This window comes from Apium graveolens, chromosome 3 (genome assembly GCF_009905375.1).
Source record: "Apium graveolens cultivar Ventura chromosome 3, ASM990537v1, whole genome shotgun sequence".
Classification (NCBI taxonomy): Eukaryota; Viridiplantae; Streptophyta; class Magnoliopsida; order Apiales; family Apiaceae; genus Apium; species Apium graveolens.
The window spans coordinates 85,612,714-85,684,802 of NC_133649.1; the positions used below are offsets into that span (position 1 = coordinate 85,612,714).

Genomic DNA, 72,089 nt, shown 5'->3' on the forward strand with positions numbered 1-72,089 from the left:
CCGGATTCTGGAAATGAAGCTCACTCGGCGGCGAGCTTTGCGTGCAAATTTCGGTCAAGAAACGAGTCGTTTGATAAATCGGATTGCATGAGCAAATTCCTGGGAAGCTATTCTTTAATTCTGCACCAATTGAATGTTTCCTGAGCACGGGAAAGAATTCCGGTGGAAATCCGGTGAGTTCGCCGGAGAAAACGGCGGGGGAGGAGAAATTGCAGTTTACACCCCCGTTGTTTTTCCAAGTTTCAATTTTCTTACCCAACTTTGCAAATGTTACACCTTTAATTTAACGACCAAAGTCTTGGAAACTTACACTTTATCCCCTTGAGGTTATTAATTTAAAATTTGATTTTATTTATTTATATTTAATTCCAAAAATACTTTTTAATAATTTAAAAATTCAAAAATAAATCTGAATTATTTAGTTAATTAATTTTAGTTAATAATTATTTATTTAATTGGTTAATTAATTTAAATATTAATTGATTAGTTAATTTAATTAATTATTAATTAATTTTAATTGATTATTTAATTGGATTTAATTATTTATTTTTGATTTAAAAATTCCGAAAAATAGTTTCGACCTTTAAAATATTATTTACAATTATTTTCAAGGTTTGGTAATTATTGTAAAATTATTTTAAAGTCAAATTCGGGTGTTTGAACCCTATTATTTAATTATAAAATGATTCAGAGTCTCGTTTTAATTCCAAAAAATGTTCAAAAATTCGTATTAAATACCTGAAAAATCATTTTGACCCCGAATCTTCTTTGAAAAATTATTTTGAACAAAAGCCTTACATGCTATGTGCTATATGTGATCTGATTGATGTATAATATGATTGCATGTGCATTGTTTGACTGTGTTTGCTGTAAGTTTCAATCCGTATGTCGGATTTGGGTGAAATGAAGGATAGATTGAAGCTTGTATCGAATCGAATGAGATGATAAGTAGTGTTGATGAGTATATGTGATGTTTAACAGAGGAAGCGAGGTGTAGATAGGGAAAGCAAGTGGTCAGTGAGTAGGAACCAATTGACAAGTGTTAGTAATGTGAAAGCGAATTGATAAGGCAAGTGTACATAAACTTTCTTGTAGTATAATTGCGAGTACTTTTGAACTCCTTTCATTATGTAGTAAGTATTCCCAGTAGTTCTTATTCTATATTGCCAGTACTTTGAAGTTCTTAACCCTAAACCCTGATTCTTATTGATCTTGAGCAGTAAGCCTGATTTCTTGTCAAATATTGATTGTTGAATTCTTGGATACGAACCACACATATCCGATAGTACTCCATAAATACATATCTACCACATACTAATCCTTGATATGAGATTGCTTATCAGGCGAACCTTTATGCCTTGTATAACATAAGACCATTCCTTGTAACCTTTGCACCCTTGGTCTTCTACACTCTGATTCTTTCCCTGGATTGAAAGTCAATCTTCTTGTTTACCTTGTTATACCTTCCTGGTGTTGTGAATCACCTTATGCTTCAAGATAAATATTGTTTATGATTCAGTTTATTGAATTACATTGTTTATCATGTTATTATTATAGAATTGGATTAGTTTTAAAATATGTACCAGATTCGTGGTCGGACCAGATTTGTGGTCATAATAGGCAATGTGTGCTTAGGATCCGGTATATAGAGCAAAGCTGGGAGCCTTGCTCGGGGTTAGTGCATGACTGATCAGCAGCCTAACCTTTGTTTTTAAAATATAAGTGAATATCCAATTCTAATCATTGCTTATATGGAAACTTGATTCCCTATATCATTTCAATTGATCATTATTTAATCTCAGTGCTGTCATTATGACTTGCTGAGCTAGTTAGCTCACTCTTGCGAATCTGTTTATGTTCTTTTTCATTTAAGAAGGAAACTGGTAATGGTGAGGATCCCCAGTCGAGTGTGCCAGCTAGGTTTTCAAGTTGAAAAGAAATAAGCTAGCGGAAGTTGTGTGACTTGGTGTGTGCTAAAATTTTTGTAATAAAGTTTGATTTCAGATGTAAGATAAATAAATTTAGGATTTGGTACGTTTGTAATAAATACGATTGTGGCTTGTGGACATACTTTAAACTGTTGCGATCCGTGGATATAGTAAGTAGGGTCATTGCATATATTATTATATTCATAAACGGGTTTAAATATGGTTTGTGTGTGTGTTGTGGACCCCAAACTTCTGACCTGGGTTTGGAGGGCGTCACGGGTTTGGTATCAGAGTTAACGTTTAAATTCACTGCCACAAGCCTAGATTGTCGGGAATGGGTAGAGGGTTAAGATTAGTATTAGAAAATAAAAAATAGAATGTTGAAAGGTTAAGTGTGACTAGTAGGTTTTAGTATGATTTGTGGCGAGATTCGAGATTCTTATTTAAAAGTGTAATTATCAGATAGCGGCGATGGCATATTCCTTTATCTCGATATCGTCTGATCACTCAGAGCCAACAGTTGGAGGACCGTCAGCTGATCCACGCCCTGCTCTTTCACCGGTGTCGGCTATAGTACCAGTTGTGATGGTTGCACCATTGCAAGCTATTCCACTTCCTAGCGTGAGACCACCTATTCAAGGACCCCCATCTGCTGATTCTGATTCTACCAGACTTTCGGAGGCGGGTGCATCTTTTCAGTTTACTCCACATCCTATTTCCTACTATAAGTATGAGGCTCTTCTGTTAGAACTAGAGGCCTTGTTGGCCCAGATTCAGGAGTTACAGCATATCATAAGGACTATAGATCTTGACAGGAAAATAAAGGAGTTTCGGAATGAGATTCAGGTGACTCGTAAAATACGTGAGGCTAGACTTCATGGAGCTACTTGTGAGTATGCAACCCCAAATGCTCTTATGGGGTGGGCTAGAGAAGAATTGAAGGATTTTAAAAGACTTGGTGGACCAGAGTTTCCATAACGCTAAATGATAGGAATGATGTGATAAGTGATATATGTATAATAGTGTAAAGTGTGTATTATCGTACTTTTGGTAGGAGTGCGAATAAACTAGACCTGCTGAATAAGAAATAGGCCTATTGTACCTTTGCCTTTAATAAAATGTCTTGCGCTTGTACCACCAAACTTTGACATATATATCAATACCCTTCTTTTCCAGCATTGTCATTTACTTTACCATACATGTTTTATCTTACTGCACCAGTTATGAAACTTTTGTGATAACATGTACCCTATTCCCCTTAACTGTTTACATTCTGTAAAGAAGCATGCAATTTACTTAGTTTAACTATTGAAAATGTTTTCAAAAAGAGATATTTCTGTTTTACAAAATCTTTTCATAAAAAAGGATTTTGTTTTAAAGGCTAAATAAATTGTTTGATTCTTTACATAAAATGTCTCTCGAACGAAATACCCATTCCACCAACTAGAATGAAGAAACCAACAATAACAACAACACCCAAGACAACAACAACCAGAATGCCAACCCAGGTCCCATAGACCCAACTGTAGCCCAGATTCTTCAAATCTTGGCTCAACAAACAGTTCATATGACTCAACAATAGTAGAGGCAGACCAACCCTCAGGTAACCTTTAAGACCTTTCAGGCGGTGAATCCACCAGAGTTTAAGGGTTATGTAGATCCTATTGAGGTAAGAGTATGGTTAAAGGAAATTGAGAAGGCGTTTGCCTTAGTCAAAGTGAGAGAGGAGCAGAAGACTGAGTTTACAAGTTACTACCTGAAGAATGAAGCCACCTACTGGTGGGAAACTGTTAAGATGTTGGAAGGTACATATGATGTTATGTGGGATAGATTCAAGGAGCTGTGTTTAGAAAAATATTTCCCTCAGTTTGTTCAAGATCAAATGGAGTTGAAGTTTCTGGAGCTAAAGCAGGGAAATATGTCAGTGGCAGATTATGAAAGTAAGTTTGAGGAGTTGTCTAGGTTTGTGCCATCATATATGGACACTGATAGAAAGAAAGCTAAAAGGTTTCAGCAAGGACTCAGGCCATGGATCTGAGGGAAGGTGGCCATATTTTAGTTGAATACGTATGCGGGAGTTGTGCAGAAGGCTATGATTGCGGAGACGGAGAGTGAAATGTCTCAGAAGGAGAAGGAAGGTAAGAAGAGGAAGTTTGAGGGAAGTGAAGGACGGTCCCAAGTAGGGAAGTTTCCAAATTTAATCAGAAGATGGGCAAGTTCCAGCCCGAAAGAAATTTTAACAAACAGAATGCAGGCAACGGAGGCCAAGGTAACCGCCCATCCATTGGCAACCAGCCAACCCAGTAGAGGCCAGCTATACCAGACTGTCAAGTCCGTGGGAAGAAATATGGTGGAGTTTGCAACAAGTTGAATGTGGTCTGCTACAGATGTAACCAGAAGGGGCACTATTCAAGGGAGTGCCGTAATCAGCCATCCCGAGAGCTAGTCAACAAGGACCATCATACCAAGAATCAGGCAGGCAAGGTTCTTGCAATTGGATTTACTTGTTTCAAGTACGGGAATCCAGGACATATTGCAAGGGATTGCAAGGCACCAATTCCAGTCAACAATACATTACGTATCATGTGAGCTACTCCAACAGTGAATGAACCTCCCAGAGCTAGAGTTTATGACATGTCTGTGAAGGATGGTATCATGGATACTGATGTTGTGGCAGGTACGCTTACTGTGAACTCCTTATGTGCTAAAGTGCTAGTAGATTCGGGAGTAACTCGATCATTTATTTCTCAAGGTTTTGTTGATAAGTTGAATTGTCCAGTCAAATTATTAAGTGAGATTATGACGGTAGAATTAGCAAATCAGGAGCGTGTATCTGTTAACCAAGTGTGTAAGAGCTGTGAGATTGAGATTTCTGGCCATAAGTTTGATGCTGACTTGATTCCCTTTAAGTTAGGAGAGTTTGACGTTATTTTAGGAATGAACTGGCTATCTAAGCACGTTGCTCAGATAGACTGTCAGTAATAAGAAAGTAATATTGAAGACGCCAGATAAAAAAGTGGTGATGTTTAGAGGCCAGAGACAAGCGAAGAAATTCTTGATGATGATTCAAGCTAAGAAGTTACTACGACAAGGATGCGAGCACTTCAGTTACGTATGTGATAGATAAAAGTCAAGAGCCAGCAAAACTGGAAGACATTCCAGTGGTAAATGAATTTCTAGACCTATTTCCAGATGAATTACCAGGATTTCCTCCAAATAGAGAAATTGAATTTGCAATCGACTTGGCACCTGGAACGGAACCAGTATCTGAGGCCCTATATAGAATGGCGCCAGTTGAAATGAAGGAATTGGCAAAGCAATTGCAAGAATTATTGGAGAAATGAGTGATTTGACCCCGTGTATCCCCATGGGGTGCACCGGTACTATTTATTAAGAAGAAAGACAGAAGCATGAGATTATGCATCAACTATCGAGAACTCAATAAGCTTACAATCAAGAACAAGTATCCATTACCTCGAATCGATGACTTGTTTGATCAACTGAAAAGAGCCAAGTACTTCTCTAAGATTGATTTGAGATCCGGATATCACCAATTGAAGATCAAACCTGAAGATATATCAAAGACAACTTTTAGAACAAGGTACGGTCATTATGAATTTTTAGTGATATCTTTTGGATTGACCAATGCCCCAGCAGTATTTATGGACTTGATGAACTGAATTTTCAAGGAATATCTGGACAAGTTTGTCATTGTGTTTATTGATGATATCTTGATTTACTCAAAGTCAACGGAAGATCATGCGGAGCATCTAAGGACAGCTTTGGATATTTTGAGAAGGGAGAAGTTATATGCAAAGTTTTTGAAGTGTGAATTTTGGTTACAAGAAGTTCAATTCTTAGGACACGTGGTAAGTCATGAAGGGATCAAAGTGGATCCAGCGAAGGTTGAAGCTGTTATGAATTGGGAAATGCCAAAAACACCAACAGAGGTGGGAAGTTTCTTAGGACTGGCAGGATATTATCGATGATTTGTTCAAGATTTCTCGAAGATTGCAATGCCATTGACGAAGCTTACCAGGAAAAATGAGAAATTTGCATGGAATGAGAAGTGCGAAGAAAGTTTTCAAGAATTGAAAAAAGGCTAATCATGGCACCTTTTTTGTCACTTCAGATGATCAAGGGAATTTCGTAATCTATAGTGATGCTTCTCATATGGGATTAGGTTGTGTTTTGATGCAGCATGATAAAGTCATTGCGTATGCGTCTAGAAAACTGAAACCTCATGAGAAGAAGTATCCTACTCATGACTTGGAACTAGCAGCAATAGTATTCGCCTTAAAGATTTGGAGACATTACTTATATGGAGAAAGATGCAAGATTTATACGGATCATAAGAGTTTGAAGTACATATTCACACAAAAGGAGCTTAACATGATACGGAGGAGATGGTTGGAGTTGATCAAAGACTATGATTGCAAGATAACTATCATCCAGGAAAAGCGAATGTGGTGGCAGATGCATTAAGCAGAAAATAAAGACTGAACATGTTGACGATACCTGAAAAATTATATAAGGAATTTCAGAAATTGGACTTGGAAGTCAGAATTTGCAAACCTGATGAAGCAAAGCTGTACAGTATGATTTTCAACCAGAATTGTTAGAGAAGATAAGAATGTACCAAGAGGAAATAATGGATCAGGATATCAATCGGTTAGTCGAAGAAGAGTTATGCACTCAGAAGGACGACCAAGGTATTCTCAGATTTTCATCCAGAATTTGGATACCACCCGTGACCGAATTGAAGAATGAAATTTTACAAGAAGCTCATAATTCAAAGTATTCCATTCATCCGGGAAGTACCAAGATGTACAGAGATTTAAAGGAAAATTATTGGTGGGCAGACATGAAGAGAGAAATTGCGGAATGGGTTAGTAAATGTTACACGTGTCAGAAGGTCAAGGCAGAGCACCAGAGACCAAGTGGATTATTACAGCCACTAGAGATTCCAGAGTACAAGTGGGAGCACATTCCTATGGATTTTATAGTTGGCTTACCAAGGACTGAAAGCGAACCATGATGCTATTTGGGTTATAGTGGACAGACTAACCAAATCAGCACATTTCTTGCCTATCAATGAAAGATTTACACTAGGTAAGTTGGTTCACATGTATTTGAAAGAAATAGTAATGTGTCATGGAGACCCTGTGTCTATCGTGTCTGATCGAGATCCACGATTCAATTCAAGATTTTGGAGAAGTCTTCAAGAATGTTTGGGAACAAAGTTGAATATGAGTACGGCTTATCATCCGCAGACAGACAGCCAAAGCGAGAGAATAATCCAAACAATTAAAGACATGTTACGTGTGTGTGCCATTGATTTCAAAGGAAATTGGGATGAGCATTTGCCCTTAGTGGAGTTTGCTTACAATAACAGTTATCATGCCAATATCGGAATGCCTCCCTATGAAGCTCTTTATGGACGCAAATGTCGATCACCAGTATATTGGGATGAAGTCGGAGAACGTAAGATACTTGGACCCGAGTTGGTACAGCAGACCACGGAAGTTGTTGAGGTTATTCAGAGAAGGCCAATTGCAGTACAAGATCGTCAAAGGAAATATGCAGACCAATCCAGAAAGGATATGGAATTCGAAGAAGGAAATTTAGTGTTACTGAAAGTGTCACCGTGGAAAGGATTATCGAGATTTAAAAAGAAAGGGAAGTTGAGTCCTAGATACGTTGGACCTTTTGAAGTTTTGAAATGTGTCGACAAGGTAGCATACGAATTGGCGTTACCCCCGCATATGGAGCATATTCATAATATTTTTCACGTATCGATGCTTAAGAAGTATAATCCAGACTCTAGACATGTAATTGAGTATGAGCCGATAGAACTTCAGGCAGATTTATCGTATGTAGAGAATCCAATAGAGATTCTAGAAAAGAGAGAAAATGTGTTGAGAAATAGAGTGGTAAATCTAGTGCGAGTATTGTGGAGAATACCCTAAGGTTGAAGAGTCAACATGGGAGTTAGAAAGTGATATGCGAGAAAAGTACCCTCGATTGTTTACTTAGGAGATTCTGAGGACAGAATCCTTTTAAGGGGGGGATGTAATATCCGGGACATGACGTGTATATTTCTACCAATAAATGATTTTTATGTGATTTTATGTAATTTTTGGTGAATTATCTGATGATTGGTGTTGTTATGTCAATGTTCATATGTGGTAAAGTCTAGGTATGTTAAATGTATTATGTCCAGAATAAAATATAGAGAATTAAGGTTTTTTTCTGGTAATTTTTGGAGTATTATATGATTTTATATTGATTTATGAATTTATTAATTATTTTCTGAATAATTATAAAATTATTTTATAAAGCCGAAAATCATCCAACCTCAACCGTTTTTACGTTTTTATAACCCGAAACTCTTCCGAAAACTCCTTCCTAACCTAATTTGGTAATTCCGGACATTTTCCATGTTTTGACTTTTTCGATCCGGATTACGGTTTGACCCGTGCGCGGCTTGGCGCAATATTTTCGATACGCGAACCCTTTTCGATAATATTATCTTCGTACAAATCGTTTCATAAAAGCCTGGTTTTGATAATTATCCGAAATAGGATAACGCTTATCTAAAACAGGATAGTGCTTATCCAAAACAGGATAATATTTATCCAAAATAATCGTATTTATAGTTACTTAGCGGCAAACAACGTATTTATCGATCCAACACGATCCGGAACGTACTAATATTCCGTAAATATAAATAGCCCTTTTCTTATTTCATTTTACTCGTAAAATCATAATCAGACATTATAAACCCGTAAAAACCAGAGAAAAATCCTAATAAAATAACGTGTTCTTGAAAATCAATCGAACAAACGAAGGTGTTATCGAACTCCGATTTGGGCGTGCAATATATCAAAACTGAAGCTCTCGAAAACCTCTTTATGAATCAATCATCTGTTTCTGTGCAAGAATCAAGGTATTTTTCTTATTTAATTATTTTATTTCGAATTTATTAAAGATTAAATTATGAAAATTTGTTCTTGATGTTGTTGATATGATTTGATGATTCCATCATGTAGATAATATTTTTCTGGTCAATTTAGTATATTATATGTCAAAAATAGAGTTCAATAACATGTTTAAAATGATGTTTGATTCTCTGATTGAAGAAATTAGGATTTATAAAATTATGAATGTTCTTGATTAGAATTTGGGGGATTTTGATTGATGAATTCCTGGGATGAAACTAAGTATACCAGTGTTTATCTTATTGAGGAGAGTCTGCTCGTGTAATCAGATCAAGTGAACGACCTTGTTGTCACTGGCCGGATTCTGGAAATGAAGCTCGCCGTCGGCGAGCTTTGCTTGCAAATTCCGGTCAGGAAACGAGTCTTTTGATAAATCAGATTGCATGAGCAAATTTCTGGGAAGCTATTCTTAATTCTACACCAGTTTAATGTGTCATGAGCACGGGGAAAGTATTCCGGTGGAAATCCTGTGAGTTCGCCGGAGAAGACGGCGGGGAGGAGAAATTGCAGTTTACACCCCCGCTGTTTTTCCAAGTTAAAGTTTTATTACCCAACTTTGCAAATGTTACACCTTTAATTTTACGACCAAAGTCTTGGAAACTTACACTTTATCCCCTTGAGGTTATTATTTTAAAATTTGTTTTTATTTATTTATATTTAATTCCAAAAATACCTTTTAATAATTTAAAAATTCAAAAATAAATCTGGATTATTTAGTTAATTAATTTTAGTTATTAATTAATTATTTAATTGGTCAATTAATTTAAATATTAATTGATTATTTAATTTAATTTAATTATTTATTAATTAATTTTAATTGATTATTTAATTAGGATTTAATTATTTATTTTTGATTTAAAAATTCTGAAAAATAGTTTCGAGCTTTAAAATATTATTTAAAATTATTTTCAAGGCTCGATAATTATTGTAAAATTATTTTAAAGTCAAATTCGGGTGTTCGAACCTTATTATTTAATTATAAAATGATTCAGAGTCTCTTTTTAATTCTGAAAAATGTTCAAAAATTCGTATTAAGTACTTGGAAAATCATTTTGACCCCGAATCTTCTTTGAAAAATTATTTTGAACAAATACCTTACGTGTTATGTGCTATATGTGATCTAATTGCTGTATAATATGATTGCATGTGCATTGTTTGATTGTTTTTGCTGTAAGTTTCAATCTGTATGTCGGATTTAGGTGAAATTAAGGGTAGATAGAAGCTTGTATTGAATAGAATGAGATGAGAAGTAGTGTTGTTGAGTATATGTCATGTCTAACAGAGGAGCGAGGCGTAGAAAGGGAAAGCAAAGTGGTCAGTGAGTAGGAACCAACTGACAAGTGTTAGTAAAGTGAGAGCGAATTGATAAGGCAAGTGTCCATGAACTTTCTTGTAGTATAATTGCGAGTACTTTTGAACTCTTTTCATTATGTTACAATTATTCCCAGTAGTTCTTATTCTATATTGCTAGTACTTTGAAGTACTTAACCCTAAACCCTGATTCTTATTGATCTTGAGCCGTAAGCCTGATTTCTTGTGAACCATTGATTGTTGAATTCTTGGATACGAACCACACATATCCGATACTACTCCACAAATACATATATACCACATACTGATCCTTGATATGAGATTGCTTATCATATGAACCTTCATGCCTTGTATAATAAAAGACCATTCCTTGTAACCTTTGCACTCTTGGTCTTCTGCACTCTGATTCTTTCCCTATATTGAAAGTCAAACTTCTTGTTTACCTTGTTATACCTTCCTGGTGTTGTGAATCACTTTATGCTTCAAGATAAATATTGTTTATGATTCAGTTTATTGAATTACATTGTTTGTCATGATAATTGGATTGTTTTAAAATATGTACCAGATTCGTGGTCGGACCAGATTCGTGATAATAATAGGCCAATGTGTTCCTTAGGATCCAGTATATATTGCAAAGCTGGGAGCCTTGCTCGGGGTTAGTGCGTGACTGATCAGCGGCCTAACCTTGGTTTTTAAAATAAAAGTGAATATCCAATTCTAATCATTGCTTATCAGGAAACTTGATTCCCTATATCATTTCAATTGATCATTATTTAATCTCAGTGCTGTCATTATGACTTGTTGAGCTAGTTAGCTCACTCTTGCGAATCTTTTTATGTTCTTTTCCAGTTAAGAAGGAAACTGGTAATGGCGAGGATCCCCAGTCGAGTGTGCCAGCTAGGTTTTCAAGTTGAAAAGGAATAAGCTAACGAAAGTTGTGTGACTTGGTGTGTGCTAAAAAGTTTGTAATAAAGTTTGACTTCAGATGTAAGATAGATAAATTTGGGATTTGGTACGTTTGTAATAAATAAGATTGTGGCTTGTGAACATACTTTAAATTGTTGCGATTCGTGGATATGGTAAGTAGGGTCATTGCATATATTATTATATTCGTAAACAGGTTTAAATATGGTATGTGTGTGTGTGTGTTGTGGACCCCAAACTTCTGACCCGGATTTGGAGGGCGTTACAGGTTCTTTCTGTGATTGAGCTTGAGATTGGGAGGTGGATTGTTGCGAAAACATCAAATCTTCAAATTCATATGAATCATTCAGTAAAGATGTAAACGGGCCTTCAATTTTTTGTAAAAATGAATTGAAAATTTGCTAAAATCCCCAATTTCTAAGAACTAAATTATTAGTTATATATACATATATGTTTGTTATAACAATGACAAGATTGTGAAGAAACATCGATTAAATGAAACGAATTATACAATAAATTAAAGACATTAAACATAAAAAAGAGTTGAAAACAAACCTCTCTGAAGGTGAAAAATAAACAGTGGGAGAAAACTGAGTACAAAAGAGAAGGAGGGAAGAAGATAAAAAAGAATAATTCGAAAATGAAAATAGCAGCAGGAGGGAGAAAAAATGGCGGGAGATGAGCTGAAATTAATATACCTAATGGGGAGAGGATCAAGATGAACTGCTGATAGCTATAAATTTAGCTAATGAAAAAACCCCGTTGAAGAGAGTAAAATTTTAGATATTATGTATATTGGTATATTGGGTGACACCTGTCAGTTTTACCTAACAGGTCAATAGGGTTGAGGTTACCCAAAACAATTACAAATTTAGCATCAGACATATTCGGTTATGATTTTTCCCGATTTTTCGATCACTATTTTTTACCGCAGTTTTGATTTTCAGCTCGATTTTGGTTTTTCATTTTTTATTTTGCTCATAAATCACACCTTACTAAAAAGCCTTCGGGCTTTATAAATGGAAATATGTTATAATGTGATTGTCACACATGGTCAATATTGTGAGCTTGTAATCGTAGGGCTATGAACTAGCATTTGAAATTGTATACATGCAATTAATACTTGTTCATTGCATTGCCTATAAAAGCCATGCACTTGTGAATGAAAAATACACCAACAATCTTTTCTTTGCTTGCATTCTTCTTTATCACCTCTCCACCCCTTTTATTTAATCCAGCTATTGTTATAATATAATTACTATTTTACAACACGTTATCAGCACGAAGCCCTGCCGAAACTGAGAAGGTATAATTTTAATTTAAATATACATATATATGAGTGGTTACACCCTCTACAAATAATTTAAATATATATATATGACCGAAGTATACGTGGTGACACCCTCTACTAATAATTTAAATATATATGGTCAGAGCACTGCCTATTAAAATTATTTTACGGTACCATTTAATTTTGGATAATACCGAAGTATAGTAGGAACCTTAATTTATAAATTACATAACTATCGTATAATAACTTTTGCCCCTAACTAACTTATGCAGGATTGTCCACTTTAATTTATTATTGGTCGGAGATAACCTGCATATGCAGACGTCCGTATGGCGGGTGAAAATCCATTTGTCATTTTATATATAGATATCGGACTGAGCATAAATTAGCCAAACCGACCGAAATCGCCCAATCCAAAACGACCAAACCGAATTTTACGGTTTACTAACAGTTTGGTTCGGTTATGGATTGGCATTTTAAAAAGTGATTTTTTTCGGTTTGGTTTTACTTTTTACCTCCAAACCGACCGATATAGCCGAACCAAACTGAATATTTAAATTAAAACATTAATATACATATATTAGTAAAGTGCAATTAATAATAAAATTATAATGTACAACATATGTGTAAACTAAAACATATAAAAGAACTAATCATAATATATTTTATTCTAAGATATAAATATTTATGTATGTGTTATGTTTTTACTATTTTTATTTTTATTCAATTAAATCATAAGAATTGGTCGCATCTTTTTGATCTTCTTGTCTTTTTTTTTTAATTTTCAAAGCCATTATTTTTATATATTCTTTTTGAATATGATTATAATTGAAAATATAATTCTATAATATGATACATAATTTCTATTCTTATTTACAAATTCAAGTTTAATTTAATTTTAACTTTGTTTTATAGGAAAAACGGTTTAACCGAAACCAAACCGAACTGTTTTAAATGAATTGGTTTGTTTGGTTTTTTCACATAACGGTTTGGTTTCAGATTGGATTTTAGGGAAACCGCTAATTTCGGTTTGGTTCGGTTTGGACCCTCCAAATCGCCCAAATCGACTGATGCTCAACCCAATATAAATATGTTTATAATATCAATGATAATAATGATATATACATTGATCATTGCATACTTGTTAACGCACCCGATTAAGTAAAACTTTATGTAATATTTACATTGATGAATTAAAATTTAATAATTTTCTTGTTAATTCAGATTTAGTATGACAAATATTACAAGCTTATCGTTCGTTGCCTTGGACATTTCTGGAAGATAATTATTTATCATGGGTACAAGCTGTAAAGTTGTATTTGGGTTCAAAGAAATTAAGCGACACAATAAATGCCCACGGCTGAAATAAACTTTACCTCTATAATTTTTCCCCGACACCACATGCATGAAGATTTAAAATATGAGTACTTAGAAGTCGAGGATCCCTTTATTTTATGGAAAAATCTAAAGGATAGGTTCGATCACCAGAAACTAGTTTATCTACCTGCAGCTGAAAATGATTAGGCTAATTTAAGACTTCATGATTTTAAGGGTGTTCGGACATATAGCTCTGCTTTGTTCAAAATAAGTTCTAGACTTATTATGTATGGTGAGAAAGTTACGGAGAAAAGAAAAATCGATAAAACACTATTGACTTTTCACCCCAACAATATCAACTTAGCAGAGATGTACAGGGAGCGCAAATTTACTAAGTTCGGGGATCTTCTATCAACTCTCCTCGTTGCTGAACAGAATTATGAATTGGTGATTAAAAATCATCAATCCCGTCTAACATGATCTGCCTTATTAGCTGAAGTAAATAACATGTCATTCCAGCAGAATGTACGTGGAAATGGGTATAGAGGTGGACGGGGCCAAGGTCGGCACCGTGGACGAGGTCGGAGCCACGGGCATTTTCATCCGTATAACAAATCTGGTCACCAGAAGTGGAAATCTAAATCACAGGGTAAAAGAAAGGCACCACGAGGAGGAAAAACTGAAAATGTTTGCTATAGGTGCGACATGGATGGGCACTGGATACATAATTGTCATGCCCCAAATCATCTTGTTAATTCATACCAATCTTCTCAAAAATCAAAAGAGAAAATAGTAGAAACAAATTTCGCCAACAATAACATAGATGATTTCCCGAGAATCACAACTGGAGGAATAAACATTAAAGGTACGAATGAACCTAACGAAACTCCCATATGGGAGGCTAAAGATTAGTTTCATGTAATTACTATAGTAGTGTGTATCGTATGCTTTATTTTGTTTGAACTATGTAGTGTGTTATGTTCTTATCAAATAAATTATATTTCTTAAATTATATACATAATGGATTCGGAAGATATATGCATTGCTGATTGTGTTACAACTCATACGATTCTACAGAATCGAAAATATTTTACCCATATAACAAAAACTGAAGCTCAAGTCGGAACGATTCTTGGCATATATAATATAATCGAAGGTTTTGGAAAAGCTAGTTTTGTCCTGCCTAATGGTACCCACATACACATTCTGAATGCATTATATTCTAGTAAATCTACTAGAAATCTTCTAAGTTTTAAAGATATCTGACTCAACGATTTTCACATCGAAACTACTTTGAGGCCGATAGAGAATATCTTTTTATTACTTCCGCTAATTTTAGCAACAAGAAAATCTTATAAAAGTCTCACTCACTTTCCTCAGGATTATATATGATGAAAATTAGAACTATTGAGTCACATAACGTCATTGCTTCCAAACTCATAGATCCAAAATCTTTTACACTTTGGCATGAAAGATTAGGTCATCTTGGCGTCTCTATGATGCATTGTATTATAGAGAATTCTACTGGTCATCCTCTTAAAAATTTTAAAGTTCTTTTCAACAATGACCTTCCATGTTCAGCATGTTCTTTAGGAAAATTGATTACTCGACCATCTCCTGCTAAAGTTCGGCTTGAAAGTCCAACTTTTCTAGAAAGGATCCAAGGCGACATATGTGGACCTATACACCCATCATCTGGCCCATTTAGGTACTTCATGGTATTAATCGATGCCTCAACTAGATGGTCTCATGTGTCTTCTCTCAACTCGTAATGATACCTTTGCAAAATTACTTGCCCAAATAATCAAATTACGAGCTCAATTCCCAGATCATTGCATTAAGTCAATTCTTTTAGATAATGTCGGTGAATTCACATCTGCAACCTTTATCGACTATTGCATGTATGTAGAAATCTCAGTTGAACACCTAGTTCCTCATGTACATGCACAAAATGGGTTAGCCGAGTCCTATATCAAAAGACTCCAACTTATTGTAAGACCGCTGTTGTTGAAAGCAAAATTACCTACATCTATTTGGGGTCACGCAATACTTCATGCTACTAATATTATTAGGATTAGACCAACTTCCTATACCCAACATTCTCCGCTGCAACTGGTACTTGGTCAAGTTCCTAATATTTCTCATTTCAAAATTTTCGGAAGTGCTATGTACCGATTTCTCCACCACAAAGATCGAAGATGGGAGCTCAAAGAAGAGTAGTATCTCCGTTGGTTTTGATTCCACGTCTATAATTAGATATTTGGAACCTCTAACCGGAGATTTATTTACCGCAAGATATGCAGATTATCATTTTGACGAGTCTAAATGACCTAACATGGAATGCATCAGGATTATATTTTCTATGCCTGACACATTTAATGATTCTAGAAATATAACTAAATCTCATATAGTTGCAGCAAATACTCCAACTAGAATAGATATACCAATTCAAAAATCAGATACAAAAGAATTGGTTGCAGAATCAAAGTCACACCTGAAGCATGGTAGACCGGTCGGTGCAAAAGATGTTGCACCATGAAAAATAAAAATGAAGAAAATTTCCCCTGAAGTGACACATGCTCCAGAAGAAGCAAATGCCCCTAAAGTGGTATTATCTCCTGAAGAGATTCTAGTCCCTTAAGATACGGGATTAAACAATCATGAAATTTCAATAAATTATGCGCATGATATGAAATTATGGGATCGAAGTAAAGCCATAATCGATGATGTATTTGTGTATTCCGCAGTATTGGATGTCGACATAAATTCTGATCTTGGACCATAAAGTATGGATGAATGTCTTCGAAGAAAAGACTGGCCAAAATGGAAAGATGCAATCCAAACAGAATTAAATTCATTGCGTAAAATAGAAGTATTTGGACATGTTGTCCAAACACCAATTGGTGTGAATCATGTTGGGAATAAATGGGTATTCATAAGAAAATGAAATGAAAAGAATGAAATTATGAGATATAAAGCCCGACTTGTAGCACAAGGGTTTTCTCAAAGACCTGGCATTGATTATTAAGAGACATACTCTCTAGTGATGGATGAAATTACTTTTCGTTTTATATTAGGTATGGCATGTAAAGAAAAATTGGAAACACGTCTTATGGATGTCGTTACTGCATACCTGTATGGTTCACTTGATAGTGAAATTTTTATGAAAATCCCAGAAGGGTTAAAATTGGATGAGTTCAAGAAACCTCGTCATATATTCTCCATTAAACTTCAACGATCATTGTATGGACTGAAACAATCTGGTCGTATGCGGTATAACAGACTTAGTTGTTATTTACAAAAGAATGGGTATATGAGTAATCAAATTTCTCCATGTGTTTTTATCAAAAATTATAATCTGGTTTTGTGATTATTGTTGTATATGTGGATGATTTAAACCTTGTAGGAACAACTACAGAGGTTGATGAAGTTGTCATATATCTAAAGACATAGTTTTAAATGAAAGATCTTGGAAGGACAAAATATTGCCTTGATATACAAGTTGAGCACTTGTCATCGGGAATTTTCCTCCATCAATCTACAAATACAGAAAAGGTTTTGAACATATATTACAAGGATAAATCTCATCAGTTGACTACTCCAATGGTGGTTAGATCTTTAGAACCTGATAAAGATCCATTTCGACCACGACAAGATGGTGAAGAGGTTCTTGCTCCTGAAATCCCATATCTTGAAGCAATTGGTGCACTTATGTATCTTGCAAATAATACAAGACCAGATATTGCATTTGCTGTGAATTTATTGGCTAGATTTAACTCTGCTCCAATGGACAGATATTGGAATGGGATCAAGCATATATTTCGTTATCTTCGTGGAACAATTGATTTTGGGTTATTCTTCCCGAAAAACTCAACATCTCAGCTGATCAGATATGCAGATGTTGGATATTTGTCAGATCCTCATTTTGGCAAATCACAAATTGGATATATATTTACATATTGTGGTGCAGCTATTTCCTGGAAATCCACGAAGCAAACTACAGTGGACAACCTCAACAAATCACTCGGAACTCATTGCAATTCATGAATCCAATAGAGAATGTGTTTGGTTGTCGTCTATCATCATGAATATTCAAGAATCATGTGGATTATCGGACATCACAAGAACTGTCATCTTTGAGGACAACACTGCATGCACACCAAAATTCTTCTACACTCATGAGTTTCAAAAGAATGGTGAAATTGATATACAACAAATTCGATCATGCAACAATCTTGCAGATTTATTCACGAAATCATTACCGAATTTAACATTTGGGAAGTTGCGACATAGCATTGGAATGCGACGGCTTAAAAATTTGTTACAACAAAAATTCAGAGAATGATTAGTTTTTCCAAGGGGAGATTGTACTCTTTTTACTTCGTCAAAGTTTTTATCCCTCTGGATTTTTTTGACAAGGTTTTAATGAGTCAATCTATGATCCATAATGACAATCAAAGTGAAGTGTTATAATGTGATTGTCACACATGGTCAATATTGTGAGTTTGTAATAGTAGGGCTATGAATTAGCATTTGAAATTGTATACATGCAATTAATATGTTGTTCATTGCATTGCCTATAAAAGTCATGCACTTGTGAATGAAAGAAAAATACATCATCAACAATCTCTTCTTTACTTGCATTTTTCTTTGTCACCTCTTCGCCCCTTTTATTTAATCCGTTATAATATAGTTATTATTTTACCACAAAATAGAAATAAAGATCTTCATTTTTCTCACAAATATACGCGGACCTCTGTACTCACCATCTTCAAGTTTGAACGATTTCAAACCCTCGAAACCCGACCCGATTAAAAACCACCGCAATGCCCAAACTCTCATCCGCCGTCTCCGATGATCGTCGTCGGAGCACTAACCGCTACTCACCGGTCTACGACAGATCCACCGACCGTCGTCGGAGCTCCAACCGTCGTTCACCGGATTACAGCGAGTACGACGACCGCCGTCGATTCTCTCCCCGCCGTCACAGCCGGAGCCCTAGCCCTAGCTACAACAGGCACAACAATAACAAACACAATTCTAATAGTCGACGTAATCTACGGGGATCTCCTGATTATTCAAACCCTAGAAATAGCACTAATTTAATTGTAAATAAGAAAAAATATTATTATGATAGAGATAATATGTATTTGGATAGAGATTATCGAAATGGAGGATGCGATAATGTCGGTGATGAGTCGGATGAGGAATTGAAAGGATTGAATTTTCAGGAGTATAGGCGGTTGAAACGACAAAAGATGAGGAAGGATTTGAGGAATTATATTTGGAATCCGACTCCGAGTCCTCCAAGAAATGAGAATGAGGAGGATGAGGTGGAGGAGGATGAGGTGGCGGAGTTTGTTGAGAAGGATAAGGAGGTTTTATCGAAGAGTAGTGATGATTATTCTTCGGAGGATGATGAGTCGGATGATTCGGGAAGTAGGAGGAAGAGGAAGAGGAAGAGTAAGAGTAAGAGGTCGAAGAGGAGTAGGAAATTGAGTGAGAGTGAGAGTGGGAGTGAGTCTAGTGAGGAGTCGAGTAGTGACTCGGAGGAGGAGTATAGGAAGAGAAAGAGAAGTTCGAGGCGGAAGAAGAGTAGGAGTGGGAGGAAGAGGAGTAGTAGGTGTGGGAGGAAGAAGAGGAGGAGAGATTTATCGAGTGATGAGAGTAGTCAGGATAGTGGAAGCGAGAATTCTGATGCTAGTGAGGAGAGTGATAAGTTGAAGTTGAGGAAGAAGAAAGTTGTGGTGTTAAAGGATAAGAAAGAGGCGGAAAAAGAGAGTGGAAGTGAAGGTGCGAGGTTGGAGAAGGTTGAAGACAAAGTTGAGTTGAAAATGGACGAGGTAGAGAAGAACGAGAGTAATGGTGAGTTGTTTGCGTTTAAAGATAAGAAACCGAGTTTGGAAGCTGAACCTGTGGTTGGACCGATGCCTTTACCTAAGGCAGAAGGACATATCAGTTATGGAGGCGCGCTTAGGCCTGGTGAAGGAGATGCTATTGCTCAGTATGTTCAGCAAGGAAAGCGTATCCCACGTAGAGGAGAGGTTGGTCTTTCGGCTGATGAGATTTCTAAGTTTGAGAATCTTGGGTATGTGATGAGTGGTAGTAGGCATCAGAGGATGAATGCTATTCGTATCAGAAAAGAAAACCAAGTTTACAGTGCTGAAGATAAAAGGGCGTTGGCTATGTTTAACTATGAGGAGAAGGCAAAGCGTGAGCAAAAGGTTATGGCTGATTTGCAGCGTCTGGTGCAGCGACATATTGGGGAAGATACAGGCCCTTCTCATGATCCATTTGCTGGTGGGAGGCCTGCTGAAGATGCAGATGATTGATCATCATGTTCTCTGTTTGTTTCTTATCTGTTTTAGTTAGTACTCTATGGGCTTCAAAATTATTATTTTTACTATATCGACAAACCAAAATGAAATATCTTTTGTCATGTACTCACTCTAGAGTGGGATATTGAGAGTTACCTTTTTTGCTGTTATGATATCTAAAAATGTATTAGTTGAATTGGCCTACAGATAATGTGCACTTAATATGTTACCGAAGTTGTCATTGTTTATACAATTGACTATTCCCAAAATGTTTATTCAGTAATATTTGTGTTTCAGTTTACTTGTAATGTTTCCGGCGTATACCTACCGACCTGCAACTGGCTTTGCTTGGTGTTTGACATGTTTGCTGTCACCTGATGTAATATCCCGTAATTTTTAGAATTAGATTATTAATTGAATAATAGAATAAAAAAGATTAAAATTAGATAAGGACTAGGATTTAAAATTGAATTAGACTAAAGGGCCTAAAATTTGGATCCAATTCTAATATGGATAACTTGTAGGTTAAGATACAGGATTTTGTATCGTTATAAATACATCATATTCGTCCTCCTCGTTTTAATCATTAAAATTCGTAGGCCTTTATTCATAAAATTCAGCAGTTTTGCAAAATTCGTAGAAAATTCATCGTAAGTCAGAATTCAGTGATTCTAGACTTTTCGGAGAGATCTTTTCGTTCTCCACAACTTTTGTGTTTTGTGTTTTTCAAGATAACGTCGTTTAGAGGGTCAAAAAAGGCTAAATTCAGATCTGGTCAGATTTTGAGGTAAGTTTTCGATCGATCTTACTAGTGTTTTCAAAATTGTGTATTATGCGTGTATATTTGATTATCCAAAAATGGGCTAAGTGATGATATTTTTGAAAGTATTATGTGTTACAAGTATACGTATTGTTGTATCTCTGTGGTGTCTAGATGATAATTCTGAATCTTTGATTTGTGCCATGGTTTGTGAAAATATCGAATAAGAACTTAGGACCGCAGTCACCGGATTGTAGTGACAGTTTTCAGAAAATTTAGGACCGTTATCACCGGGTTGTAGTGGTCTTGGCATGAGTTATTGATTTTGGAATTATTGTTGTCTATGTGCTATGTGTATTGTGTGTATCGAATAAGAATAAGAATAAGAATATGTATCAAAAGTGTTTGTTTCTTATATCGTATCATATTGATTATCGTATTTTTTTAATATGTGTATGTGTTACTTGGCCTGCTAGTTGGATCGATTGGTTTCTTGCTGGGCTGTATAGCTCATTCTTACAATTTCAGGTTTCGTCCGAGATTCGAGTTGAATAGCATTGGAGTTCGAGGACCTTAGTTTTGGAGTAGATTGACTTTTAGACTTCTGTTAGCTGCGCTTTTGTAGTAGACACCTGTGTAATAGAGATTTAGAATTAGTAAATTATATTATGTTTTAGTTTTGATTTAGAGTTAATGGTCCGGAAGAGCGGGTCGTTACAGTTGGTATCAGAGCAGGCTGTCTTTCGGAGTGTATTAGGTATGGGACTAGTACATTCCCTAGGATTCGATCTTGTAGACCATAGTTTGACCTTTGGTAGATCATGGGGTAGATGGGGTAGATGTGTCTCGAACTTTAGGATTGTTGGGAATTTGGGGACCAAATTCTTTTTAAGGAGGGTAGTATGTAATATCCCGTAATTTTTAGAATTAGATTATTAATTGAATAATAGAATAAAAAAGATTAAAATTAGATAAGGACTAGGATTTAAAATTGAATTAGACTAAAGGGCCTAAAATTTGGATCCAATTCTAATATGGATAACTTGTAGGTTAAGATACAGGATTTTGTATCGTTATAAATACATCATATTCGTCCTCCTCGTTTTAATCATTAAAATTCGTAGGCCTTTATTCATAAAATTCAGCAGTTTTGCAAAATTCGTAGAAAATTCATCGTAAGTCAGAATTCAGTGATTCTAGACTTTTCGGAGAGATCTTTTCGTTCTCCACAACTTTTGTGTTTTGTGTTTTTCAAGATAACGTCGTTTAGAGGGTCAAAAAAGGCTAAATTCAGATCTGGTCAGATTTTGAGGTAAGTTTTCGATCGATCTTACTAGTGTTTTCAAAATTGTGTATTATGCGTGTATATTTGATTATCCAAAAATGGGCTAAGTGATGATATTTTTGAAAGTATTATGTGTTACAAGTATACGTATTGTTGTATCTCTGTGGTGTCTAGATGATAATTCTGAATCTTTGATTTGTGCCATGGTTTGTGAAAATATCGAATAAGAACTTAGGACCGCAGTCACCGGATTGTAGTGACAGTTTTCAGAAAATTTAGGACCGTTATCACCGGGTTGTAGTGGTCTTGGCATGAGTTATTGATTTTGGAATTATTGTTGTCTATGTGCTATGTGTATTGTGTGTATCGAATAAGAATAAGAATAAGAATATGTATCAAAAGTGTTTGTTTCTTATATCGTATCATATTGATTATCGTATTTTTTTAATATGTGTATGTGTTACTTGGCCTGCTAGTTGGATCGATTGGTTTCTTGCTGGGCTGTATAGCTCATTCTTACAATTTCAGGTTTCGTCCGAGATTCGAGTTGAATAGCATTGGAGTTCGAGGACCTTAGTTTTGGAGTAGATTGACTTTTAGACTTCTGTTAGCTGCGCTTTTGTAGTAGACACCTTTGTAATAGAGATTTAGAATTAGTAAATTATATTATGTTTTAGTTTTGATTTAGAGTTAATGGTCCGGAAGAGCGGGCTGTTACACCTGATGTCTTCACTCACTTGAATGAATGGGATGCTGATAATCCAGTATTCAATCCAAGGATAGATTCATTTGTGTACTGTATGAAATTATGAGACAAGTCATGGAACTCATGGATCATGATAGACAGGTTTACCGTACAGCGACTTGGGACATGTCCTAGGCGAAATCTAATTTTATCTTCCCTGTAACAACTAGCAAGTGGTCATGCCCTCAGCTTTGTATTAAAATTTTGAGCTGACAAATTATAATTCATGGTGCAAGGAAATTATCGAAGGGACACCGCCCCTAAAATTTTATTTTAGGTTTTTTCATCTTTAATTTTTTTAGAATTACATGAAAGTGCCCCATAAATTGAATAATTCAAGAATGGCTTTCAAAATTAATTCCTACTTCCATAGGAGGGAGTTAGAACAATATTATGTTAATTTTTGAATTACTAGTGAGAACAAGATCATGTTAATTTTCTGAATTACTTTCTCATCACCATGTTCCATATGAGGTAATAAACAGTAATGAAGCGTGTTTTGTGAATATATTTTTTCAAAAAATGTATTATATATGATCACATCTTATTAAATTTTTTTTTATAGAAAGAGGTTATTATCCTAAAAAAGTATTGTAATTGTAATAAATAATGTATTAAAGTTATTTAAAATTAAAATAAATAAATAACGGATATCGGGATGTTTTCTATTTTCTTTATCTTGCTAACAATATGATACAAATTATTGTACTTTCAGAAGATAGAAATCACAAAATTTTAAAAAAGTATTGTTTTTTCGAAAATTTACCTTTTTACAACTCGGCAGAAGTGAATTGCATTTTACTCTTTCATCTATCCTCCGTTGTTCTTGGTCGTCCTCCTCCCAGGTGCGTCAAATCTTGACCATTATTATGTGTATTTCTACACATTTATTACTAGTATTTGATTTGAAGGATTCACGCCTAATCAAATTAGTAGCTTTTGGATCGATAAGAAGAGTTGAATTCCTTTTTAATATCTCTCCAGTAAACAAAATTGAGGGGCAGATCGACACAAATTAAATGGCGGCTACAGCAGCTCATCAGTTCGCTCACTGCACTACTTGTCATGCTTGGAGCCCCGATCATTCCAGTACATCTCTCTCTCTCTCTCTCTCTCTCTCTCCCCTCCCTATTGCTTTACAAATCAAGTGTGAATTTCTGTGATTATCCACTCATATTTTACACATCAATTATTGCTTTCTAAGGCGTGATTGACATTTATATACGTATGCATATTAATTGAATCCAATTTCGTATGATCCACTTCAGTTTAATACTTTGATGTTTGAGCAAATGGACATTTCTGATTTGTGCTTAAAATATGTGCAGTGATTGCGTTTTGCCCAAACAATAATGAAGTACATATTTACCGATTATTACAAGAAAAGTGGGAGAAGATGCATGTTCTTCAAAAGGTTTTTTCTTCAAATGCTATTTAGTTAGTTTTCCATATCCAATTTCAGCAGGACGCTTTATTACATCATATGCCTTTTAACATGATATTAAAGCTATACAAGCTTATGGAATTATATTTTCTTATTCTTCTTTCCACAGCATGACCAGATTGTATCTGGGATTGATTGGAGCATGTCATCCAACAGAATAGTCACTGTATCCCATGATAGGAATTCGTAAGTCAATTTTTACTATTGAATTCCGCAATCTAATACATTAATATTTACAAATCTCATTTCCTTTCTTGCCCTATTGTTCCCATGGGCCTGTATAACTTGTGGCATTTTCACAATGTTTCTGTTATAATTATATGTCCCCTTTATGATTTTAACTCGTTAACTTTTTCTTTCCTCTAGATATGTGTGGAATCAAGAAGGGGCAGATTGGGTACCCACTCTTGTTATCTTAAGGATAAACCGTGCTGCCCTTTGTGTTCAGTGGAGTCCCAGAGGTGTGGTATCGTATTTCTGTCTCATATGCTCGTCGATCTTCATCATTGTATGCATTTAATAGCTGATGTTATTCATTATATGCATGATGATCATACATGTAAATTTAAAATTAAACTACCATTTGGTTTACTGGAATTTTTATTTAAATCTACTTAATTGGTACAAGTTCTTCAGTAACACATGGAATGCAGAAAAATCGAAAGTGCAAAAGATCTTGATTACGAGTGATGGGACCAGGGTTGGAACAACATTTCTGACCAGGGATAAAACTATGCTCCAAAACATATAATTAACTAATTATAGGATAATTTAACTAATGGTTTTCCAAAGCCTTTTTTATTGTTTCTCGATAGTCTCTTTGGCCTTAGAAACTGTTGTCATTTGCATCACGCCATCACGAGTATAAAAAATTTGGCTTAAACAAGCAGGCAGGCCTAAATTTTAAGAGACAAGTTTTTTCATCGGAGTTCCACTTACAGTAAAAGTGTTTTGAAGTTTGATATCTAGAGTGCATGACATGAAACAAATAATCTTATATAGTGTGCAAATTAACAACGTAGTCACCTAAAGCTGTGGCTGTGAGGCAAGAACTAGCATGAGCAACAACCTTTTGTTATCTAAACCTTTTTGTCCCGAGTTGATTGGCTTAAAGACAAGAAATACATTTCGAGCCCAAGTTTATTTTGAGAATTTTTAATTCTGTAGCATTTAATATTTTAGCACTGGGAAATTATAGGAGGAAGTTGATATTCTGTCTTGCTCTCTTTTATATCTAAGCTGTAAGCATATCTAGCTTCCCAATGGAAACCAACAAATAGAATTAATTGGATACTTTTAGAGGGGAGGACTTATGCTATATACTATGAAACCCATGTAAGCTGTTTGTTAGAAACCAAGAATGGAGAAACTAAATTTTATTACAGGAAAAAAATTAAATATATACTAAAATTCTTCAAGTTTATATCATAAATAGTGATAAATTGGTTGCACACTCAGAATCTGTATTCACGTCGACATAGGAATTTACCTCTATTGGAAAGTGTAGTAAAACTTTATGTTTCTTTTTTGCAAGTACATTGAATTGATATTCAGTCTTCACATTTTTTTAAGTTTGATCATGAAGCTAATGTATTGACTTCTCCTATAGAAATTTTTTGTCATATGTATTTAACTAGTTGTCTAATTCTCATTTTAGGAAACAAATTCGCTGTTGGAAGTGGTGCTAAAACTGTTTGCATTTGCTACTATGAGCAAGAAAATAACTGGTAATGATACGGTTTCATAATAGTTCTCTACCTCTTTCCTTTGACGTCTATATTTGGGAGTGTCCGAATTATATGTATTACATGTTTGCATTTGCTATATGATTAATGCTTTTTGCATACATTCTTCTCCGCTCCTTTTCATTTAAAAGTGCAGCATAATTGATATTTTTTAAAATAAATAGAATTTTGGTATGCATTATAGCACTGTGCTTATTGGTCTCTTTAGTGTAATTGACTTGAAGTTCAAATTTTCTTTAAGAACGAACCAAAGTTTACATTTATACTCTTATCGATTACTTTAATAAATATGTGTGTCTGAGCACAATGTTGTTATATGTATTTATTAAATCCATTTTAAATGAGTTCCACCAAAGTTATCAAGTTGGGCTGATCTTGTGGGGCATGCCTACATTTTGGAGTTTCCTAGTGTATAGAGTTATGGTATATTAATCTGCAAGATCCATGTCTAATATATCTAGGAAAAGAAAAGAGAAGAACAGATCTGCATGTCTACATTTTTTTTCTTACTATATTTGACATAATTTAAATGCATGATTCTGTCTTGTGAGCATCTCTACTATTTTAGACTGTAATCGTCCTTGCGGATTATCATTTTATCAGGTGGGTCAGCAAGCTTATCAGGAAAAAACACGACTCTTCTGTGACAAGCGTTGCTTGGCATCCTAGTAATGTGAGTATGTTATCACATACTGACGTACTCCATATGTCTGCATAGAAGATCACCCACTCCATATATATCTGAATAGGATTTGTTGTAAATTAGAAGTTTCAAGCTCTAATTTCAGTTTAAATCTTTATAGATTTTCTATCTATTCTCAACCCAAAAAATAACGTGCAAGTTCATTGCACCACCTTCGATTGGCAAGAGGATGAATATAAAACTATACTAAAATTGCTTACAGTTTCTTGATATGTATGAGATGCAAATAAATAACTGAAAACATTTGCTGTTTAATCTTTCAATAGATATTACTTGCTACTACATCTACTGATGGGAAATGCCGAATATTTTCCACTTTCATAAAAGGCGTTGATAATAGGTATGTAATAGTAATGTACCAGGCTTAACCACTACATCTGTACATGTGTGTGTGTGTGTGAAAATATTCTTGCAATTAGTTTAAAAAAAAATTATTGTGCTTATTAATTAAAACCTTTGCTGGCCATTACTTAGGAGTCCAGGAGCAGGATCTTCATCTGATGCAAAATTTGGCGAGGTTTGTTTTAACTGTTCTTAATTATCTCATTACATTGGTAATTGTCTGTTAAACTAAATTCACAGCTTTCAGTAGAAAAGTTGTCTACAATGATTTAATAAATATTGACCTCAGAACCTTTATTACAGACTCACAGCTAAATGTTCTTTGGCCCTAAGCATTCATGTTACCTCGACAAAAACCTTGTACATCAACTTTGGTACTCCCTTGTTACAAGGGAGCTTCAAATTTAACCATTGCTTTTATACAAAAAAATTGGGATTAATTTCTAGCTTCCACTTTAAGTTAATGTCTCGTAAACTATACCAGGTTTTCTTTAACATTTTATGATTTTCTTATTTATGTTTAGTACTTTTTTTAATTCATCTATTTTTTATATTTTTAATTAGTATCATGTGAACTGTAAAGAAATATTACAATAATCAAATATAAGAGAATTTGAATGTAATAACTAGCTATATCTGAAATGTACTATTTCAATTCTGAATCAAACAACTCAGGTAGTTTAATACTATAACAAATCTTATATTAACTATCTGTTTTAAAATATCAGTACCATATGAAGCTCATGGTTGTCATGTCGGTCGACTAGTCGCGACTAGTCGACTAAGCGGTGCTTGGATGTCGACTAGCTGAATGTCGATATTTCGGTCGACTAGTCGACTAGTCGAGCTGCTCAGTATATATATTATTTTTTCTGCATTAATTTTTTACATGCTGCACTACCACATCACATCACAGTTGTATCAGACAATTGTTATTGATTAATTGTTACATATTTTACATGATTGCAAGTACTTTTATTTGTTTTACTAAATTGTTAGATGATTGTAAGTACTTTTCTTTGTTGTCATTTGTCAGATCTTCTAGTTTTTTCATCATTTTCTCCAAGTGTTGGATTCTTAATTCCTTAGAATCTGAAATAAAATATTGTGGAATGAGTTGGAACTTAAAACCTAGAACTTAGAAATCTAAAATACATAATATATACATTTGTGTATATATATATGTATATTGAATTTTTAATTTATAATAATATATTATTTTTTTGTCGACTAGTCTATGACTAGTCGTGTCTACGACAAGTCAACGACTAGTCGACTAGTCAACTAGCAGGAGGTCCGTCGACTCGCCTCGACTCATCGACATGACAACCATTGAAGCTACCTACCGACCAAGCAAGCTTTTAATGTTTTGGCTTTAATAATATGGTATAGATATAGATAATGGATTCTTCACTAAATACTGTCATGCACAAATCTTACTTTTGCACCCTTACCATGTCTATAATCTGTGAAAAGTTGCTGTATTATTTCCTGTTCTTGCATTTTTTTCCATTCCTTTCTTGTTGTACTTGTTTGTCATAATTCATAAAAAGGGTTCCTTTGTGAACATAGGCATATGTGTGTTTGAAGTCCATAATTTTTTTTTATTGTTTACATGTTCCCATATCTTTCTGTAAGCAGCAAATTGTTCAGCTTGATCTATCATTTGGCTGGGCATTTGGTGTCAAATGGTCACCAAGTGGCAATACATTAGCTTATGCAGGTAAGAATTTTGTATTTGGCTTTAATTGCAATATGCAAGCCCATAAAATTTCTTTTGCAGGATATTTGTGTACAATTATTTAAAAACCTATACATATCCTTATCCTATATGGATAAAAAGTTAATTATACTTTTAGACATCACCCAAAGTTGAATCTTACTGGACCATAGGATTTAAAATCTGTTGGAGACTTGGAGTCGAGCATTGTAAAGGAATATATTACTGTTTTTCCTTGCAACATGTCAACTTGTCAATATAAACAAAAAAGAAGTCGAGGAATTCAATTTTGTTGCCTCTCTTTTATGGTCCTCAATTGATTGTAACCGAAGTCAATAAGTAATAAATTCAGTATATTTTAAAATCTAATATATTTTCAACTTTATGATCCCCAGGTCATAATTCTGTTATCCACTTTGTGGATGAAATTGGTCCTTCCCCTTCTGCGCAAACCGTAGCATTCCGTGATTTGCCTCTTCGTGATGTGGGTCAGCATCACTCTAAAGCAAATTTCCTCTATTTGTCCTGGTCTAATTTTTGAAATCGAGTAATTGACCAATCAGTCTATGCAGGTATTATTTGTTTCTGAGAGAATGGTCATCGGTGTTGGATACGATTGCAATCCAATGGTATTTGCGGCAGACGAGAGAGGAATATGGTATCAGATTTGTTTAAATTTATGAAGCTATTCTTCTTTTTAGGAATAATGAAACTATTGAATCCGTGTCTTCTTACTATATTTCAGGAGCTTCATCAGGTTCCTTAGTGAAAGGAAAACGGCATCTTCTAGTGTTAAATATGGTTCACAGGTATCACTGCAAGATTGCATCTTGTTGCCCTTAATTTTTCATGGCAACTGAACCAATAAATAAAGCCACAAGTCATGCTGTACTTTTTAAATTTAAGTTGTGGTATGGAGCTCAGCTTCTTTCATGTCCCCATCGCATCCTTTTGATGATTATTGTTTCTAGTTTTTATCAGGAAGAGAGATTGGCCTACTAACCAAATAAACTAATAGAAACATTTAACTTTTCTTAAAAATTCTAAAATTCATTTATTTATCTCTCTTTTCTCTTGTAATATTGCCAACTTTTCTGAAGTAACAAAAGACAGTCCTGAAATTTCCTTGAGCAAAACTTTCAATCTCTCTAACAAGGGCGTTGTAGGTTTGGAAGTATCAATCTGTAGAAGGGTGAGAAGAGTGAGTACAAGAGTACAATGGCGTTCTAGGTTTCGAAGTATCAATGGGGAGGATGGTGAGAAAGAGAAAAGTTTACGAGAAAGTTCAGAGAAGTTTGCATCTATAGTGAGAATCATTAAAAACATATAGAAGGAACAGTGATCTGCAATAATGTATTAGGCTGCCATCTGTGTTGGAACTATGTTATCAACAACTTGTTTTTAATTGAGTTATAAGTTAGTAGATATTGGCTAGCTGCATGAGTTCCATCTCTTTAAAAGCAAGGAGACAACACATTTATGAGTATATTAATCTTTTGTAGAAATGTAAATATAAATGACTCCCTTAGTTTGAACAAAGAAAATTATAAGATATTCCACCTTAAACCAATTAGGTGTCTAGGCAACTAGCAATAAAAAACTAAGGCATCTAGACCAAGGTTTAATGTTGTTAATTACATATGTCCACAAGTAGCTTGGTCATCTTTTTCCTGTTGATTTATGTTTAAGGATAGTCATAGTGTTCATTTATGTGAAGATAACTGTTGGTCATTGGTTCTTAGCAAAAAAAACTGTTGGTCATTGGTATTATGTAATATGTTCTCCCTGTTTTCAGCTATCAGGAGCATTTGGAAAACTGTATGGACAATCAAAATACAGCTCCGGCAATGATACTGTTCAAGTTTCTATACCCAATGGAAATGTCCATGAAAACTGTATCAAGTATATAATTTCCTATTATGTGCTGTGTTTAAATCTTTTTATATTTTTTAAAACCTTATAGTTGAATTTCAGAACCTTTCAAGCTTTGTTTTTCATTTTATTCTTCTCTTGAAAATTTCAGTTGTATAATGCCACTCAAGAAAGCAAAGGACTCTACAGCGATGCGCTTCAGCACTTCAGGTGAGTACATAATTAATTTTACTTTGTCATCTTATGGCTGATTCCTGTGTATGTGTGAATCTCGTTGCTACCTTCTCATGCTGTAAATTACACTTGAATAACACACAGGAATGGATGGAAAAGTTGTGATATGGGATTTGGACAACCAGCTAGATCTGTCTGAATATGTATAGGAGTCTGCCAAGTTGGTCATCCTGATGCATTTGATTTCATCTGCAAGTCTGTTGTACTATTGATGTGGTTTCATCTTTCAGAATTAGTTTCTATTTTGGTCAGTCGTATCTTGTTCCAAGTAATAAATTCAAAAGTTAGCATTTATTTCCCTGTTTTAAACATTGACTTGTGTTGTAAATAAATCTGTTTAGATTTATAAAGATTTTCCTGATTTTTAATCGGAGGTCATAATTGACAGTTCTAGTCTTCAAGAGGATAGGCTTTGTATTAAAGTGAAAATTATTTTCATGATAGCAGATATTTTTATTCAACAAATTTATCGTATGTGCTAGTGGTTGAGAATAACCATGAACATCTACTAGCTGGAATAAAATTGTAGCCTGCAGTATATGTTCTCACACATGCATGTATTAGGATGCAGCTTTAGATAGAAAATTGCAAGTAGGTAAGAGCCGGAACTGTCTCACACTGTCACACATGATATAGAATAGCTGCATCAGTAGTAACTTTCACCCAACCTGGAGATAGTTTGCACCATTTACTAATTTCTGTCATCTGCGATCCATGTACATGGCTTTGCGAGCATTGTTTTTACTTTAGCATCATTCCAGTCCTTAAACATATTGAGAGCGAGTGACATCCTTGACCTGTGAACTTTATGCCATACACATTGACATATCGTGTCCCAACTACTCCAAACACCAGAGGCCAACTGTTATTTGTTTTGATATGAACACTATGAGAAATCCTCAAGAAATGTAGAAAGAAATGTAGAAGATGAAGTTTTTATTAAAATGAAAGTATACAAAACTTACTTACTAAGCTAACTTGGAGCATCATAATATATATCTCTATCTGACTAACTATTTCTTTCTATATACAGAGTTGTTAGTATGGAATGAGTAAGATGATGTGGCAGCTATGAGCTATCTATCCGGGATGTATTTCAATACCCCCTCAAGTTAGAATGTGGTGTTGACATTCCTAACTTGGATAGAAGCTCAGTAAAATGTGGAGAAGGAATTGTCTTAGTCAAAACGTCTGCAAGCTGATGCTTCGTAGGTAGATAGGATAGCTGCAAGAGACCCTCCATCACTTTGTCACGTGTAAAATGACAATCAATTTCTATGTGTTTTGTTCGATCATGAAAAACGGGATTCTTTGCAATGTATAAGGCAGACTGATTGTCACAGTGCAATGTGACATGAGTAAGATTTGTGACTCCCATTTCTTCTAACAATCGAACTAGCCAGGTGACTTCAGATGCTGCAGCAGCCATAGCTCTGTATTTAGTCTCTGAGGAAGAACGTGAAATGGTACTCTGTTTCTTTGACTTCCAAGAAACAGGTGATTGTCCAAATAGGATCAAATAGCCTGTTATAGAAGGTCTAGTATATGGGCATTTGCCCAGTCAGAATCAGAAAAAGCATGTACAGTCAGTGTATCCGTAGCCTTAAGCAAGATACCTTGATCAGATGTATGAAATACATAACGAAGATTATGATGTAGGGCTGCTAGATCACCAGTTCGAGGTTGATGTAGAAACTGAGATAAGGTCTGAACAGCAAAAGCCAGGTTTAGTCTGGTATTAGTCAAGTAGTTCACTAGACCATAAAGAAGCTATCATATCTCATTTAAGTTGGGCTAGCCTCTTTCTAGGGTTCCATACCTTGGGACTTTATGTTCATAATGATGTTATGCTTACCTTTGGTACTCCGGAGAATTTCTCAACTAAAGAACGGTATAATTCTGGATTTGATAATAAATCACCATCAGAAACACTAAGTCTTGTAAGTAAAGGTAATGGTGTTGTTGCAGATTTTGAGAAATCTATATTACAAGTATGAAGAATTTCCTTGGCAAATTTTCGTTGACTCAGAACAATACCGTCTGGAACGTATCCAACCTCTATACCCAAAAAGAAATGTAATAATCCTAAGTCCTTGATACCAAAAACAGTATTTAAATGATCTTTCAAAGACTGAACTTCTGGAGCCTGATTCCCAGTGACAATAATGTCGTCAACATACACAGACACGATCGTGATACACTGATCTTGTCGCTTAATAAAAAGATTATAATCGTTTTAGACTGTGTGTAACCTAAAGCAATGAGTTCAGAATGTAACTTGGCAAACCATTCTCGTGAAGATTGTTTCAAGCCATATATAGACTTAATGAGTCTACAAACCTTGTTAAATGGGTTTGGAACTCTGACAGGAACCTGCATATACACTTCTTCCAACAATGTACCGTGTAAAAATGCATTGTTTACGTCCAATTGATATAAAGACCAACCCATATTTGCTGCTAATGCTATAAGGCATCGAAGAGAACTCATTTGAATGACAGGAGAAAAAGTCTCCTCGTAATCAATCCCATACCTTTGATTGTATCCCTTGGCCACCAGACGAGCTTTACACCGTTCTAAGGAACCATCTGAATGCAATTTAACTTTGTAGACCCACTTGGAGCCAATTGCCTTTTTACCAGGTCGTAAGTCAACTAACTCCCATGTCTTGTTAGTAGTTAAGGCTTGAATTTCCTTCTGCATGGCCTCTATCCAGATAGGTTGTAAAGAGGCTTCAACATAATTTTTTGGTTCTGCTATTGTTGTGTTTTGAAAGCTAAAAGCCTTATGAGACGAGGGAGACCTATCATAAGTCACTAGATTACACCAGTGCTGAGATTGTAATTTGTCAAGACTGCTCAAATTACAATGATATGAGGACAAATAACTAGGAGGATTCCTAGTCCTAGTTGAATGTCTTAAGACAGGCGGATTTGTAATCGAAGAAGATGAATGAAACTGAGTAGATGATGATGAGAATTCATTAGAACTTGTACTATCAGTATCGGAAGACTGATATGTGGAATGAGAAAGATCTTGATGCACAGTGTGATATGAAGTTTCATCAACATCATAATACAAATCCTGAGAACTTATAGAAGAAGGAAGAAAGAAAACATTTTGGTATGCGGAATCAGTAGATGATCTAGATAAAATGTGATAAGGAAAATGATGTTCAAAGAAAATGACATCTCTTGATATAAGAATTTGGTTTGAATGAAGATCTAGAACTTTATATCCTTTTTGTACTGTGGCATATCCAAGGAAAACAGATGGAGAAGCTCTAGGATCTAGTTTACTACGATTCACTTTGTTGGTTGATACAAAACAAAGACAACCGAAGATTCTAATATGGTCCAGGATAAGTGGTTCTTTGTAAACTCTTTCATAGGGTGTGATGTTACTGAGGCTAGGAAGGGGCATACGATTTATTAGGTAGGCTGCACATAATACAATTTCTCCCCAAAATCTCTCTGGTATTTTGGACTGGTGAAACAAAGCTCGTGTTGTCTCAAGAAGGTGCATGTGTTTACGCTCGACAACCCCATTTTGTTGTGGGGTGTAAACGTAACTTGTCTGGTGAATGATTCCTTTAGTACTATAAAACACTTGTAACCTATTAGAAGCAAAGTCTAATGCATTGTCTGAACGAATACACAACACCTTGGTTTTGAACTGATTCTCAGCAAAATGAATGAAATCCATTAAAACTTGTACAACTTCAGACTTGAATTTGATGAAGTGAATCCATGTATATCGACTATAATCATCCATTATAGTTAAAAACTGTGTACAACCATTATGATTCTTTGTCTTATACGGACCCCAGACATCTACATATAGTAATTCAAGTACAGTTGAGGTCTTAATACTACTATGAGGAAAAGAGTTTCGAGTTTTCTTAGCAAGAGGACAAATCTGACAAATATTGGTTCGTGTGCATTCTTTGATATCACAGTCAGGATGCAAGAACTTTATTTGTTAAAATGGAAGATGCCCTAACCTCAAATGCTATAGTTTGGTCTTTTCAATAGCATCCACAGATACGCCAGCCTTAGCATTGACCAGTCTTCGAGGAGATAGAGCATACAGTCCATTTTGCAGATCACCAAGAAGCAATGAAGGATCTTTCTGCAAATGGTCCTGTAGTATACACTGATTGTCAGTAAAAATTAGTTTTGAATTCTTATTCTGGCATATTTTATGCACAGAATAAGCTTGTAGTTAAATTTAGGAACGTGCAGTACTTTATTCAAAATAATCTTGTCAGTCAATTTGATTGTGCCTATATGTAGGACTTTAATCTGTCTTCCATCAGGAATGGTGATTGAATTTGCATCATTAGTGACAGGATAAAAGGATTCAAATTCTTGTAAATTGGACAGATATGGTCAGTGGCACCACTGTCTATGTACACCCCCAAATCCGGGGTCGGGGATTCGGGTTGTCACGAGTTCCATTTCCCTTATCAATACCTAATCTTAACAGTCAACCAACTACTGAGTACTGTGACCCCGCAATACACACACACACACACCACAAGTTATAGTCTCAGAGATGAATACCAAAAATAACACAAGTCATTTTATTCCACAATTATAAACCGTTACACCTTAAAAGGGCTTCTGAATAAATTTACATTTCTTTGCCATTATTACAATTCATATAGATACATAAGTCTGGTACATCAGAAGTTGAAAGTCTAGCCTATTGGTAATTTCTACCTCAGCTATAGTGGCATCAACGCTTCCAGAAAACTGCGGAACGTTTCCTAACCGCTTGCGAATTGGAAGCTTGGTCTTGTTCATCTTTTCTATCTGTTGTTGTGTGATGAAAGAAGAAAGCAAGGGTGACCAACAAGCCCACCGAAATAATATGTATAATAATTAACAATATATGAGCATTCTCATAGTACTCATGAAAGTCTTGGTCAAGAAGAAATGAACCAAGCTGATATCTTAACGTGACCAAGTCGCAAAATATTCAGTATATATATACATATATACTTTTCACAATCTTTGAAATCCTCTAACATGTATAATGTACACAGAGTTCCAGTTTATAACTGTATAAGAATATCATTGCAAGGTGATCTCATATATCTAACCTTGTCTCAACGTTTTTCTGAAAATCTTTGACATGCACAAGATAATCATTTACTAGATATAATTTTAAAAGATGAAGTTACAAGATACTCCAATATACTTATATCTTTTCCGAATACTACTTGAACTACCACCGTTCAATGTATAAATAGTTCATCCCATAGATTAAGCTACAAGACAAAACTTGTATAGAATCAATCTTTAAAATATCATCAAAATAAAATGAAGTTACGAGATACTTCATTTGATGCAAACATCATTTTGAAAACTCGACCCTGCCAACACTCAACAATCGCCCAACCGTAGCCTTTCTATCGAAGTGCTCTGGGTAGTGTTGCAGAAATATCCAATTGGATGATGAACTCATTACGGGAGTTTGCCGCGCCAGGAAGACCAGTTACGATGATCAGTCGTAGTAGTGCAACCCCGCCATTTTCTACATGTAGAGGAGAACCTGTCGGATTTACTTGTCAACCGAACACTGGACTCCTAAGGAATGGACCATCTTAACGGAACTTCCAGGCCATTTGGGCCAATATAATAAGGTTGGGCCGGCGCCACTCGACCACTTACGCCACTCCTAGTTCAGATGAAATCCATGACTCTGAAACGTAAAGCTTGTCCCCCCTTTCCCCACGTAGAAACTTGTTGATACGGCTCCACCAAGAAGTCGTATCTAGTTGGAAAGGAAAACTCACCGATATTTCCCAGGCGGTGCCTGTTAATGGATTAACTTGTTCCAAGAATTTTACTTCCCGAGTGTTGGGTAAGTAATCAAAAACTCTTTAATCAAAACAACAACCTTATTGCGAATATAAAATACACCACAGAGCCGGATCCCTCAGATTTTGAGCGAGTATTTAAATCCCCTTCAAAAGGAAGATCTTAAATATAAAAAAATGAGTTTTGGGATCCGCCCTAACCTTTAAAAATCATTTTGAAGACTCGAAAGCATTTTTAAGAATGTTTGGAGTAATGCTGATTTAATAAAATAAATCAGTCCCGATATATTAAAAAATATCTGAATATTATTATTATAATATTCCCATAAGGATGATCCTTATAAAAATAATCGAGGTAGGAGTTTTAAAACTCATACTTGAAATGAATACAATGACCAAAGATATACTTATACGAAAGTATGATCTTTATTTGAATAATCGAAAATAAGTTTGATTATCGAAATATTATTCTTTAATAAAATAAAGAATATTATTTAGTAAATAAGTGGAGTCATAAGTCCTCGAATGAATATTCAAAATAATATTCATTAAATAGAATAAACAGAGTCATAAGGCCTCGAATGAATATTCAAAGTAATATTCATTAAATAAAATAAACCGAGTCATAAGTCCTCGAATGAATATTCAAAGTAATATTCATTAACAAAAATAAAGTTATCGAATAAACCTTATTCGATTAATAGTTTTGAAAACTATATCTATATATATATAAATATATATAATATACTCGGGAACATCGACTCCCGGTTTTAGAAAATGTTCACCTTTGGGTCCCCTATACTAAGGGTATACACAACTACTGCTTATCTCTAGCATAGGTATTATGCAACTTATAAGCATTTGAATTGATAATAGAATATCAAGATTACAAAACAGACATGCATATATATATATATCATATCATATGCTCCAATATATCGCAAGACTTTGCTAATAACAATCATGCACATATCACAAGATAATGCATATACATATATACATCACAACAACAGTATAACGGGTAGAAAACTTGCCTGAGCGACTGGGGGTGATAAATGGCTTGGGACGAGTCTGGTAACCTATAAACAACATATAAGTTGGAATTAAACCAAAGTCGCTTATGAATCTATACTTTAACCAATTAGACCCTAACGTTCGCTTTTGCGCTTAACGATTCACTTAAGTCGCTCGAGTACCCTCGGCTCCACCATTTTTAATAAATTAACCATTAAGAGTTTTAAGGCGATTCTTTCGCGAGTGCCTTACCAACTGCCTAATACACTTTACATAAATGTTTCATACCCCAATTAGTCATAAAGTCCTTAACCAAGGTTTCAAAGTAAGGCGAGGGGTAAGGGTTCGGTCGCGAAACGCCGTTACTTAAAACGGTCGTTTCTCCTAAACCGTACATCGGATTCAAGCGAACCACATATCAAAACGAAGCTCGTAACATGAACTATCTAATCATGGCAATGGTCAAAACCTAACAGTGAGTTCATGGGTCCTGATGTTAAGAACAAAAACAGTCTAAAGTAAATCTGGCATTACGACGGCTATGTTTACGCGATTACCAAATTTTATCTTACTCCAAATCAACCACAAATCAATCACAATTCAACCATACAACCAAAATCCATCCATACATCACTACAACAGCCCCAACACCTCAAGTTTTTCCAATTTATATTAATCTCAAACATGAACTAAAACTATTCTTAAGTTCTTTAACTAATAACCAAAATTTACAACTCCAAAAATATCACAAAACCAACTAATCTCTACATACACAACAATCAAGCCTCTTATGAACTATAATACTCATATTAAGCTCTTAACATTCAATAACAAAGATAGGTTAAGAGATTATACCTTCCTTGTGAGTGGGAGTAACTAATTAGCTTGGAATCACCCTTGAAAGTCCTTACCCAAGCTTAATCTAAACAAAAACTCAAGAACAAAATTTTAAGTTCTTGAAAAACACTATTCACCCTCTTCTTCCATGAATTTTAGGAAGAGATTGTGAAGGAATTTGAAGCTCAAACTTATAGGATAGCTATATCTATGCATAAGGAGTATTAGATAATTACCTCACTAATTAACAAGGCTTGGATCTTGGATTTTGGATTTTTCTTCTTGAAAAAAAGAGAAAGGCCGAGAGCTTTCTTGAAGAAAATGAAGTCAACTTTGTGTTTTTGTGATTTTGTGATTTGTTTTGCTTGGTTGCTTGCTTTTGATTTGATTTATTACTTTTAACCATGGTGAATTTTGTGTGGTTCACAATCAACCAACAACACCCTTCTATTTGGTCATGCTTAGGTCATCTTCCCATGTCATCCTCTCACACTTGTCCCCTTCTTGTTGGTGAGATGACATCACTCTCCACTAACCCTTTGATTAACTCCTAATCACTTGGCTAATGACCGCTGATCTGTTATACGGTTCGCTTAACTTTCGTTCTCGTTTATCGTTTGAGGGATCATACCCGGGATCTTATTACTTGGGTTCCCTTAACCTTTCTCAATACATTATATTCCTTTTATGATCCTCTCTTATAATCCTTGAATTTAAATCCTTTTAATCATGTTACCTTATACTCAATTCTTTCGGTATCTGGTGGATTTTCGGGAAAAATCAAAGTGTTCGGATTTGGATTCTGACGATCTTTACATACACTTATATACCACATAGAGTACTAATAATATCTCAGAATAACAATAGAAGAACCCCTACATAGTGTGGCATGAAAAGTTTTCTTATTCAGCATAATCAGCAAAAACACTATTCATAAGGGTTTCAAAAATTCCAAAAATTGGGGTTATTACAGTCTCCCCTCCTTAAAAGGATTCCGTCCCGGAATCAGATAAAAATGAATAGGGATACTTTCTTAGCATTGCACTTTCTAATTCTCAAGTAAATCTTCCCACATTGCGGTTCTACCACCAACTCTGACTAGCTTGATAATCCCTTCTCCTAAGCACTTGTCCCTTTTTGATCTATAACCCTTCCTGGTTGCTCCATATAGGTTACGTCGGATTGCATGTCTATGCGCTCATATGCCCCAATTTGTCTGGCATCCGAATTATACTTCCCTAATATTGATATGTGGAACACGTTATGAACTTGCTACATGTTCGGGGGGAGGGCTAGCTCATATGCTAACTTCCCAATACGTCTTAATACCTCAAAGGGTCCAACAATTCGTAGGCTTAGCTTTCCTTTCTTTTTGAACCTCATCAATCCTTTCCAAGGGATACCTTTAACATTACTAGGTCCCCTATTTCCTATTCTTTGTCCTTTCGTGTCAAATCAACATACTTTTTATGTCCATCTTGGGCTACTACCAGCCATCCTCTGATTAGATCTATTATATCCTTGGTCCTTTGGACCACTACTGGTCTGAGCATCTTGCGCTCTGTAACATCATCCTATCATAAGGGAGATCGACATTGTCTTCCCTCGAGGATCTCATAAGGCGATATCTCAATACTGACATATGATCTATTGTCGTGAGAAAACTCAATCCGTGTTAAGTGACCATTTCAAATTCTTTCAAGTCTATTGCACAGACTCTCATCATAGCTTCTAGCATTATAGCTTTTGTTTCTCAATACCCATTCTTTTCCAATTCGTAGTCATTACTATCTTCCGTACATAATACTATGCCGGTTACACTTTTGCTCGTTAGCATTCTATAACCTTTTAATAATTGCGTCAACCTTAGTATCACGAACGCATTATATTCGGAATACCACCGCACTGATACTACTCCTTTCTAGCTGCTTCTATATTTGAAAGCTTGATCCATCGTATAGAAGTAAAAGAATTTATTGAGAGATCACTATGATCATGAACACTTGTTATATCGCATAGTTAGTACAGAAGGTGGCCAGCCTTTAGTACTTGACAAACAATTAAACAACATGTGGTATCTTACTAGGCTTCTATCACACAGATAGATAGTCATTCGGCAATACCTCCCCTTCTGAAAGGGTTGTTCTTCTCAGCTTATACAAAATGAAAAGGAGAGAAAAGAACGAATTGAAGAGAATTGTATATGAAAAATACTGCCACAAATATCTGGCTTGGAATCTACCTCTGAACTATAGAGGTTTGTCATAGGAGAACAAAACAGATGTGTATATATATCAACATCAAGTATTATAGCATCGCTTTTCACGCTCCCGAATATCTACTATTCCGTCCATTGTTCTATGGTCCCATGCTCTTGCTCGAGCTTATAAACAATTACCTTTGAAACTCCCTCGACATCGAAAATCGAATCTGGGATTTCGTTCTAGACATCATCGTTATTAGAATTCTATGCTTGCATCACAACCTTCCTCGTATAGTAATACGACTCTCTATTGATAAGAAGGAATAAGTATTCAATAGGTAGATAATCGACTTAATTAGTCTATCAATGATAACTTATACATCACCACAACCCGATTAGTGGTACCCAATCTCAACATCCATTACACTACAACTCTCACAGTTGTAATCGGTTCATTACTCGCAAAATCATTGCTGCATTACTATGGTCCACCACTGACCCACTGCAGTCATTCATTTTCTATGAAATTTTAATAGCTAACCATACGGAGTCCATTCATATCATATCGAATCCTTCTAAGGAGGTAACATAATCACCATTCATGATTCGTGAAGAACACTCTAGATCCTGAAGTACATACATGACATGAAGCAGATAAAATTGCAGAAGAGTTTCAATCAAAGCAACGATAGCAGGTTAATACCGTTCTTAATCATATGCCTTTAATAGAAGACTTAACTCAAAGGTTCGTTTAGTCATTTTTGAAATATGGTCCTGGATTATTCTCAAGATAGGACCTTCTAAGATAGAAAGCCCGCTCACGGCGATTACATGAATTAAATCTTTACCAAACTACTATTACGGTTGAGTACCGCACAATCATCAGAAGGAATGTCAATCTTTCACACCATAATACAACCTTCACGGAATTAACCATTATCACTGTATTCCTCTGGCACGAGCGCCGATAATTGTCCTCTTACACTTAAAGTGTTGGCAACCTCATTGGCCTTTCCTGATAGTAATAGTTCCTTATAATCAATGTCTTTTGAACGATCTCCAACTAAATTTTCTACCTCATTTCAAATCACTGCTTATGGGAAAATGCTTTTCTTAAGTCCTTGTGATAAAATAAGTAAAAAAAAATTACCATTATATATTTTTTTTCCATAAGTCGCTGCCTTAGTCTTTAAATATAAACATTATCATGGCTGACTCTCGATCATACTTAGGACGTCTTTATCTTGGGCCCTTCTTGCTTTAATAATTCTGACCTTCATTGGTTCAATCTATACTTCTTATGGTTTAACCCGTGCCAACCTGGCATTATTATAATTACGCCATATTTCCTTCATCAAAATTTCTATTCTTGAGAACTTTGAATACTACTTTTCTCCTTGTAAAACCTCTAAGGTTATCCTTGAATCGTTCCTCCTGTATTCCCTAGATACAGGGCATATCAAAATACCCTTTACTAATACTAGAACCATTGTCTATATGTTTTTGAAAAATTTCTCCACTGATACTTAAAGGTTGTTATTACCTTAATCCTTTCCAATTCATACTGTCAAAACTCATACTATCCCTATTAAGGGTGAAATGCCAACCTTCATGCATTCCCCTAGGATTCATTTTAAGTTACCGATGTTCTATCTTTAATTCCACCTTTAAAAAGGTACATGCATCCTTCCATGGATACATCAAGTCATATATCCCTGATAAGGGTGTCTTATTCAATCATTCCCACCTTGATAGTATATGCCTAATTTGGTAACGATAACAAGGATGTTCTGGAAGATATTGGTCGTGGTCAACGTGAACTTCTTCTTAATAATTCCTTAGTTACTCTTGTTATTTACCTCAACAGTCATCTCAATATTGGGATATCTCTCATACCTGGCGTCTCCCTTTCTGGGTATCATGCCACCGGTCTTACACTTCACATTCTTGAAGGTCACTTCCTTCATCCAATTTTCCTAACTTCCTACTTTCTTGTCTCCTCAGTCTATCCGCGTCTCATTATTTATCCTTCGAACTATCTCAAGGTTTCCTCGAATTCTCCCAACTTAAAGGGGGTACAATATGTACATCTCTTATGCCTTCAACCATCAACTTTAACTCAGAGTGAATCATCCTCATCCTGACGATCACATACTTTTCTATTTCTATTACTATGATTCTTTAGGGTTTCCCCATACCCAACTCCCTTATCATTCCTCAAACTCTATTGCCTTTATATTCCTTTCCACTTCAGTTTCTTTTTATTTCCCTTTCTCTTACAATCATTTTATGAACCCACTAATTATTTACTTCAAACATCACATCGTTCTGGGATTCTTGTCCTCCAGACGAATCTTGACAACTTTTACAATCTTAGATTCGTAATTCATCATATTCGTCCGCCTTTGTTCTGGCTCTTAAAGCTTTTACACTATCTCCATAACCTTGGAATTTACTTTCTCGAAAAAAATTTTGACTGAACTTTAATCAGTTTATCATAACCTCTTGCTCCGTGCCTTTCTTGGTCTTTCACCAGTGGGTGGTCTCTCTCTTAGGAGGGTAAGTGACAAAAACAGTCTTTTGTGATCCGTCAATCATTTAGAATCTCAAATGATTCCTGTATTTCCTTTAGCCAGGCTCTTGCCTCGGCTGGGTCAGCTATTCCCTTGGAACTCCGAGAGCTTAGCGACTTAAAGGTCCTGAAAGAATTTCACACCACATTGTTTCCTCAAGGTGGTGGTTATGGGTAAAAGTATAAGTTTTGTTTTAGGCAGGTCCATGGATTGCCCAATAGGAGTACCATCCTGGTTCTTCCTATCTTGCTCGACTTCTGTTTTCTCAGTCTAAATATTTCTTCCTACTCCCCATAATTGGGGCCACCTTTAAATTTAAAATCCTCATTTTCCACTTCATTATATTCTGGGTTCCTTATATCTTAATTACGACCTTCCTGATTATCACATTCAAGGTTTTCCCCTAATCTTATTCCTCATGGGGGCATGATGCTTGGAAAATTTTTGAGAATCTCTGGATATTTGTCTTACTTACTTTGCTTAAATTTTTCCCTCGTTCAGTCCTTGCATGATTGCAAATTATGAATTCTCAAGTTCTATAAACTTCATGACACTCTCTTAAGTGTTAACAGCGCAATTAACAATATGAACTTGTCACAAACAAACTGATCTGAACTGAAATTAATGAATATATACTTAACCATTTGTTCGAGGGTACAACAACTAAACACATTAAAGGGAATTACATCATTTGATATGATCGCTTCTATCCCAAAAGTACTACCATCGATAATCATCTAGTCATTAAAAACTAATCATTCATAACTTAGGCTAATCCTCCAAAAGCGGTGCTGCATGAAATTCTTGTCAGATTGCTCAGACTCTGCACACTATTATGGATCAAGAAATGCGGGCACGCACGACATCCCTAACCTGCTCCATTAAAGCGGTGATGAGGTCTAAGATAGTTGCAAGTAGAGCTGGATCAATCTGACCCTCAAGATGGCCTCTAGCTGTAACACGGGTGGTAGCCTCAATCCTTTCCATGCTATAAGCTAATCCTGCCGGAAGTACCCCGCCCTCGATCCTCGGTGCAGTAAGTCGATCCAACAGATCACTCCTAACATTACGGGCCTCAGACAGGCCACCCAAAGTCATATAATAATCGGCGATAAGAGAAGCCTGAGTGGTAGCATCTAGCAGTCCATGGGGTGCAGGTGGTGCAGGCCCAGGGGATCCAAATGGATAACCAAGCATGGTATCAGGACAATGGTGCAGGAGATAAAGGTGGCATTTCCTCAGTAGGTGCTGGGCTCTGTACAGGGGAGGGAACAGGAATTGGTGGAACCTCATGGGTGTCTACAGGAACCTCTGGAAGAGGGTCTGATACTGGTGTAATTGGTGTCATGGAAGGCCCCACTCCTCCTGCCCTCATTAACCTTTGTGCCCTTAGTAACTCTTCATCCTCTAGTGCCACCCTCGCGGCCATTCTTGCTCTGGTAGTCGCCCTGACTACGGTCATTAATTCCTCAGCGGTCCTCTCTTCATTCTCGTCAGGATCCTCCACGAGATCCTCCTCAGCAATAATCCCTTCTGGGATAACATCCTCAACCGCAATATTCTCAATATGAATCTCATCCTGTCCCTCGTTAGGGTACTCTATTGGATTCACAATTTGATCTCCAACATGTAATAAAACATCCTCATGCTGATGCTCCTGAACCTCAGGGTTCGGTGCCCCGCTGCCCTATACGAGAACGAACTCTGTTACTATCATAATATTTATAAGGGTTCCCGTAAGGGTTTTAACTGTCAGTACTACGTTAGGTAGCCCGACTATGAACTTGGCAAGAGTTCTTATTATCTTTGTGAACTTATTATCTTAACGTCACATCATCTCTGAGGTTTATAACGCTTGGCTCTGATACGACTTCTGTAACACCCCCAAATCCGGGGTCGGGGATTCGGGTTGTCATGAGTTCCATTTCCCTTATCAATACCTAATCTTAACAGTCAACCAACTACTGAGTACTGTGAACCCACAATATACACACACACACCACAAGTTATAGTCTCAGAGATGAATACCAAAAATAACACAAGTCATTTTATTCCACAATTATAAACCGTTACACCTTAAAAGGGTTTCTGAATAAATTTACATTTCTTTGCCATTATTACAATTCATATAGATACATAAGTCTGCTACATCAGAAGTTGAAAGTCTAGCCTATTGGTAATTTCTACCTCAGTTATAGCGGCATCAACCCTTCCAGAAAACTGCGGAACGTTTCCTAACCGCTTGCGAATTGGAAGATTGGTCTTGTTCATCTTTTCTATCTGTTGTTGTGTGATGAAAGAAGAAAGCAAGGGTGAGCAACAAGCCCACCGGAATAATATGTATAATAATTAACAATATATGAGCATTCTCATAGTACTCATGAAAGTCTTGGTCAAGAAGAAATGAACCAAGCTGATATCTTAACGCGACCAAGTCGCAAAATATTCAGTATATATATACACATATACTTTTCACAATCTTTGAAATCCTCTGACATGTATAATGTACACAGAGTTCCAGTTTATAACTGTATAAAAATATCATTGCAAGGTGATCTCATATATCTAACCTTGTCTCAACGTTTTTCTGAAAATATTTGACATGCACAAGATAATCATTTACTAGATATAAGTTTAAAAGATGAAGTTACAAGATACTCCAATATACTTATATCTTTTCTGAATACTACTTGAACTACCACCGTTCAATGTATAAATAGTTCATCCCATAGATTAAGCTACAAGACAAAACTTGTATAGAATCAATCTTTAAAATATCATCAAAAAAAAATGAAGTTACTGAGATACTTCATTTGATGCAAACATCATTTTAAAAACTCGACCCTGCCAACACACAACAATCGCCCAACCATAGCCTTTCTATCGAAGTGCTCTGGGTAGTGTTGTAGAAATATCCAATTGGATGATGAAGTCATTACGGGAGTTTGCCGCGCCAGGAAGACTACTTACGATGATCAGTCGTAGTAGTGCAACCCCACCATTTTCTACATGTAGAGGAGAACCTGTCGAATTTACTTGTCAACCGAACACTGGACTCCTAAGGAATGGACCGTCTTAACGGAACTTCCAGGCCATTTGGGCCAATATAATAAGGCTGGGCCGGCGCCACTCGACCACTTACGCCACTCCTAGTTCAGATGAAATCCATGACTCTGAAACGTAAAGCTTGTCCCCCCTTTCCCCAAGTAGAAACTTGTTGATACGGCTCCACCAAGAAGTCGTATCTAGTTGGAAAGGAAAACTCACCGATATTTCCCAGGCGGTGCCTGTTAATGGATTAACTTGTTCCAAGAATTTTACTTCCCGAGTGTTGGGTAAGTAATCAAAAACCATTTTATCATAACAACAACCTTGTTGCGAATATAAAATATACCACAGAGCCGGATCTCTCAGGTTTTGAGCGAGTATTTAAATCCCCTTCGAAAGGAAGATCTTAAATATAAAAAAATGAGTTTTGGGATCCGCCCTAACCTTTAAAAATCATTTTGAAGACTCGAAAACATTTTTAAGAATGTTTGGAGTAATGCTGATTTAATAAAGCGAACCACATATCAAAACGAAGCTCGTAACATGAACTATTTAATCATGGCAATGGTCAAAACCTAACAGTGAGTTCATGGGTCCTGATGTTAAGAACAAAAACAGTCTAAAGTAAATCGGGCATTACGACGGCTATGTTTACGCGATTACCAAATTTTATCCTACTCCAAATCAACCACAAATCAATCACAATTCAACCATACAACCAAACTCCATCCATACATCACTAGAACAGCCCCAACACCTCAAGTTTTTCCAATTTATATTAATCTCAAACATGAACTAAAACTATTCTTAAGTTCTTTAACTAATAACCAAGATTTACAACTCCAAAAATATCACAAAACCAACTAATCTCTACATACACAACAATCAAGCCTCTTATGAACTATAATACTCATATTAAGCTCTTAACATTCAATAACAAAGCTAGGTTAAGAGATTAAACCTTCCTTATGAGTGGGAGTAACTAATTAGCTTGGAATCACCCTTGAAAGTCCTTACCCAAGCTTAATCTAAACAAAAACTCAAGAACAAAATTTTAAGTTTTTGAAAAACACTATTCACCCTCTTATTCCATGAATTTTAGGAAGAGATTGTGAAGGAATTTGAAGCTCAAACTTATAGGATAGCTATATCTATGCATAAGGAGTATTAGATAATGACATCACTAATTAACAAGGCTTGGATCTTGGATTTTGGATTTTTCTTCTTGAAGAAAAGAGAAAGGCCGAGAGCTTTCTTGAAGAAAATGAAGTCAACTTTGTGTTTTTGTGATTTTGTGATTTGTTTTGCTTGGTTGCTTGCTTTTGATTTGATTTATTACTTTTAACCATGGTGAATTTTGTGTGGTTCACAATCAACCAACAACACCCTTCTCTTTGGTCATGCTTAGGTCATCTTCCCATGTCATCCTCTCACACTTGTCCTCTTCTTGTTGGTGAGATGACATCACTCTCCACTAACCCTTTGATTAACTCCTAATCACTTGGCTAATGACCGCTGATCTGTTATACGGTTCGCTTAACTTTCGTTCTCGTTTATCGTTTGAGGGATCATACCCGGGATCTTATTACTTGGGTTCCCTTAACCTTTCTCAATACATTATATTCCTTTTATGATCCTCTCTTATAATCCTTGAATTTAAATCCTTTTAATCATGTTACCTTATACTCAATTCTTTCGGTATCTGGTGGATTTTCGGGAAAAATCAAAGTGTTCGGATTTGGATTCTGACGATCTTTACATACATTTATATACCACATAGAGTACTAATAATATCTCAGAATAACAATAGAAGAACCCCTACATAGTGTGGCATGAAAAGTTTTCTTATTCAGCATAATCAGCAAAACACTATTCATAAGGGTTTCAAAAATTCCAAAAATTGGGGTTATTACAGTCTAGCAACCAATGTTTAAAAGTAGAAGACATTAGGCAGATATTACCTGCTAATAAAGCATGGCCAGTTACAGAATCCTCCTTGCTTTCAGAAATAGATTGTTTTCCTAGAAGTTGCATAAGATGGTGATATTGTTATGTGGATAACTGATTAGTATTGTGATCTTTGACATCAGAGTCATTGTGAGAATTTGGCTGATTGAGAACCATAGCAGCAACTTTCTTATCTTTCCTAGTCTTGAAGTTTGGTGGGAAACCATGAATTCTGAAGCATCTTTCCAGGCTATGTCCAGGCATTTTGCAATGTGAACAATAATAGTTGTTTTGTGGCCTTTGATTCCTTTTGTTGAAGTTTCCAGTCAAGCTTCCATTTCTCTGATAATTGTTAGGAATTGGTGGTCTAACTCCTTGAGTCTGATAAGATTGCCCTGGATAAAACCTTTTCTCAACAGCAAAAGCAATGGGATCTGCAATGTTTTGTGAAATCTCCTTGTGACGTTCTTCTAGTGCCACAATTCTATAATCTTGAGTCACATTTAGCAATGGATTCATCATGAGAATGTTGGCTCTTACTGCTGAGAACTGATCATTCAACTTCATTAGGAACCGCAAAACTCTTTGAGTTTGCTGCAATTGATGTACCTTACCTGTCAAATTACATGTACATGTAGAATTCGCACAAACACACGCAGGCAATGGTTGTGTATCATCAATACTGTCCCAGAGAATCTTAATTTTCTTATAGAACTCTGATATGCTCTGCTGTCCCTGGGTTAATTCAGATAATTTTTGCTTTAGAGAATACATTTGAGTTATTGATGCATATCCAAATCTATCTTCTAAATGTTTCCATATTTCTCTAGCAGTTTTCAAGAACAAGACACTTCGAGCAATCGTTTCATCCAGGTTATACAAAATCCAAGAAATGACGAGATCATTACATCTCTCTCATGCCTTATACTCATCAGAACCAGGCACAGGAACCACAACTGTTCCATTAACAAAGCTTGACTTGTTCTTAGCGAATAATATAAGCATCATACTACGTTTCCAGTTATTATATCCACTTCCACTGAATTTCACAGAGACTAACTGATTTACATTAGCATATGAAGGATGAATGTAGAAAACACTAGAGGAATCAACAATATTTTGAGTAGTTTGATTGTTATTTTGAGTAGTCATGAAATCACAATCAAGAAAGATCAATCAGAAATCACAATTCATTTGAGAATCAATTACTTAAACAAATTTCAGTAAATGATTGAAGATATCGAAAAATTACGTTGTAAATCCGCAGAAAATCGACAAATAAGGAGGAGAAAACACCTGAGCTTTTAGAGACCTGTAGATCGATTAGAGAATAGAGATTGACAAAAAAGATGAAAGATCGATGGTGAAGCTTTAGATCGGAAGTCTCAACACTATTAGATGAACGATCATAAGTTATTAATATATATGTTGTAGAATCAACCAGGGCTTCAAACTCTCAGAATCCAAGTAGAAACAGAATTCTGCCATCCCGACATGGCGCGGACATGTGCTTCTCCAGCGCGGGCGCGCTGTCCTTTTATAACCCTGGCGCGGGCACACGCTACTACAACGCGGGCATGCTGACTCTCTGGAAAACTTTATTTTCTTGATTTCTTGCATGGTTTGAGCTGGAGATCCACGAGCAATCTTCCTGAGCACCATCCTAACACCAATTTAGCACCAAAACAATGCTAAATCTCCTGATTCTTTTAACTATACCTGAAATACAAAAACACTACAAAAATACATCAAATACACAAATAACTCGAGTACAAAACACCAATTCAAGCCTTTATAAAGCATTCTAAGTGGACATAAATGCCACTTAACACACCCCCAAACTTGAATCGATTCTTGTCCTCAAGTATAAACAGACTCAAAAAACAAGAAATAAAAATGTATGAATGTAACGATCCCCTCAGATTAACTAAACCAACCAACAAGCAACATCTCAACAAATGCAGTTATTCGCACAAAGATCATTCAGATCCTACAAACCAATTTACAAGCCAGAAACGTGCGTGTGTGCAAATGCTTACAGATACACTATCACAACTAGATCAATAATCATGACTCACTACGCATCAAGGCAATCACAAGGTTATAAATAGAATAAAAAGCTAAACTCGAAATGACTTACAACACTTCAATTCTTATATCGGAGTTTTGCATGGACTCATGCTTTTATTGCTAACACATGAACAACACAAATATGCTTATTTGATCGTGCAATGAGTGAGGTCCACAAAGACTTATACAATAATACCCATGTAGCGAGCCGTGGGTTAGTGGATCCCAGACTATAAAAGCCTTAGGTCACTAGTCACAAAGTCCTCTAAGAACTTAATAACTCGAGTACTAAGAGCCCACTCGTGATCAATTATGCATAACACATTTTTTTCTCTTTTTTTCTCTTTTTTTCCTTTTTTTCTTTTTTTCATAAATTTCTGAACAAGTGCGTTTCGCTCCATCTCGTTCAACACTAGACTACTCATATAAAATGAGCCGGCTACTAGCCATTTGACACCTAACCATAACAACTAGGAATGAAATCCATTTTTTTACTCCAATTTTTAAATATCCATATTATTTTATCATTAAGAGAATATACTAAATTCTAAATATAAACATGTGATTACACCTCGATAAACAAATATACCATGATCATGATCTAGCCCTCAAGCAACCTATAAGACTTAGTGAAATTACAATTATCTCTAGCATGCAAATCAACTCTATAGGACTTAACATCACTAAACACGACATCACTACACTAGCATCACTATCACAAATCAATCGAAAAAGCTAACTTAAGGGATCATGTTATAATGCAAATGCATGAACTATATGAACAAACTATCATGCAAAAATTAAAAAAAACTACTACATGGCAAATATGCAACTATATGAACTAAATTATCATGAACATGCAAACTATATGCGACTCACACATAACATATAATCCTTAACTACTACCCCCAAACTTAAAATATTCACTGTCCTCAGTGAAGGTAATAGTAAGGAATCAGGCATACCTACTCAGAATCAGGGTCATCACCCTCAAAGGGTGGTGTGTCAGGAGTGTCTGGAGGTGGATACACAGAGTCCTCACCGAATACTGGCCACTGGATATCAACTCATATGGCTCTGAATGCAGTCCCTAACGCATAGGTAAGGTCTTGTGCAAATCGACTATGAATGTCATGCATCGCATCCTCATCAAGCGCTTATACTGCGCTGAGCTCATACCGGCACTGCCTTGTGCTTCCTCCTACTGCTGCTGTTGTGATGGACCGGCCTCCTCACCCAAATTAGCTCTCTAAGCTGCTCTATTTGCTTGAGTCATGCCACCAGCATATGCCTGAGGAGTTGGCCTTCCACCTGGCAGATGGTCATAAGAATATCCAAGCCCCTTAGGATCGGGCTTCCCACCATACCACTCCTGCATACTCAACAGCGTCGAACTATCACTCAGGGCACTCGGGAGCTGTAGCTGCTCATGTACGGGCCAATAAATGCCAACTGCCACACATAACTTCGTCACAATGGACGCATAGGGTATAGAACCCATAGTACTCCCTCGCAAGAACCTCAGAATACCCTGATGAATCACCATCCCGAGATCCACATAATCTCCTTGAAGAATCTCCCACAACAACCGTGCACACTCCACAGTAACATCATGCACATGCGAAGATAGCATGATGTTGGCATAAATAAAAGAATTCCATGCACATGCAAACCTGTTCATGCACGAGGCAAGGAAAGTGGCATACTCGTTCGTGCCCTTCTTGAACTTCCAATGAGTCTCAAGCACACACAGGGTAGCAACTGATCAAATCCGAGTTAAAATCATCCCCCGTCTTCTAATTCCAATTTTCATGTTTTGGCCTCCTCTCGGGCTGCTCAATCACCCTCTGAATCGCCTCAGCACTATAGTCCACCATCAATCCCCTCACCACAGTGAAACCGTTCTTCTCAGCCTTTGCATTCGCGTAGAACTCGCGAACCACACTCATAGGTACCGCAGCTGGCGCCTCACAAAAAGCTATCCACCCCATCTCCACAATCATCTCCAACAACTTACCATCCCTCCCTGATGGCAGAAAACCTTGCTCCTTGGTTATAGGCTTCGAAAGAAGCCTCGTATACTCCACCTCATTCTCCAAAGTTGAAAAGCTGGGCCTCACACCACCCACACTCGAAGAATCAATGGTGCTGCTGCTAACTTGGGTTCATTGTCTTTTGGGTGCCATTGAGATTAAATAAGAGAGAATAAGAGATGTGTGTAGAAGAAAAATTTGTGTTTGAGAATTTGAGAAGTGATGAAGAAGTTTGTGTATAAGTGTATGTATATATAGGTTATTAGGAATATAATTAGTTATAGAAAAGAAGTGGGACTAATGGGAGTAATGGGGGTAATGAAATTGATTTGGAATAGAAATTATGGGAAGTGGAGGAGGGAAATTCGGGTAGAAATTGATTTTGTATTGAAGTCCCCGAAATTCTGTTTATTTCCTTCTCTCTTTTTTTCGACTACAGGGACTCAGCACGGTCGCCCCGCCTGGCAGCGTGGGCGCGCGCTTTTTCGGACAAATCAGCGTGGTCGCGCTGCTTCTCAGCGCGGGCGCACCGTGCTTCTGTAGTTGAACTTGAATTTTTTTCTTTTTCTGATTTTTATGTATTTTTTCTCCTTGTTTTCTTCTTCCTCTATCTACTAATGTACAACAAACTTGGGTTGCCCTCCCAAGAAGCGCTTGCTTTACGTCGTTAGCTTGACGTAGAAACTCGAGATCAAGTAGACAATATGTAATAACCCCAAAAATTTTGGACCTTTTGTAATCCTTATGAATAGTGATTTTGCTGATTATGTTGATTAAGGAAATTTTTTATGCCACACTATGTAGGAGTTCTTTTATTGATATTCTCAGATCTTATTAGTACTCCACAGAGTATATGAGTGTATGTAGAGATCGTCAGAATCCAAATTCGAACACTTTGATTTTTCCCGAAAATCCACCAAATATCGAAAGAATTGAGTATAAGGTAACATGATTAAAAGGATTTAAATTCAAGGATTATAAGAGAGGATCATAAAAGGAATATAAAACATTGAGAAAGGTTTAGGGGAAACCAAGTAATAAGATCTCGGATATGATCCCTCAAACGACGAACGAGAACGAAAGTTAAGCGAACCGTATAACAGATAAGCGGTCATTAGCCAAGTAATTAAGGTTTAATCACATAGGTTAGTGGATGGTGATGTCATCACACCACAAGGAGGAGACATGTGTTAAAAGGATGACACAATCAAGATGACATAAACATGACTAAGTAGATATTTTGAATTGGTTGATTATTAGCCAAGTATAATTTTTTACCATGGTTAAATCTAATTAGTAAAGCAAAAAGAGAAGCAACCAAACAATTCATAACACAAAAAGCAAAGTTGACTTCTTAGTTCCAAGAACAAGAAGCTCTCGGCCTCCCCCATTCCAAGCAAGAACAAATATCAAAACTCAAGATCCAAGCTTTGTTATTTTGTAAGGTAATTATCCTAGGTTCTTTGTACTTAGTTATGTCTATCCTAGGAATCTAAGCCAAAAATTCCTTCACAATATTTTTCAATAAATCATTGAAGAAGAGAGAGAATAGTGTTTTCAATAATTATAATTGTTTGATCTTATGTTTTTGGTTAGATCTAGCTTTTGTAAGGACTTTCTAGGGCGATTTCAAGCTTCTTAGTTACTTCTACTCATCAAGGAAGGTAAACCCTCATACCCTAGCTTTACTTTTGAGTATTTAGGAGTTTTTATGCTTGATATAGTATATGAGAAGCATGATCCTTGTTTGTTAGAAGTTTGGTTGGATTTGTAGTGATTTTGGGATATGAATCTTGGTTTATGGTTAATGAATCTTAAGTTATGGTTAGTAGATCATGTTTGTGGTTGAATGAGTTGGAAAACCTTAATATTATGGACTGATGTGGTATGGTTTAGATGAGGTTTTATTGTATTAATGATTATGGGTTGGTTGGTGGTTAATTGGAGTAGTATAAAAATTGGTAATCATGTAAACATAGCCGTCGTAATGCCCATTTTCATTCAACTGCTTGTACTTAGTGTTCGGGACAGAAAGCTCACTGACCAATCTGTAACTTTGTCATTTTTAGCTAGATCGTGTCGTAAGCTTCATTTTAGTATTTGGTTCGCTTAGATCCGATGTACGGTTTAGGAGAAATGACCATTTTAAGTAACGGCATTTCGCGAGCGAACCATTACCCCTCACTTTACTTTGAAACCTTGATTAAGGTCCTTAAATGACTAATTGGAGTACGAAACAATTATGTAAGATTAATTGGTCATTCGGTAGAGTATTCGCGAAAGAGTCGCCTTAAAAAGTTAAACGATTAATTTTATAAAAATGGTGGAGCCAAGGGTACTCGAGCAACTTATGTGAATCGTTAAGCGCAAAAGCGAACGTTAGGGTCTAATTGGTTAAAATCTAGTTTCTTAAGAGACCGTGGTTTAATTCCGACTTATATGTTGTTTATAGGTTACCAGACTCGCCCCAGGCCTTTTACCACCCCCATTCGCTCAGGCAAGTTTTCTACCCGTTATACTGTTGTTGTGATGTAAATATATTGATGCATTATCTTGAGATAACTGCATGGTTGTTATTAGCAAGTCTTGCGATATATTGGAGCATGTTGATATGATATTTATATTTATATATATGCATGCCTGTTTTGTAATCTTGATATTTCATTATCGATTCAATTGTTATAAACTGCATAATACCTATGTTATATATATGCATTATTTGCGTATACCCTTTGTATAGGGGACCCAAAGTTGAACATTTTCCTAAAACTAGGAGGCGAGGTTCCCGAGTATATATTATATAGTTTTCTATAACTATTAATCGAATAAGGTATATTCGACGGTTTTGAATAATAGTCAAACTTATTTTCGATTATTCAAATAAAGATCGTACTTTCGTATAAGTATATTATTCGTTTCAAGTACGAGTTTTAAAAATTCTAATTCAATTATTTTTATAAAGATTATCATTTATGGGAATATTATTTAAATATTAATATTCAGATATTTTCTAACATATCGGGACTGATTTATTTTATTAAATCATCATTACTCTAAATATTCTTTAAAATGTTTTCGAGTCTTCAAAATGATTTTAAAAGCTAGAGCGGATCCCAAAACTCATTTTCAAATTTAAGATCTTCCTTTCGAAGGGGATTTAAATACTCGCTCAAAACCTAAGGAATCCGGCTTCGTGGCGTATTTTTGGTGCAACAGAGTTGCTAATTTAATAAAAGAGTTTGATTACTTGCCCAAAATTCGGGAAGTAAGCCCAATTAAAATACGTCGGCATAAGCGACATGGGCTCAGTGGGAGTCCATCAAGGTGTAAGTGGCTGAGTGGCAGTCCATCTAAGCGTAAGTGGCTGAGTGGCAGTCCAGCATAAGGTCCTAATGCGGCCAGGGTGATCACCATTGTAATATCCCATATTTTCAGATATTATTATTATTATTATGTAAAATTGTTTATGAGATTTTTATGTGAATTTTAGTGAATTATCTGGTAATTGGAGTTGATGTTTTGGATGTTTATATATGATATTATTTGAGTATTTTAATTTTTATATGTGTAGAATAAAGTATAGATAATTATGGTATTTTTCTGGTAATTTTTGGATCGTTATATGATTTTATAATGATTTACAGATTTAATAATTATTTTCTATATAATTACAAAACTATTTTATAAAATCGGGAATCGTCCAACCTCGAACGTTTTTACGTTTTTACAACCTGATATTCTTCGGAAAACTCCTTCCTAACCTAATCTGGATATTCTGAACATTTTCCGTGTTTTAACTTTTTCGATCCGGATTACGGTTTAACCCGTACGCGTCCCGGCACAAAATTTTCGATAGAATAATCATTTTGGAGAAACAACAATACCCGTATTATCGAAAGACGGGATATTATTATACTATTTTCGTATAAAGTGTTTTGTAAGAAGCCTGGTTTGATGATTATCCAAATCTGATATTAAATTGTATCATTTTTATAGTTACTTAGTTATTTTCGTATAAAGTGTTTTATGTGTTTTCAGGGTTTTTTGTTAATTTAGGAATCGTTTCGGTTTCTCAAAACAAACGGACCGAGACCCCACCGGGACGTCAAAGCCCACAAAACTCATGTTTTTATTTTTATAGAATTATATGTATTTCAAACACCCAATATTTTCCGCATTTTTGCATTATTCGCAATTTTTGGGAAATTTCGATACAAATTTTATATTTTATCATTTTTAAAATTATTCCCCATAATTATTATTTTGAGGCCTAATTATTTTAATTAAGAGATAAAAATACCCTTTATTTATGTTTAGTCACACAACACCGTAGAAGGGGGTTGAATATAGTGTTTATACAATCAAATCGATTTAACACAAGTATGTACAAAGATCAAGTATATTCAATAAACTCTTTTACAATATGAACTGTTGTTATCTCTCAGTGATGAACAAATATCACTAAGAGCTGCTAGGTTACAATGTATAATCTTCTAGATAATGATAACACATATAGTGTAAACCCTAAGTCTGTGTTTATATAGTACACAGTTACAAGATATATTCTAATTGATATGGAATACAATTTTGTCTCCTAAAATATATCAATCAGGTATCTTCTACAAGTCTTCCAGTCTTCTGACTCTTTCCATGCATATCTTCTTTTATTTTAGTCTCGATCTTCTCCTGTAAATCAGCTTCATTCCTTAACTGAAAGTCTTCCTGCACTTAAGTTCTGATATTAAGCTCTAACTTCAGTAAGTCCTGATTTCCGTAAGTCCTGATATGTCCTGTTGTTAAGTTCTGAAAACTAAACACAAATCATATTAGACATAACATCTCAAATATATCTAACAATCTCCCCCAACTTGTAAATTATGCAAAATATATAAGTTAATAGATTTGATGATGTCAAAAACATTTTAAGTACAAATGCAATAAGAGTTTAACTAGATATCTAACTACAACTTACAGTCCTTGTAGCTTTTACCAATCTCACTGAGTCAATCTGAATCCAAAATGATTTTTGACAAAGTTTGATATCAGCTTTTCTTCTTTATTCCTCAGGACTTGAGCTATTGTAGTCTTGACTTGCTTCATCTCTTCATCTTGACTTCCAATCTGGTAGATTGCAGTCCTTAAAGCAGAGATATGGTTTCTTTCTAAACCATCACCCAGTCTTATAACCCTTGGATGAGAAGAGTCTTCATTGTAGCATAGACATTTCTCTTTCAGTATCACTTCAAGTTTAGCAGAATCCTTCTTCATTGGAATTTCACTTCCATCATCTTCAACTATGTTAGGAATGAATTTTGTAACCCTTGAACCAGAAATTCTAGCTTTATCTCTTATGGTCTTCATTATGAAATTTGACCATCTCTTGGTAATATCAGACTTTACCTCTAAAAGGTAATGAAAGAATTGAAGTTCTTTCAGGTATTTGTTCAGCACATCTGATTCTGACATTTGATATGTCCTTCCATCTTCAAGAAATAGAATCAGATTTTCCTTGACATTATGCTTGTCATGAGCATCCAGTACCACTTGAACAGAGATAACCTTATCAAGGTGTTTCTATGTAACATCTTCAAGAGGTTTGTCAGTTAGAAAAAATGGATCTATCGTAGAAACTTCAACTCCTGTCTTGATTTTAGCTTCATTAGAACCTATTCCAGCCATGTATCTTGGTTCTCTAGCATTTAACCCAATAGTCATGAAATCAGACAGCAATTAGCTTTTCTTTGGATCTGATGGTTTAACATTTTTCCATAGAAGTTTCTTTTTATCAGCTACTTTCATCTTGTCTAAATCAACTTGAGCACTGTCAGAGGTTGATGTCTTGATAACTCTATCAGAACTTGTTGTTTCTGTTGTAGCTTGTAGTTCTTCACTCTGAACAACTTGAGCATTGTCAGAGGTTGTCTTTGATTCTTCAAAAATCTTCCTTCTTTTCAGAGTCTGAACATCTTCATCTTCAACAAGAGTATCATAATGAACTTGAACCAGTTTGCACACAGGTTTCATTAGGATTTGAGGAATTTTCATCTTTTGTGGCTTTATTGGTTCATCAACTTTTCCCTTCCCTTTGTCTTTGGGATCAATCTCAGTCTGTGATCTAGTCTTGGGCTTTGATGCCTCAGTATTTGACTTCTCCTTGATCACAATGCCTTTTTTCTTAGGCCTTGGAGGTTTCTTTACAACATAAACTTTTGGCTTTAGATTTGTCTTTTCAGCTTTAAATCTAGCTTCTTCCTCCTTGAGATTTTCTAAATCCATTCCTAGGATTATACTTCAGAAATAATCTTCTAGCAATCTTTTCATCAAGTGTCTGAATCTTGGAATCCTTGTAATAAACTGTAGTCTGCTTCCCCTTTAGCTTCAGAGTTTGCAAAAACTTCTGAGAGTCTTTACTTCCTCCTTGAATCAGATCATCAGAACTTGATATCAGATTTTAAGTATCAGTACTTGCTCTCAGATTTTAAGTTTGAGCTGCTTCTGAACTTGTCTTCTTTTAAATAGAAGATTTGCTTGTATCAGTAATTAGTTTCCTAGAAGAAACCTTGCTGCTCTGCCGTTGACCTTGACCTTTACTCTTATCAGAGTTTCCCTGGTCATCACCTTTGTCATCCTTCTTCTTCACTATTAGAGTAGGTGAGCATTTGAACTTAAATACCTTCTCCCCCTTTTTGGCTTCATCAGGTAGTAGGAGAGAGAGAAGAAGTTCAACTGAAGATTGAATTTCATCCAATTGAGCTTTTTGAGAAGCTTGATTTTACAGGACCTCAGTGATTTGGGCATGTTGCTGTTCTTGAATCTTCTCAATGGCTTCAACTTTCTCAGAAATAGGTCTGATAAACCTCTTTTTATCAAACTTGGTCTCCATATCCAGCTTTTCAGCCTTTTCAAGAAGTTTGTCAACCTTTTCATGAGTTGTAGAGTGTTGAACTTGAAGAGTCTTGACACTTAGAGCTGTGACTTTGAGTTGAGTCTTAAAATCAAAACTTGTCATCAGCTCATCAGCCTTAGCAATGTGGTCTGTCAGTACTTTGGAGCTTGGAATGAAATCAGTTTCATTCCACTTCTTGGTCCACTCCACACCTTTGTGAGTATCTTCCCAAGGAATAGGTGCATCCTGTTCAACAAATTTTTGGATCAATGCCTCATTTCCAAGAATAGGAGCTGGAGTATGTACTGAAACACTGTCTTCAGAGCTGGAAGAAGACTCATTATCCTCTGACAGTACAAGATTATGTGAGGCAACTGGAGATTCTGGAACAACTTCATCTAAATTTTGATCATCAGAATTTATCTCTATAATAGGAGTTGTTGGTATCTCAACCTATAGAATAGGAGAATTGACTGTTAATGGCTGAGCTGCTGTGGTTGGAGCTTCCAGAAATTAAACAGTAGGAATAATCAGCTTTTGAAGGTCAATTTCAGGACTTAATCCTGAATCTTCAACTGGTGTTTCTCTAACTGGAGAGACAGTAGGAGTGATCACTGTATCATTAGCAGTGTCTTTGGCTTGAGATGGAGGTGGCAAAGATTCAATCACAATTGGCTGTGATCAGAGATTTCTGATCCCCTTCCTCAGCTTCAGTAGTATCCTCAGATGGAGGCTTAGCCATGTGCCTTTTTGCCCTCATTTTCTTTAATCTCCTTGATAGTGAAGGAGTTACTTAATCTGCATCAGAACTTACAGTCTTTCTCTTCAAATGACCTGAACCCGCAACTTCATCAAAATTCTGATGGGTTGACCCTTAAGCTTCTTCAGTCACAAATTTTGATGCATGAACCTATGCTTCTTCATCATCTGACTCATCCCTTAGAATCATCTTCCTTCTCTTTGGTGGAGATTGAGAAACAGACTTTGCCCTCTTAGGCCTGAAGATGAAGGTCTGATGGTAGGTGCTGATGGTTGCTGTTATGAGGATTGAGCTGGTTGGAAGTATGTTCTGATGGTAGGTTGAGTTGGTTGAGGTTGAGAGGTGGTTGGTTGTGTAGTGGTTGGAGGTGCTGATGGAGGTTGGGTTGGTTGGACATCAGGATATATGGAGGTATAGGTGTTTGGGTCAGAGTTTACTAAAAATTGTTTCACTGATTGTGGAATTTGGAGGGGTCTTAGAACAGTTTTCTTATTATGAGTAGATAATAAGTCAGTAAATGATCTCTTAGCAAGTTTAAATGGTGAAATTAACTCACTTGCTAGTTAGGGTGCATCAGAGTTACAAAAGCTATAAATAAGTTGATAGAATCTAGCAAAATAGACAGTATTTCTATCTTCTGTCATCCTATCCCCTATGAATCCTAGTATAGCAGTAGCATAATCAAAATGAGATTGAGTAATAAGAGCATACCCAATTTGCTGACTTAGGATGGGAATTGCATCAAAATTTGAACACTTGTTTGCGAAGGTTCTTGTGATGCAGTCAAAGAAGAAACAACACTCCCTCCTGAATGTGGGGTCTCTTTAGTTGTCCGAGCTTTGCCAAAGTTTTCTCATAGCCCAGATTGGCCATTAGATGTTGAAGAGCTGGCTCCTCAACTGTTGAATAAGTGCAGTTTTCTGGCAATTATAGTGCTTCATCTTTGCTAAGAATAGCTGAGTAGTTGTTAGGAACAAACTTAGCTCCATTAAAAATGATGTCTTTGGGTGCCATTTTTGTGAAAAATAAGTGAGAAAATAGAGTGTACACAAGGTGTTTGATAAAAGGCCTGTAAGAAAATAACTTCAGTGAATATTAGTGAGAGAGAGAATAAGAGAGATTAGAGAAATAAAAGTAGGTAAAAGATTATAAAATCTTTTAACTCCCATATATATACTCTCTTTTTGACAACTGTTATGATTAAAGCAGAACAGACTTTAGACACCTGGTAGCATATCATTAGTCAGAACATTATTAGTGGGCACGAGTATTAAGCAGTAATAAATGTGCACATGTAGTGTTTCAAGGAAAACACGCTTCCCACTTACTAAATGTTTATGACTATTTTTATCTCACCTAATTATATTCTGATAAAATATGACAGTTACAGTATTTACCACTAATAAGTCAAGTAAATAAATAATGCCACGTAAGCATCAGAGTTTCATCAGAATTTAATATCAGAACTTGACTATTATCAGGTTTTAACAGTCATCAGAACATGGCATCTTTACTCAAAAAGTGAATGTTTTTATTTGTGATTCTTCATACAAATACTGACTTGTTTTTTCAGAGTTTAATCATCAGAACTTCACAAGAACTTGTCTTCAGAATTTATGCAAATGACCCTTAACTGTTTGTATGAAACAACCTAATCACCACAGTTATTTTCATCATTCATATGGAGTGAGGGTGTGTGCATTAGAAAAATATCAGATAAAGATTAAAGTCAGATAAACTTCAGTACATCTTAGAAATAAGGCATAACTAAGAAAAGTGCTTAAAATCTGTCATTAATAATGAAGTCTACTATAGAATAAATTTATGCAAGAATCCACCTCAACTAATTGTGCTCATTTTATGCATTTTTTGACATTCTTTTTATAGTGGCTTCTCAGTGTAAGTGAGTCACAACTGCTATCAGAATTTATGCTATTATCAGAGTATTTATCCAGTAATCAGAGAATGTGAAAAGTCACCAAGAAAAATTTATTTGCTTTTCTAATGCATATAACTTAATACCAGCAATGCACTTGGGTCTTCCCTTCCACATATTTACTCTAGATCTCAAAGGAGTACATGACTTCAATTTTCTTTTCTTTTCTTCAGATAAGTGAGGCTTATCAAGCATGTGGTTCATCCTTAAGATTTACTGACATCAGAATTTGACAGATAAGAAGCAAGAATCTAGTTTGTGACTTAGTAATAAGATACACAAAGTAAATTTGACTAAGCTCAAAATCAGAATTTGCTTGTGTTAATGAACTTCCACATAAACAACTAATTCAAACATAGGGATTTCTAGTATGTTAAAGACTACTGGGTCAACATCTAGCATAGTAATCCTCAATGGATTGAATAGGAACAGAACATTTAAAACACTATCAGAGTATATAGATCCACATCAGATAACAATCAGTATTTAATGTATTACAATTTAAGCACAGATTACATAAAGATAAGACAATCTATAAACACTGATCATAAAGTCTGATGTATGAGAACAAAAACTAAGCAGATTTTGAGAAAGAACCTGAAACCATTCCAAGTTCATTTACCAATCTTGTAAAAGTAGCTTCACATAGTGGTTTTGTGAAGATATCTGCTAGTTGTTGATCTGTTAGAACAAAATGCAATTCCACTGTACCTTCTATCACATGTTCCCTTATGAAATGGTACCTAATGCTGATGTACTTTGTCATTAAGTGTTGAACTGGATTACCTGTCATAGCAATAGCACTTTGATTATCACAGTAAATAGGGATTTTAAAAAATTCTAACCCATAATCCAGTAACTGATTCTTCATCCAAAGAATCTGTGCACAACAGCTTCCTGCAACAATATATTCTGCTTCTGCAGTTGATGTGAAAATTGATTTCTGTTTCTTGCTAAACCAAGAAACCAATCTGCCTCCAAGAAATTGGCAGCTTCTACTAGTGCTTTTCCTGTCTATTTTGCATCCTGCAAAATCTGCATCTGAGTAACCTATTAGCTTAAAATCTGATTCTCTAGGATACCACAATCCTAGATCAGCTGTACCCTTGAGGTACTTGAAAATTCTTTTCACAGCTATTAGATGAGGTTCTCTTGGATCAGCCTGAAATCTTGCACAAAGACAGGTATCATACATGATATCAGGTCTACTTGCAGTTAAATAGAGTAAAGAGTCAATCATACCTCTGTAGTTAGTAATATCTACTGATGAACCAGTATCTTTATCAAACTTGGTTGCAGTGGCCATGGGAGTGGATGCAGTTGAACAATCTTGCATTCCAAATTTCTTCAATAAATTTCTGGTGTACTTGGATTGATTTATGAAAGTACCTTCTTCATTTTGCTTGACTTGAAGTCCCAGAAAATAGTTAAGTTCTCCCATCATACTCATTTGATATCTTGACTACATTAGCTTTGCAAACCTTTCACAGAGTTTGGCATTTGTAGAACCAAATATGATATCATCATCATATATCTGTACCAAAAGTAAGTCATTTCCATGGTTGAGATAGAACAGTATTTTATCAATTGTACCTCTGTGAAATCCACTTTCAAGAAGGAATTGAGCTAAAGTCTCATACCATGCTCTTTGGAGCTTGCTTAAGGCCATAAAGTGTTTTGTCTAATCTGTAGACATGATTTGGAAATTTTGAATCTACAAATCCTGGTGGTTGTTCAACATATACCTCTTCTTCCAATTCTCCATTGAGAAAAGCACTTTTCACATCCATTTGAAAGACTTTAAACTTTTTGTGAGCATCATAAGCCAAAAAGATTCTTATGGCTTCTAATCTAGCAACTGGTGCAAATGTTTCATCATAATCAATACCCTCCTGTTGAGAGTAGCCTTTAGCAACCAGCCTTGCTTTGTTTCTTGTAATTATGCCATCACTGTCAGTTTTGTTTCTGAACACCCATTTTGTGCCAACAATTGATCTATTCTTTGGTCTTGGCACTAGGGTCCAGACTTTATTTCTTTCAAATTCATTTAACTATTCCTGCATTGCTTGCACCCAATCAGCATCTTGAAGAGCTTCTTCCACTTTCTTTGGTTCAGTCTGAGACAGAAAGGAATGATAGAGACATTCATTTGATAGTTGCAGTTCTAGTTCTGACACCTGCTTCAGGATCTCCAATTATTAAGTCAGGTGTATGTGATTTGGTCCACTTCCTTGCAGATGGAAGTTGATTTCTAGAACTGGATCCTCCCTCATGATCCATAGTTGTCTCCATCAGCATTTTCCGATGCTCCCCCTGTAGTTATGCTCTCTGAAACTTCAGAATTTGAGTTGGATCCTTCAGGAGTTGAAGAATCAGAGTTTCCAGAATTATCAGAATTTGGCTCATCAGAACTTGATGAATCAGAACTTGAAGAGCCAGTGACAGGTTCCGATACTTCTTGAGAGTCTTGAGTTGTGGTAAGATCTTCAGCTTGCTCCCCCTGAACAGGTGCATTTTCCCTTGGAGTAGTTACCACAGTTTCAATGACATCAGAACTTAACCCGTCAGAACTTATAGGATCAGGATTTAAGCCATCAGAGTTTGCAGAATCAGAACTTAAATCTTCATTTTCGAATCTCAGCTGATCATGATCATTGAAATCTTCAAGTCCAGTAATCTTTTTATCATCAAAAGATACATTGATAAATTCCATGACAACCCTTATTTAAATTGTAGACTCTGAATGCTTTTGTGGAAGTGGATATCCAACAAAAATTCCTTCATCAGCTTTTAGATCAAATTTTGACAGCTGTTCAGGATGAGTCTTAAGAACAAAACACTTGCATCCAAATACATGAAAGTATTTTAGATTTGGCTTCTTTTTCTTCACCATCTCATATGGTGTTTTTCCATGCTTGTTTATGAGTGTAGCATTCTGTGTAAAACAAGCAGTCTGCACAGCTTCAGCTCAAAAGTAGGTTGGCAGCTTTGCTTCATCAAGCATAGTTCGTGCAGCTTCAATGAGAGTCATGTTCTTTCTTTCTACAACTCCATTTTGTTGTGGAGTTCCAGGTGCAGAAAATTCTTGCTTAATTCCATGCTCTTTGCAGAACTCTTCCATTATTGAATTCTTGAACTCAGTGCCATTATCACTTCTTATAATTTTGACAGAATCCTTGACCAATTTATCCAGCTGTTTGACATGATCAGTTTGAGTAGATGCAGTCTCATTCTTCTTGTGCAAGAAATACACCCAAGTGTACCTTGTGAACTCATCCACTATAAGCATAGCATATTTCTTCTTTGCAATAGACATGACATTGACTGGACCAAATAGATCAACATGCAGTAGGTGAAAAGGCTCAAGAATTGAAGATTCAGTTTTGCTCTTGAATGAAGATTTTCTTTGTTTTGCCTTTTGACATAAATCACAAAGGCCATCAGGAGCAAATACTAATTTTGGCAGTCCTCTCACAAGATCTTTCTTTACTAGCTCTTTTATGTTGTTGAAATTTAAATGAGAGAGTCTCTTGTGCCAATTCCAGCTTTCTTTAAATGATGCTCTACTCAACAGACATATTGCAGAACCATCAGAACTTGTTGAAAGTCTGGCTTCATATATGTTAGCATGCCTGTAACCTTTCAGAACCACTTTTCCTGTAGAATTACTTACAACTTCACAGTGTTTTTCAAAGAAATCCACATGATAACCTCTGTCACAGATTTGACTCACACTTAGCAGATTGTGTTTAAGTCCTGAGACAAGAGCTACTGTTTCAATGATGACATTCCCAAGATTGATATTTCCATATCCCATAGTTTTTCCCATGTTTCCATCTCCATAAGAAGCTCCTGGGACAACTTTCTCCACAAAGTCTGATAGCAGGGCTTTATTTCCAGTCATATGTCCTGAACATCCACTGTCCAGAACTAGGATGTTTTTCCTGTTGCCATGCAATCACAAAGACCACTATTGGTTAGTTTTAAGGGCCCATACTTGCTGGGATCCTTTGGCCTTTTTAAGTTTGTTAGCATTTGCACCGGATTTAATTTTAGAGTTTATGCTAACATGCTGTTTATCAGAGTTTATATCAGACTTTGCATCAGACTTTACACTAGAAGGAATAATACTAACTTTCTTCAAATAAGGTTTTTTTGATAATAATCATAGTACAAACTATGATATTCCTTACAAGTATAAATGGAATGCCATAAACTACCACAATGAAAACAAGGATTTTCTGGTTTAAACCTAACAGACTGACTCTTAACTCCTGATTTAGGAGGTAAAGAGTTTATATCTTTATTTTTCCTGCAAAAAGAAGCAAGATGGTTAGAGTTTCCACAGTTATAATATTTCTTTCTAGGAGCATTAGGAACAGGCATATAATTATTGCTTTTATTCACACCTTCATTTCCATTCCTATTTTTCCTAGCTTCCTTTACCTTGTTCACATTTCTAATCTCTTTCAGCTTATGCTTAAGCTGTTTCTTAGTCATTAAGCCTATATTAACTTTAGCTGGTTTATCCTGTTTTAATTTGTCAGAAGTTGACTTTTTTTTACTTATGTCCTAGACTCTTTCATCTTTTCAGAATCAGACTTTACCAGTTTTTGCTACAAACTTAACAGGATTTACCTTTGGCTTAGCAGTCTGTTTAACAACAATTGGCTCAATTTGCACAGTTCATTTCTCACTTTTATCATCTCCATAAGCTAAGCCATCTTTCCAGTTTCCACTACTTAGTAAATTCTGAGTTGATATGCCAGAGTTAGTCCAAGTTCAGATAATCTCTCTTTCCTTTTCTAAGTCAGCTTTTAGAGATTCATTCAATTTTAACACTTCATCCCTAACATACAAAGCATCATCTCTTTCTTTCTTAGTTTGATGAAGAAAAACTAACTCCTTTTTTAAATAGCCATTTCTATTTTTAAAAGCAAAATTTTCAGATAGTTAATCTTTCACATGTTAAAGTCTGATCTCTATAACTAATGAACATGGTTTTAAGATATAATCTCAACTCAGTAATATCATCAGTATGAAAAGCATAAGTTGTTTGAGGTACCTTCAGTTCAGCAGTTTCAGTACTGCTATCAACATTTGCCATCAAGGCATAGTTCACCTCATGTTCAGAATCTGAAGTGTCAGTCCAGCTTTTCTTCTTTATGACAAGTGCCTTTGCCTTTGTTACTTTTTCCTTTCTTGCAGTCAGGAGATATATGGCCTCTTTCACCATAATTATAGCATTTGACACTTGAGTTGTCTCCTCTGTCAGACTTTCCTCCTTTGCCTTCAGACTTTCTGAACTCTTTCTTATCAGAACTTCCACCTTTCCTGGAAAACTTCTTGCCCTTTCTGAATTTCCTGTAGGCTATCTTTGTGATACCCTTCACCATTAAAGCACACAGTTGCATCATCTCTGCATCAACATCTATTTCAGGTAAACTTTCAGTTTCTGAATCATCATCATCAGGATATGATGACTCTGAATCAGACTTCATGATGAGAGCCTTTCCTTTGCCCCTCTTTGAGGCAACCACTTTAGGAGATTCCTCCTCAGCTTTAAGAGCAATTGTCCTTGACTTTCTTCCATGCCTCTTGCTCCTTTGATCCATCTCAAGTTCATGAGTCTTGAGCATACCATAAATTTCATCAAGAGTAGTTTCAGTAAGGTCATAGTTTTCTCTTATGGTAGTAGACTTCAAATCCTAATTTTCAGGAAGAGCTAAAAGGAATTTTAGATTTGAATCTTCAAGATCATATTCCTTGTCCACCAATGACAGATCATTCAAGAGTTTGGCAAACATGTCATATAAATCAGTTAATGACTCATCAGCTTTTGAGTCAAAGTGCTCATACTTTTGAGTGAGTATAGTCCTCATGCTCTTTTTGATTGCATCAGTTCCCTGGCATCTTGTCTCCAAAGCATCCCATATCTCCTTTGCAGTCTTGCAATTAATTACCCTGTTTGACATGACATTATCAATGGCACTATGAAGCAAATGCCTTACCCTTGCATCCTTGGAAATAGATGAGATGTCTTCAGCTGTGTAATCACCTTTCTCCTTTGGTATGGACTTTGCTGGTTGATCAGCAAATGCAACAGAAAGCTTGGTAGGCTTATATGGTCCTTCATTAATTCTGTCAAGGTATTCTGGATCTGTAGCTTCCAGAAACATAGCCATCTTCACTTTTCATATGGGATACTCAGAAGGTCTCAATATGGGAACCCTAATAGTCTCATATCGACTACGGGTTTGGGTGTTTTGAGTTTCTTGAGTTTTGGTGGGCTTAGTTGGGGTTTGTGTTTCTTCAGACATGATTGTTTGGATCTTTACTATATGTGTGTTAACAGAAAAGCTCTGATACCACTTGTTAGGTCACACAACACTGTAGAAGGGGGTTGAATACAGTGTTTATACAATCAAATCGATTTAACACAAGTATGTAACAAAGATCAAGTATATTCAATAAACTCTGTTACAATATGAACTGATGTTCTCTCTCAGTGATGAACAAATATCACTAAGAGCTGCTAGGTTACAATGTATAATCTTCTCGATAATGATAACACATATAGTGTAATCCCTATGTCTGTGTTTATATAGTAAACAAGTACAAGATATATTCTAATTGATATGAAATACAATTCTGTCTCCTAAAATATATCAATCAGATATCTTCTACAAGTCTTCCAGTCTTCTAACTCTTTCCATGCATATCTTCTTTTGTTTTAGTCTCGATCTTCTCCTGTAAATCAGCTTCATTCATTAACTGAAAGTCTTCCCGCACTTAAGTTCTGATATGACCTTAAGTTCTGATATTAAGCTCTGACTTTAGTAAGTCTGATTTCAGTAAGTCCTGATATGTCCTATTGTTAAGTTCTGAAAACTAAACACAAATCATATTAGACATGACATCTCAAATACATCTAACAATTTATTTTAGGGTATTTATTTTTTCAAAAAGTATAAATAGCCTAAATACTTATTTTATTTCATTTATTTTATTAAAAACATAATAAAAATCAAGAACATTTTGGGGGTAAAATTTCTTCAAGAACAAAGAATCAATGATTTTGGGAGTTATAAGAATCGGTTGTTGATGCTCTTGTAACCAAATTGAAGCTCGTTTTAAGGACGTTCTATTGATACCAGAATCACGATCCGAGGTTAAGTAATTTGCAAAATCGATTTCGTGTTCTTGAGGCTTGAAATCGAACTTTGATTTTGAGTAATTGTTGGTTTGTTTTGATGTTAGATATAGCGTTATCTTGGTATATAGAATCGATTTATATGTTTATATCGATTGTTTGATCCCCAGAATAATATAGTAGTGTTCTTGGTTTTCTTTATTTTTGATATTCGATTTTTAAGTTAAAGGTTGATTGTCTGATACTGTGAATGATTCAAATAGATTGTAGAAGGTTCAAGCTTTAATTTCATATTTTATATGATCGATTTGGTTGAGAAATCAGCGAGAACGATTTTTCGATGATGTTGCCGGAAAATCGCTTAGTTCTAGCCGGAGGATGAACTCTGCTAAGTGTTTAATGTTGTGAATATGATTTCTGGGTTGCTGAGTATGCTAGGGATGATTTGGTGTTGAAAACGAGCGTAAACAGCTCGAGTTTTAGCCGTTGTTTTGGGTCGCCGGAGCCGGGGGGAGCTCGCCGGTTTCTGGGCAATTTCCCAGTTTCCGGCCGAGTTCTTCACGAACTCCAGTCACCACCCCCAAAACCCCTGCCCTTTGATCTTAATTGTTCCCTTCTAATTTTCAAAAAAATTATTTCTGACATTTTCTGATTATTTCTTTTATTCAAAAATTCTTTTCTTAATTCAAAAATCATTTATTTTATTTTCAAAAATTATTTACTAATTATTTATAATTCTAAAAATTATTTTCTTAATTGTTTTAAATTCCAAAAATTATTTCTTTTATTATTTTAAAAAATCCATATTTGTTTTAATTATTTATAATTTATTTTAATTATTTATTTATATATTTAATTAATTGGTTAATTTATTTAATCAATTAATTTTATTTATAAATAGTTAAATAAAATGTAATTATTTATAATTAATTCAAATAAATCCTAAAAATTGTTTTTAAGCTTTTAAAAATTATATTTTAGTATTTAAAAATTAATTAATATTATTATTAATTGATTTATTCCAATCTAATTCTTATTTTATTCATAATAAATGAACTGTTCGTCCGTTTAATACGAAACGAACGCGTATAGACTCAGAAAAATATTACGCTTTCAATAAAAATACTTTTGAGACCTAATTTATTTTATATTGCAATGTCATTCGATTTGTGAGTCATTCTAAGTCGGTATCTGATCGATAAATACTGTTATTGACCCGATTTTAGTTTTTAACGTACCAAGTCGAATGTTTTGACGAGACGAGTCATGTGTTATATGAATTATGTGATATGTGATACGTGAGTTATGTGCTTACATGATATGTGAATAACGTGTGTAAGTGGGTCAAGAGTCTTGTGTTTGACTATTTTATTGATGTGTGGGCTATCGTATGGGTATATGACAGGGTTTTGACACGCAGTTCGTCGAGTAATTACCGTTTAAACGATTAAAATGTTATTTTCTAATTATAGATACGAGTCTTTCAAGACGATCAGGACCAGATAGAATGGATGAATACTAGAGTTGAATAGTATGGAATATTGGGTTGCAGCACTGCATGAGCAGCAGATCAGAGATTTAGCGAAGTAAAAGACGTTGATGCCTTGAGATGCCAGACTAAGATAATTGTATTTCTACGAGTGTGACTAACTGCTAAAAACCAAAGGCAAGTATTTCTATCATCGCTTATTGTTCAAGTGATATATATTTTAAATCATAATGCAAATATTGCTTTCCTTATTCTCAGTTCAGAATTTATAAATGTTTTAAATATCGCTAAATTAAAATGCTTATCATGCAAGTACCCTGTGTTATTCTATGTTCAGAATAGTTAAATGTTTTACTTATCAAATTACTAGATTTATAAACGTTTTGGATTTTGAGAAAGATGATTTTGTTGCGAGTATTCCTGCCCAAGTGAATGGGGGAATAAAATTATTTAGGACGTCGATTGAGTCGGCTCCTTTTCAATAAAAAGGTTTTAAGATTGGAATGGTTACTGGTTTCTGTGTAGGTGATCGAGATATCGGTCCAGCTATAATATCTTTCAAGGTGAATATATGCCTTTTCTGGCGCCCTATAGGTATCGTATGGCTGCGGGATACGGGTAGTACCTATATTTATGGTATGGCTGCGGGATACCGGTGATGTTTCATGACTGATCATCAGGAACAGCATGAAATATAATTGGTTTCAATATAAACTGTTGTTTCTAAATTGTTTAGATATTCATAGAATAAATGGTTTATCAACTATTTATGTTTTGGATTAAAGGTGAAATACAGTTTTGATTCAGTTTCTGATTTATGCTGATATTTACTTTGTTGTTAAATATCAAAGGTGGTATTAGTATAGATGACTGATGTTGACTTCAGTATGGGATGTTGTGAGCATCAAAGTTCGTATTGATATCTAATTTGATATGACAACAAAATGAGTATTAATATCAAGAGTTCGGTTTTGAATAAAGTTTATGATTCAATCCATAATTATTGCTTCTTGTTATTATTATTTACGATATTTCCATAAACACGTTTTACAAGTTTTATCCTCATCAATATTTAAAGTATTGCTGAAGTGCTTCGCTCGAAAATATCAAAAAGAGTTTTGAATGCAGTAAGAAATAATTATTCGATTCTTTAATAAATTTCTGTTTCAGCAATTATGATTTTAAAATGTTCTGCACTATTGCAGATGTCGGTTTAATATCAAAAAGACCCTATATATGTTATAATGAACTTGCTGAGCATTTCTTTCACTCATACTTGCCTGTTTTCAAATTTAACCTCCAGTGAGGATTAACTTGCATTGTTTAGCCGTGTAATTCGAGGAAGCAAAGAAGAAGCTTTTGGAAGGTGGTTGG

General features: G+C 35.5%; 2 protein-coding genes across 2 annotated transcripts; both read left to right on the plus strand.

Moving 5' to 3' along the window:
* Positions 1-18,362: 18,362 nt before the first annotated feature.
* LOC141712552 (uncharacterized) lies at positions 18,363-20,390 on the plus strand. The gene has a single exon (XM_074515536.1). It carries the CDS (start codon positions 18,599-18,601, stop codon positions 20,102-20,104), a length of 1,506 nt encoding a protein of 501 aa, XP_074371637.1. The 5' UTR covers positions 18,363-18,598; the 3' UTR covers positions 20,105-20,390.
* A 3,206-nt stretch (positions 20,391-23,596) lies between these two features.
* LOC141712553 (actin-related protein 2/3 complex subunit 1A-like) lies at positions 23,597-31,326 on the plus strand. Its single transcript, XM_074515537.1, has 16 exons — positions 23,597-23,724; positions 23,864-23,968; positions 24,208-24,293; positions 24,433-24,509; positions 24,690-24,784; positions 25,981-26,050; positions 26,672-26,741; positions 27,038-27,111; positions 27,246-27,288; positions 28,755-28,836; positions 29,229-29,317; positions 29,406-29,491; positions 29,579-29,642; positions 30,629-30,735; positions 30,857-30,915; positions 31,024-31,326. Exons 2-16 carry the CDS (start codon positions 23,899-23,901, stop codon positions 31,086-31,088), a joined length of 1,137 nt encoding a protein of 378 aa, XP_074371638.1. The 5' UTR covers positions 23,597-23,724; positions 23,864-23,898; the 3' UTR covers positions 31,089-31,326.
* Positions 31,327-72,089: the final 40,763 nt, after the last annotated feature.

Bases quoted from the DNA above. Each gene is read 5' to 3' on its own strand.
- LOC141712553 (XM_074515537.1), top strand. From the start codon at position 23,899: ATGGCGGCTACAGCAGCTCATCAGTTCGCTCACTGCACTACTTGTCAT. The intron at 26,742-27,037 runs GTGAGTATGTTA...ATCTTTCAATAG, and splicing joins TTGCTTGGCATCCTAGTAAT to ATATTACTTGCTACTACATC. The intron at 27,289-28,754 runs GTTTGTTTTAAC...TTCTGTAAGCAG, and splicing joins CTGATGCAAAATTTGGCGAG to CAAATTGTTCAGCTTGATCT.
- LOC141712552 (XM_074515536.1), top strand. From the start codon at position 18,599: ATGCCCAAACTCTCATCCGCCGTCTCCGATGATCGTCGTCGGAGCACT.